The sequence below is a fragment of the Leptidea sinapis genome, chromosome 36 (genome assembly GCF_905404315.1).
Source record: "Leptidea sinapis chromosome 36, ilLepSina1.1, whole genome shotgun sequence".
Lineage (NCBI taxonomy): Eukaryota > Metazoa > Arthropoda > Insecta > Lepidoptera > Pieridae > Leptidea > Leptidea sinapis.
In genome coordinates, this window is record NC_066300.1 from 3,760,280 (window position 1) to 3,822,470 (window position 62,191).

General features: G+C 34.1%; 6 protein-coding genes and 1 long non-coding RNA gene across 8 annotated transcripts; 3 read left to right on the forward strand and 4 right to left on the reverse strand.

Moving 5' to 3' along the window:
* Positions 1-240: 240 nt before the first annotated feature.
* On the reverse strand, positions 241-3,448 carry LOC126975651 (uncharacterized). The gene is made up of 4 exons (XR_007731770.1): positions 3,343-3,448; positions 3,051-3,274; positions 533-704; positions 241-462 (listed from the first exon to the last, which is right to left on the reverse strand). It is a non-coding gene; the product is annotated as an uncharacterized LOC126975651 (long non-coding RNA).
* A 306-nt stretch (positions 3,449-3,754) lies between these two features.
* On the forward strand, positions 3,755-6,874 carry LOC126975641 (trafficking protein particle complex subunit 2). Its single transcript, XM_050823650.1, has 3 exons — positions 3,755-3,994; positions 4,097-4,246; positions 5,774-6,874. The coding sequence occupies exons 1-3, from the start codon at positions 3,905-3,907 to the stop codon at positions 5,951-5,953; spliced, it is 420 nt and encodes a 139-aa protein (XP_050679607.1). The 5' UTR covers positions 3,755-3,904; the 3' UTR covers positions 5,954-6,874.
* Positions 6,875-9,350: 2,476 nt separating this feature from the next.
* Positions 9,351-11,646, reverse strand: LOC126975640 (uncharacterized). The gene is made up of 4 exons (XM_050823649.1): positions 11,435-11,646; positions 11,132-11,365; positions 10,673-10,819; positions 9,351-10,088 (listed from the first exon to the last, which is right to left on the reverse strand). Exons 1-4 carry the CDS (start codon positions 11,517-11,519, stop codon positions 10,030-10,032), a joined length of 525 nt encoding a protein of 174 aa, XP_050679606.1. The 5' UTR covers positions 11,520-11,646; the 3' UTR covers positions 9,351-10,029.
* A 706-nt stretch (positions 11,647-12,352) lies between these two features.
* LOC126975628 (DNA-directed RNA polymerase III subunit RPC4) lies at positions 12,353-31,892 on the forward strand. The gene is made up of 9 exons (XM_050823632.1): positions 12,353-12,710; positions 13,783-13,910; positions 14,948-15,054; positions 17,682-17,814; positions 19,776-19,859; positions 22,361-22,461; positions 24,473-24,556; positions 28,928-29,038; positions 30,072-31,892. Exons 1-9 carry the CDS (start codon positions 12,547-12,549, stop codon positions 30,243-30,245), a joined length of 1,086 nt encoding a protein of 361 aa, XP_050679589.1. The 5' UTR covers positions 12,353-12,546; the 3' UTR covers positions 30,246-31,892.
* A 2,167-nt stretch (positions 31,893-34,059) lies between these two features.
* LOC126975638 (probable 28S ribosomal protein S26, mitochondrial) lies at positions 34,060-38,636 on the reverse strand. Its single transcript, XM_050823646.1, has 2 exons — positions 38,058-38,636; positions 34,060-34,331 (listed from the first exon to the last, which is right to left on the reverse strand). The coding sequence occupies exons 1-2, from the start codon at positions 38,523-38,525 to the stop codon at positions 34,158-34,160; spliced, it is 642 nt and encodes a 213-aa protein (XP_050679603.1). The 5' UTR covers positions 38,526-38,636; the 3' UTR covers positions 34,060-34,157.
* Positions 38,637-38,761: 125 nt separating this feature from the next.
* Positions 38,762-44,915, forward strand: LOC126975599 (calcineurin-binding protein cabin-1-like). 2 transcript variants are annotated; one of them, XM_050823561.1, is made up of 2 exons: positions 38,762-38,788; positions 38,872-44,915. In XM_050823561.1, exon 2 carries the CDS (start codon positions 38,882-38,884, stop codon positions 44,873-44,875), a length of 5,994 nt encoding a protein of 1,997 aa, XP_050679518.1. In that variant the 5' UTR covers positions 38,762-38,788; positions 38,872-38,881; the 3' UTR covers positions 44,876-44,915. The 2 variants fall into 2 exon arrangements, with proteins under 2 accessions (XP_050679518.1, XP_050679519.1); XM_050823562.1 differs by having other exon boundaries at positions 38,764-38,783.
* LOC126975634 (protein unc-50 homolog) lies at positions 44,909-56,585 on the reverse strand. Its single transcript, XM_050823641.1, has 6 exons — positions 56,203-56,585; positions 55,700-55,765; positions 54,504-54,624; positions 53,359-53,495; positions 51,552-51,653; positions 44,909-49,717 (listed from the first exon to the last, which is right to left on the reverse strand). Exons 1-6 carry the CDS (start codon positions 56,429-56,431, stop codon positions 49,581-49,583), a joined length of 792 nt encoding a protein of 263 aa, XP_050679598.1. The 5' UTR covers positions 56,432-56,585; the 3' UTR covers positions 44,909-49,580.
* Between the last annotated feature and the right edge of the window lie 5,606 nt (positions 56,586-62,191).

A 62,191-nucleotide genomic window follows, 5' to 3' on the forward strand; every position in this document is an offset into this window, starting at 1 on the left:
AGTTACATTGTTGTCAGCGATATAGTTAACATTTTGCATATTTTTGATTTATTATTGGTATAAAATTACTTATACCTCAGGTATGGAGAAGGCCGTACAAGTTTGTTCGTTGTATTAACATTATGATTAACACTTCCTAGAAATTTGGCTTATGTGCTTATATGTATATCCATAACAAAATAAATCGGGAGGCAACAGTTAAAATATTTATTTCTTTAAATTACTCTTTTGATTTTTTTTTTTTCACTGACTTAAAAGTACAGCTAACGAAAATCTCTTTAAATATACATGTAACAAACGTAGGCATACTATTAAAAGACGAATACAAAATATGTTATTCTTTAACAATTTCGGGGCTAAGTATTTTTTGCGTCTCCAACACTAGTAATGGAAAATTTGGGTCAAGAAGGCACGTTTTGACGAAATTTTCGTATCCAGACGGCAACGGAATGTTGATATTTTCTAAATTAAACACGATATTAATTAGTATTTTTTCACACAACAATAAATACTACAATTAATATCGACTTACCTATCTTAGATTGTTCTATGATTGTTTTGAATATTTCATCAATATTACGGTATTTCATAGTGCATACATTAGCTGATGACTTCTGGCCATACCTGGCAACCGGGAAATGTAAGCCAAGTTTGTTTAATACTTCTTCAACGTTTGTTTTTATCCGGAACTTTATTTTTCTCATCTATAATGGATGTAACTAATTACCAAATTATGTACTGAAGGTTTAAAAAATTATAAACAATATTTAAAGCATAATATAACGGCTTTTAAAGCATCCCTAGGATTTTGCGCTTTTTCCGAGTATACACATAGTAATCAAAATATATTAAGAGGCGAATTAAAATTGGTACTGAATGATTTAATATTTCAATTTGATCAAGGTTGCACGTGATTACGTTTGTAAATTATTTATTTGTGTTTGCTTCCTAGCTTGGATTTTTTTATTGAGTAGTAAATATTAGAGTAGTATTAATATTATAATCAAGGTTTTCATATTGAGAAATTCAATCAACTCTTTCCATTCATCCATTCAGAAATAAGCTATAAAAATAAATAATAAATAAATCGGAATACTGGGTCTCGAAATCTCAAGCAATTGCCAATTCCGTGGCCATCTGGAGGGTAAAGCCAAAGTGGCTTCAAAGAAACTGGGCGTCATAAATAGAGCACGGCAATACTTCAAGCCGGCCCACATTCTAGCGCTCTACAAAGCGCAGGTCCGGCCTCACATGGAGTATTGCTGTCATCTCTGGTCTGGCGCACCCCAGTATCAGCTCGATCCATTTGACCGCGTGCAACGCAGAGCAGCTCGAATTGTCGGGAACCCAGTACTCTGTGAACGGCTGGATCAATTGGCGTTGCGTAGAGACGTCGCTTCATTGTGTGTTTTCTACCGCATCTATCACGGGGAGTGTTCCGAAGAGCTGTTCAACCTGATTCCTGCCGCCGAATTCCACCTTCGCACGACACGCCACAAGTTAGGATTTCATCCCCACCATCTGGATGTGTGGCGGTCCTCCACAGTGCGGTTTTCAAGGAGCTTTCTTCCTCGTACCACGAAGCTGTGGAATGAGCTTCCGTGTGCGGTGTTTCCGGGACGATACGACATGGGTACCTTCAAGAAAAGCGCGTACACCTTCCTTAAAGGCCGGCAACGCCCTTGTGATTCCTCTGGTGTTGCAGGAGAGTGTGGGCGGCGGTGATCACTTAACACCAGGTGACCCGTACGCTCGTTTGTCCTCCTATTCCATAAAAAAAAAAAAAAAAAGGCTTGTTTCAGAAACAACATCGATGAAAATTAAATATCTACCAGTTAAATAAAGCAGTGCACTCTATAACACAGCGCGGGCGTTAGGATTATCTAATACACGGATAATTATACTGTCAATGCCAATCAACATATCTATAAAAGTATGTTTGAATTCAAAACTTCTTAAGGCCCGCTGAGCATTATTTTTGTGGGTATTGAATCGAAACTATGCTCTCGTGCCCAGCTATGCCACGCTCGTTTGAACAGTGTCAGCTCAAGACGACTAAAGGCAATAAATTAGATCTAAATATTACTTTATTAATGTAGAATAAAATATACCTATTGTATCTTATATTTTTAATTTCAAGAACACCAGTACTTACCAAAAACCTTTTTTATATTAGGTACCCAATTACAATGATACAAGCTACGTCTGTGTTTTGAAAAATAAACTGGCAGAAGATAAACACTTTAAAGCATTAATTTAACTACATATATGTACCTAATTGCCATACTGTGTCCGTATAAGTGACGTTAATCATTGATTCATGAACCAGTTTGCTGATAATTTTATTAAAATCACAAAAACAGATTTATATTTGCATAAAAAAGATTGTATTACAATTGGTTGACTACAGTGTCTAATTAATGATAACAGTTAAGTACATAGGAAATGTATGTGCGAGCGAATTTCAACCTATTTGTTTACCATGAGCTGTGCCATGAATTATGACTGTTGGAAAAAGAACATTAAGGTGGGTCAGGATTCTATTATGTCGATAATACATACTACATAGTATTAACTCCCTCGCATATACACAAACATATCAATATATAAACATGTTTTCTAGTTTTTTTAATAAAAAGAGTTGTCGAGACTAGCAAGACGTTCACCAGATCTAGTGATAGGCACTGGCCATTATGCCATTAAGTAAGGATTCCAGAAAACGAGCAGAACATCACTTGCGCTAGTCACCTTATATATAAGATGTTAAGCTAGTTATTTCACACTACATACGGCAGTCTTCAAACCGAAACACAAATTATAAAAAAATTATTACAAAATACTGCTCGGGGGCAGAAAAAGGCACCACTGTTATACCCATCTAGCCGGCATACTAACTGTGCTAAGAAGCTTCCCAATGGCATAATTCTGAATATGTAATCTTAACTTTTGCAATTACCTAGTAAGTGGTCATTAACAATAATTTCACACCTTAATAATTATTTTAGTTACTCGAATACATAATATTGAATCAAATAAAAAAGTACAGGTACCTCTTGGCTTTTACCGGAAACAAGCAATACCAATACATCTTGCTTATAGACACCCTTAATTTTTTCATTCAAGTTTATACTCTCTAAAACTTTACTCTCGGACGTTATTAGAAGTTGGTCTAATATAATTCGGAGAGACATTATATTTAAGATATTAGATTCGTAAGGGATCCAGCTTCCGGCGCTCCAAAGTCGTAATTTATCAATAATAGCATCGATAGGCTCTAAAATTTGAAGAGAAGTTGAAAACATAGGTATTATAAATGGAAATAATTTATTTAGTTTTACTAACTTTCAATTATTTTGTTCATTTTTAATTAAATTGATAACGGAAAAATATGATATTAACTGAAGTACAAAATACAAATTATTATCTAGATGCTATTAATACTTTAATATTTCCCGCGTAATTTTTTTTTTGCATGCATTAACAAACAGACAAATGTTTCTAGTATTTTTTACAGCTGTTATTTAATCTTTAAATAAAATTCATAACGCCACGTCGCTTAGTACCTACTATATAAATCACACAAATTTCTGGAAATAAATAGAGATTAAATGTTTCATGCAATCTTTCGCTCGCGTGACCGTATCCCAGACCCAGACAGTCGTAACTCGTTTTTAAGTTCTGCGTTTGACGTTGACTGTTGACACTTGACGATTAGAGTAAAAACTAAAGAAAAATATTCATAATTCTTGGTGAGTTTGTAAAGGTGTTGTAGGTATGTGAATTATCAAAATATTGAAATTTTTTGAATTTTAAGACTTGGCTCTCAGTTTTCACTTTATATGCTATTCAGATAGTGTTTTAAATAATTAATGTAGAGTTTTATTATTATAAATAAACACATACAATGGCAGGCACATATTATTTTGTAATTGTGGGTCATTCCGATAATCCTATCTTTGAAATGGATTTTGTTCCAGTAACCAAAGAAATAAAGGTAAATTGAAATGGATTATCTTTATATACATTTCCAAATAATAGATATCTATATCCATAACACATAAATAATAACAAATGGGCTATTTAATTGCTGTTTCAGAAAGAAGATAACAGACATTTGAACCAATTTATAGCACATGCAGCATTGGATTTAGTTGATGAACATATGTGGAAAGTTACAAACACATACCTTAAATCTGTAGACAAATTTAACCAGTGGTTTGTCTCTGCATTTGTTACTGCAAGCCAGGTATCGAAGCTTTCATTTAACTATTATGTATTTTGTTAAATATATATTTTAAATAACCAAGTTGGCAATATGGATATAGTTACTTAAATGTCCCAACCCTCAAGTTTATTATAGGAAATTCTATCTAAATTCTAAACACTAAACAGCTGTTAGTTGTACACTTTCTGTTTTTTTTTATTACCAATATGTTCCAACTCACACTTAGTAGGTTCAAATACTCCATTAGGTTTGAATGTATTCATCCTCTCGAAAACTTTTTCTAAAATTATCTAATCATTGTAACATTGGGAATATAACATAAGACTAATATTTCTTGAAATGAATGCTCCATTTCCATAGAATGTGGGTAGACTTACCAAGACCGCATCTGTGTGTCTACAGGTCCCATAGTGGTAATGCAGACAAAGAGTAACTCATTTGCCATGTCTAACAGCAATTGATGGTGTGCTTGCATAGTTCCACATCTCTGAAATTGTAGTATTGGGTGACTAACACACAATGCTAAATGGCTTAGATATGCTCTATCTACGGACTATGCAGGGCAATCTATGCAAAGTTTATTAGTGGAGTATACGGTTCTGTATGTATGTATATTATGCTTTTACAACATAATCCCAGAAAATGTACAAACCAAATGTGCTATGAAATTTAAAAAAAAGCTGTTAATAAAGTTTATGATTACCTTTATGTTTATGATTTAATGAAGATTACTATTACATAAATGAATAATTCCACTGATTGGGAAAATAGCTACCACCCTCAGGCTATTTAATAATAATTTTACTGAATGAAATGTTATTTAAAAGAAGCTTACTGAGTTTCTACTCAGGTAGAATGTACACAAGAAACTCAGACCTGAGTCTGAGGTGTAAATTTTCGAATTTTCGGTAACTTTTTAACTTTGAATAAGTGATATTAAATACTATTTTGGATAAAAATATTTGAATTTGTTAGGCGAGCTCTGTTTTCGTTGGACGTTAGGAAGTTGAGTCGACTGGATGTTATTTTTGCCATTGTGTTCAGACTACATAGTCTGTGTTAATGTGCATGTTCCAGCACTCCTACAAGGTGTAGTCCCCAACTCATTCAGATGTCATTCATGTTGTTGTTAAGTATTAACATGTACACTGCTTTACCCAGAAAGATATAACATAGTTGTGTAGAGTAAGAAATAGCCAAACAGGGCTTGCACATAAAAATACAATGTTGTAATGTTACAACTAACCTGAACAGGCATTAAAAATAATATTATGATATACTTGTGTTGCAAGATAATGTGGGTGGCGGTGATCACTTAACATCAGGTGACCTGTATGCTCATTTGTCCTCCTCTTCCATAAAAAAAATACTTGAGCTCATAGCCTAATTAGGCTATTGTTTGTTAACACTGACCTCTAAAAGTTTCGGTTTTGAATCGGTGTATTCAACCGCACCATCAAACATTGGTATGATTTATATGCTTGCATTTACAGTCTTCAAATATAGATATAACTTGAGTTTGTGTGTCAATTATTAATATACTTACAGATGCGCTTTGTAATGGTACATGATGCAAGAAATGAGGACGGCATCAAGAATTTCTTCACAGATGTATATGAAGCTTATATAAAGTTAATGTTGAACCCGTTCTACAAGGAAGACACAGTTATTACACTTCCCGCCTTTGAGAAGAAGGTGCAATTACTGGGGAAAAAGTACTTAACATAGTCCACACTTGATTATGTGTTTGGTGCACTCTTAAAAGACTGACAATTGGACAGAGTTTAGTGTAACTAATTTATTTAAGATTTATCCTCCTATTTAGTAATATATATTATGTTTGTAAAAGTGATAAAATATCCAATCTAATGAAAATCATACACAAGATACAAGTGAGTGTATTTGTAAGAAATGTATTTTATTGTTAAATTGTATATTCAGTGTCAACAGATTAAGAAACTGGCCCAAATACTGAAACATCTTTCTAGTTCTTAAGAGCTACTCAACTATTTGAGAGATTCTTAAAATACAATTTGGTAATTACAAAGGTGAAATTTAAGATTCCCCTGCCTAAATGTATCTCAAATTAAGCGGAACTTAGCAGCTACTTTTAATAAAAATGGCATACTGAAATGACACTCAGTAAATGATAGCTATAATTTACTACTTAAGTTAGTTGAGCAGCCTTCAAATTTAAGAGTGGTCACAACCTATCTCAAATTCAGTTGTGTTATTTTTAAGTGGAAAAATGTTTTATTCTCTTTCCTCACTTTCCCATGACAAAAATACTATTTGTCATCATACATTAATAATGATGTACAGTATTTTGGTGTGGAGTCATGCTGCTGACATTGATATAGTGTTTGCTCTGCAAAAGAGAGCTGTTCGTGCTATATATCAGCTTGCTTAAAGACAGTATTTCATAGTGAAATATAAAGAAATAAATATTCATTGTCTGTTCATTGTTAGTACATTTATGAAAATTTAATATACGTTTACAAAAATTGTTACCTTTTGACTTTCATTATAACACTAGAAATAAGGGATTGCCTCTAACTAATTCTAGTAGACTTGATAAGATACACAATAGCTTTAAGGGTAAATGTAGACACTTTTATAATAAAGTCTCAGGCATTATCTATAAATAAATTTAAATGTTTTATTAAAAAATGGCTCTGTCGTAAATCCTACTACTCCACAGCTGAATACGAGGCTGTAAGTGATTCGACAGCCTGGGACTAGATTATGATTATTTTATAGCAATAGCAATGACAACAATATTGTATATTTTATTAAATAGAGCGCAATTTTTTTGCGCTCTGCTGGGAGTTTCTTGCGCCGCTTCTTATCTCTCAAAGCGCCATTTGTTTCCGAAGTGGTAGTAGTGTCTCTAATTTTGAGAAAATAAATGCCTTTTCGTAGGAATAGAGTAAAGTTTAACGGTTTTCAAGAGTGCAACCACAACCACTTTCGAATGCGATTTCGCCTTATGAAAGAAACTGTATTGTATTTGGAAACGCTATTTGGCCATAATGTGAATAACAAATTAATACTGTTATTAATATAAGCTTATATTAAGGCATCATTCCGTACAAGCTTTTTGTCATGTTCTGTCCCAAGATGCAAGCTCCATCTGTTCCGAATTTCATCAAAATAGGGTTAATAATTTAGCCGTGAATAAAGAGACAGACATTAGACAGTTACTTTTTGCATTTAATATATTAGCATGGATGGAACTGAAGTAGTATGATGTATGTATAAGAAATAATAATTTCTACATTGTCTTTGGCAATGTCCTTTTTAACTAGCTGCTTTGATAGTTTCATACAAATGTAGTAGTTGTTGCCAAGTTCTGACACCACTTGGATTTATTGAATTATCGCCGTTACTCGCGGGTAACTTTAGCCCATATATGTATTGAGCGTTTGTTTTTTTTTCTACTATGATTCTGTATCGAATATAATTTAATTTACGTCAATACATTCAAATTTCGCAAGTCCGTAACTGTATAGTTAAAGCCATGTTTTTATCTCTATTTTTCTTGTTTTTCATATAATTGTTTTGGTAGCACAAATGAAGTGAGGGCAGATATAAACCGATAAACCACAAAATAATTTAAATTTAAATACTAGAGCGACCTACAGATTTCTCTAGTCAACGAACCGATCTATTGATTCAATTCTCTTGACATTGATATTCTTAAAATGGTTGATCGAATTAAGAGGTAAAAATATTCTGGAGATATTGACGAAGAGGACGGCCACAAATCACGTCTGTTTATTCTTAAACTAGATGGCGCTACTTGTACCATTTAGATAATTGAGACTTTAATATTTACAGATGTATTAACTTTTTACCGTTAATCTCCGTTCCGGAGAAGATTATTGACGGACCGAAGTAGTCTTAAGCCATATTTGTTGATTAACCTTCATATGTAAACAATACTAAATATTGTCTGATTTAGAACTGACTTTTACTTACCTTAATGTAACTGCAAGCATTTTTCTGGCGGTAAACATTGTGTGTTATCATATATTTTATGTGATATAAAATAAAATCGAAAGTAGTAAACACTCATTCGCAAGTAATTATAAAACCTGATTGACGTAACACTGCGTGGTGATTGTATAAAGCTCCTCTTAAACGTCTGTCCACCACGAGAGGGTGCACCCAGAATTCTTTACTGATTCAGCGCCTTCGTACGTACAATAGCATAGCCAGAAGTTGACGCCGATTGAAAGGATTCATGATCAACGACGTAAATGCTTTGCTGTGACTTCGCGTAAAATGTCGTATGCCAAAAAGTGCCCCTGGATCAGAGATCGGACTAGTGCGTAATCAATATCCGAATTTGGTCCGAGATTTCTAGACCTGTATTTTCACGGATACTGAATGGACGTAGTCCAAAAGCGCTCTAACGTTTCAGTATCCGGGCAATGAGTGAGTTTGTATTAAACACGTTTGAAGAGCGTGAGTGATGCCAAAGTGATTAAAAGTCTTTAAGTACTCAGCATAATAATTTCATTATTTTTTTTAATCTAGGTATCAATATTAAATAGGTTATTATAATTTTTTTTCCAATAAGTACCTGCCATAAATCATATTTATTTTTAAATGTCATTGTTACCGTTGTGTAGGTACCTAGTAGTTCATGTTAAATTATAATAGGTTAGTCAATTTATGTAAGAAAAAGGCATTAAAGTACATAACAGACGTGTAAGAAATACATCAATAACTACAAACAATATTACGGACTATATTTTTGGAGCCTCCTCCTTTTTTTGAGTTAATATAATATATATTGACACACTTTTCACACAAATTATCTTGCCCCAAGTTAAGTATATACGGGTTACAGGAAAAGTCGACCTAGATCCGTTAAGGGCGTGTAGTACACATCATTTCTGAATGATTTCACTATGGAACCCCCCGTCCTAAACTTAACCGTTTTCGAGATATTCGAGTTTTAATTTTTTTTTATGAAAATGCCCAAATTTTGACCTTGGGGTTTTGAAACCGCACAAGGAATCGCATTTCTATAAATTATAAGTTATATGTACTGCCCAAGAATAATTAGGTTATTCAACCTTTTTTTTAATGCTGGAAGATTATTAAAACTACAGTATGTGTATGTACTAGGTTTTTAATTATTTTTCTTAACAGTAAAAAGTATTAAATAAAAATAAGATACATACAAGAATAATCAATAACAAGAAGGCTTCTTGTACAAAATTTCAAGATTAGCAAATGAACTACTCACCTTATACTAAAATATAAGCTAATGAAATTATACTTTATTAAATATCTCACTAATTACAAGAATATAATAACCATCAATGTTTTACAGTACATATAAATAATTACTGTAAAACTCTAAATTAGTTTACAATTGAATATCTAAAATGTACGATAATGTTTTTGAAAATAACTGGTAAGCATTATATATATTTTAAGATAAGATATTGGGAGAAATAAAATCTTCTATTTGATATTCATCTCCTGTTCATTGGTGGTCTGAATGTTCAGTTGAATTGAATCAATCATGTACAATTTAGTCGGGCTACTAGCTAGCTTTGGTGTAACAAGCTTTCTAATACTAATTTGCTAGGAACTGTTCACAAGGTTCTATCCCGTCCTGATTTTGTGCAGATTAATCATCAGTAAGCTAGAAATTTATAGCTTTCATACTAATCAAAGGACCACTTACATCACAAAATTTCTGTTTAGCTGCAATGTTACACTAATTACATTTCTTAAAAATGCATGGGTCAGAGATAGCAGATACCAAGTATAATTATTAATGCTTAAAAAATATCTGGTAGCCCCAACTCTTCTTCTGGGATAGAGTCAAATGAGATATCATCTGTAAAAAATAAGAGAATTTACCACTCAAGTATAATATTTCATTATGCTTGTCTTGTTTCAACTGTGGAATTAATTAATTTATACCATATTCAAAAGGTCTTAGCTATAGGTTACATATTTTATGAAAAGGTCAAAAACATATTTAAAAAAAGTGTAAAAAACTTATGAATGTTTTTAATTTATTCTTAACAAGAGGAAGACATCTGAAAAATTTTATTGACCACCCTGGTTAGACCATCGGACCAGCTGAAAAGGAGCTATATTGCTACATAATAGAAAAACAATTGGAAAAAGTTCTCATTTCTTGATTATCATATTAAGCTGAGAGTTTCTCTAACATCTAGAAACATTGATGGGACTTGTATTTACACCATGAGCCTTGGTCATTGTAGCAGCATAGAAATTTTTTCAATAACACGGTTTTTCTTGTTCTACTGTACCCATTACAAAAACCACATTAAATAAACAAAAACAATTTATTTATTAATACAGCTTTACTCATGTTTTGTAGAGTAAAGCCGTAATAATAAATAAGTTAATAATGACTCACGATAGTTATTAATTTTAACAAAAATAAATTACCATCAAAGAACTCATCCTGGTAAGAACAGATGAACTCGGCACTGGGTCTTTTGATTGCTGGTGGAGGAGTATTTGGTGGTGAAGCACTGCATGGAACTTGTACTTCCGGCATCAGCAGAAAATCAAACATATCCTTGTTGTAATTATCTATAAAATTAAATTTACATTAATATTTATAAGCCAGTCCAAATTCTAAGACAAACTATTTCAATACATACTTAATGTATGAAAAATGTATGTGATTATAGTATCATATCAAAAGTATTAATAATAATTTTATAAGAATAATTACTAAATTATATAAGTACTGCACAAAACAGCTTGAAACAAGGAAACATAATCAGTATAGTTTTATATTTAATGTTCATACAGAACTTCCAAAATGCTAAGTTTTATTAGCAGGAATACAGATGAACAAAGTAAGAGTTAAATATGGTACCTATCCAAACTGATGCTTACCATATTTATATGATGGTTTAGTGAACTCAATGTCTTCCAAATTGTATCCATCTTTTTCGTCGTTATATATTACAGATCCCACATTAACTGTTCCAGGAGTAAAGACTTTCCGTACTGGAGTGCTTTGAAATGCTTTACCAGTATTGCATAAAAATGACTTTTTTGACTCAAGATTCTTTTTAACAGGTTCATTTGGTTTGTAAGGACCTGATGAAACTGTTTTGCCAATATTCTCTGAAACAAAGCTGAAATAATTTCTCTACAAACACGCAACAAAATAGTGATATTTAATCAAGATCTTACCGGTGTTGAATAGTGGTTGTCGGGGTGTATTTCTTGTGGTTTGTCTAGTGAGATCTCCAAATATATCGAAAATTGATTCAGACATAGTATCAGCGATAATTTCTATTATTTGAAACAAAATGGACACTCCTCTTAAATCTTCAAATTTTTCAAGTTTACTGCAAATAGATTGTCGTTCGTCGAACGAATTGACAAGCTGAGAAATTCAACATTTCAAATGGATTGAAATTTGAAAGGACGCATTTTTAACGGTTATTTTTTTTTTCTATTAAAATTTTATGGCCTGGTAACGAGAACGATTACATTATAAAATATATAAACGGATAACATAGAATACCTTTAATGATCACTAATATACTAATAAAACAGTGCTGTCTAGGGACACCCGAAAGAAACGAAGCTTTTTCTGATAAAGCGGAGGATCTCCAAATTTTGATAATGTTTCTTTTGTTTCGCTTATGGTATATTTCGGTAGGAATGTTAAATTTTGGCGCTGCTAAATAATAAGTAAATAACTTTGATGTAATAAATACTCTGGATATACAAAAATAAATAGAAAATGTCATTCCATACCGAAAATTATTTACGTTTTGTTTTTCAAGAGCACGCCGCAACTGCCACTCTGTATACATAAATATATCTTGTTACAGGTGAACAGGTTTCCACAGGGGATTGATTAGTCAAATTCAAATATTTTTATTCAAATTAGGATGTGACATCATTCGTTGAAAGATGTCAAAGACTCAAGGATAAGCCTACGGTGGTTTTACGATCAAATAGGACGTATTATGTACAAACACACGTTTACAACAAGCTTTATAGGTGTTTAGCTGATGGTCTTGTTACCAATACCTACTCTATATAAAAAAAAACAATCAATATACATGTCAATTGTCAACCTTCAAATGGTATTTTTGTTTTTATTTTATTATTTGTTTGTACAGACTGACTATCTTTTAAATAAATGTAATAGAATATTATTTTGCTAAATCGAATAATACACTGATGACATGTGAATGGCTTAATTGTAGGAGAAGCTATAAGCAATGTTGAGAAAATTAATTATATTAATATTTTAGAAATATTTCAAACTTTTTAGGAAATAAGTTAAAATGTCCAATCCAAATGATAACTCTAACACCAATTGCCTTGAATCCAATCCTTTACAACGTTTAGCATCTCTAAAGCCACCGAGAGACCTTAAGTTAGGTGGTGTAAAACCAAATAAGAAAGTATTTACACCAAATTTGAATGTTTCACGCAACAAAAATAAGGGGTTAGTACCTGAGTGTATTTTGTTCAATCATGCTAAAGCTTTTTTTATTTGCAGTCTGTGTGTATATATTTTTTTAATCAAATGATTCTTCAGATATATCACTTGTTTTGACAATTAAACAGATCTAGATTAATAAAGATAAAAGTAAATCAAATAATATATTGAAAAATAAAGGGAGGTTAGGTTGAGTTAGAACATAAATAATTAAAAATGATTTTGATATGTTGTTTTTTATGATTAAAATTTTGGCTTGAAGTAAAGTACTGACACACCCTACTGAGTACACCACACTTTTTGGAGGTCAGTTTTGTCTCTTCCAAGTTACCACAAAGCTAAATGTCGATCAAGCAGCATATGCTAGCTGTGACTGTTAGAGGAGAGATCTCAAATCGAGGGAATACAACAAAAGGGTATCTTTTTAGTGGTGAACACACCAACATGGCACTACCACTTATTATCATAACTAAATGGTTGTGGATGCCTTCAATATATATTTTTTCAAACTTACTATTTATTGCTTGTAACTAATTCTAGTAGGCTTCATAAGATACATAATAGCTTTAAGGGTAAATGTATACACTTCTACAATAAAGTCCCAGCCACTGTTCAGGCATTGTCTATAAATAAATTTAAATGTTTTATAAAAAAATGGCTCTGTCGTAAATCCTATTACTCCACTGCTGAATATCTAAATGATCGGACAGCCTGGGACTAGATTGTGATTATTTTATAGCAACTGTACAATATTGTATATTTTTATTGAAAAGAGCGCAAAAAAAAAGAATGCTGGGAGAGTTTCTTGCGCCGCTTCTTCTCTCTCAGAGCGCCATTTGTTTCCGAAGCGGTAGTAGTATCTAGTAGTATAAGAAATGACATAAAAAAGAATTCTAAAGGAATCAATTTTGAGAAAATAAATGCCTTTTATGCCTTGCCTTTTTACTATATAAATATCCATTATTGGTTTAGTTTGTAGCATATACCTGCAAACATAATTGTATACAATTTTAAATATTTTAAAGATTGAAACAAATGTATTTTTATAACTCCAGTTTCTAAGCAAATTATTTCACAGCCCAACAGGGACAACCAACAGAGAACAAGGACTAGATGAAAAAAATAGAAATAAGCGCAGAAATGAAAAAAATAAAAATTTTAAAAATGTACCAAATGTTATCAAATCTTCAGGTGTTTTCTCAGAAGGTATTGTATCACTAGTTTTTTTTTTTAGAAAATACAAAAAATTAAAAAAATAGAGTTATTTTAAATCTATTGTTTGAGTCTTCATTTAGATTTGACTGATGCAACATTAGAAGTATCATGGAAAAATTTAAAAAATAATAGTGACACTATAATTTTGCTCACAACTTAAAATATTGATCAATAAAGGCAGATCTTAGTTATATTTTGTTAAAAAACATAAATTAATAAGATTAAATGAATTCATAAGAAGATATTAATGCTTAAAATTGGTTTTAATTATTTGCTGTTTTTTTATAATAAAAAATGATGTTAAGAGGGCCTGTACTGGTCCTGTGTATTGTTAACATGAACATGTTCGAAAAGCATGTTGTTTCATCGACACATGTCACCTTAATCCTAGAAGTGAGTTAGTTTTAAAAACATAACAAATTGTTAAGATTTACAAGAGCGACATCTCAAGTCAATTTCCTAATATCCAAATATTGGGGTTGAGCAGGTTATCAACTGTAAAGTTGATCCTGTAGATGAAGCCACAGCCTGAGAGTTGAAAGCAAATTAAAATTAAAAAAAATTACTATTGAGTTACTTTTTTTGTGAGAAATATGCGTAATATAATGCCAAAATCACATACCCCAATTATAGATGGCATCACATCTATCCATGTGGGCTGGTTTTTATTTTCACCACCTTTAATTTAAAAGAAAACAAAACATTAAGACAACAATACTCAAATGATAATGATGAAGTTATATTTAAGGATAATTTTTAACCGACTTCAAAAAATGAGGAGGTTCTAAATTTCGTAATGTAAACAAAAACATTTCATAATCAAAAAAAATTAGGCTTACAAATATCATTGCTTGCAACATTTACGGAGTGCCGTGTTAACACCCTTAAGTAAATGAGTTGGTTAATGGAATGCGAAACTAAAATCAATTTATATTTAAATAAAAATACTATATAACAAAATATAAATAGAAATATTTCTATCACATAGTGAATTAATAAAACTGTAAACATTGCATTTATATCTTCAGGTTTGGGCAGTGCAGAACGGCATTCAAGTCGAGGATCTTACAACAGAGAAGCGAATGCGGCACCCACACTGCAGAGACCAACAATACGTGTAAAAGATGTGATCAAAGTAAGATTTTTTGTTGCAGTTTTAAGGATAAATTTTGGTAATAAATTCAATATTTTATTCATATTGGATCAAAAACAGAAAGATTCTTGTATTATGTATAATAAAAGAATCTTATTTCCAAGGATCATTATTCTTTTACGGCCGTTCCCAATATACTATCTACAGATAGAGATAAATTACTACCTTCTACTGTCAGTAATTCGCTGTCAATAATATGCAGCTGTCCCAATATACCCGATAAGTCATTCTTATCGCCTTATATTGGGACGCGTGAATTTAAATTTCCATACAAACTTCTTTCGCTGGTAAGCTATACGTCGTCCCATTGACGATTATCAGTGAGTTACCGCCGATAAGGTTATTGGGACAGAAAAGTCAACAATAGAGAAGTCAAGAGATATGACTGAATATTGGGAACGGCCGTAAGATAGGTAGGTAATCTGGTTTTCAAATGTAGGTCATATTTGTACATTAAACTGAAGTATCGGAATACTGGGTCTCGAAATCTCGAACGATTGCCAATTCCGTGGCCATCTGGAGGGCAAAGCCAAATTGGCTTCAAAAAAACTGGGCGTCATTAATAGAGCACGGCAATACTTCAAGCCGGCCCACATTCTAGCGCTGTACAAAGCGCAGGTCCGGCCTAATGGAGTATTGCTGTCATCTCTGGTCTGGCGCACCCTAGTATCAGCTCGATCCATTTGACCGCGTGCAACGCAGAGCAGCGCGAATTGTCGGGAACCCAGTACTCTGTGAACGGCTGGATCACTTGGCGTTGCGTAGAGACGTCGCTTCATTGTGTGTCTTCTACCGCATTTATCACGGGGAGTGTTCCGAAGAGCTGTTTTACCTAATTCCTGCCGCCGAATTCCACCTTCGCACGACACGCCACAAGTTAGGATATCATCCTCACCATCTGGATGTGTGGCGGTCCTCCACAGTGCGGTTTACAAGGAGCTTTCTTCCACGTACTACAAAGCTGTGGAATGAACTTCCTTGTGCGGTGTTTCCGGGACGATACGACATGGGTACCTTCAAAAAAAGCGCGTACACCTTCCTTAAAGGCCGGCAACGCTCCTGTGATTCCTCTGGTGTTGCAAGAGAGTATGGGCGGCGGTGATCACTTAACAACAGGTGACCCGTACGCTCGTTTGTCCTCCTATTCCATAAAAAAAAAATCATTGAGACCGTCTAATAGTTTAGGAGTTATTGGGGAACATACATTCTCTTTTATATATATCTATCTCATAAGTATTGTATCTATCTTAAGAAATGATTCCTCAAAAACTTATCCCAGCAGTGAGGGTTATCACTTTAAAAACATAACAAATTGTTTTTGTCTTAATTGAATTGAATGAACAAATTGGGTCTCGAAATCTGAAGCGATTGATACTGCCTCTGTTGTTAGTAGGACAATAATTCAAGTCTTCAAGCCATAATTCTAGTACTCTACAAGCTACGGTCTGGCCGCATATGGAGTACTGCTCCATGTCTAGTTTGCTGTATCCCAGTTCGAACTATTTGAAACCCATAGTTGCTGAGGTTTCAGGGATTCAGTACTCTGTGGACGGTTTGATCACTTGATGTTGTGTAGAGACTACTTAAATGTTATGAAGAGTTAATTCTGCTAAGATTTGTTAGTCTACATGCAAAATGCATCTAAAGCCCGCCTGCACGGCTTAGAGTTAGCTGTTATAAGCTGCTCTCCACAGAATGATCCGGTCAAGCAGCTTAGTAAAACTGCTTGGACCAATTCAACACGTGTTTGGCATCCTCAAGAGATGTTGTCTCGCCGAACTCTGAAAAGAGAGAACGCCGGGCTCATAACATTTAGATCATTATGGATTTGCGCAAAATAACGTCTGAATTCATTAATTTTGTTTGCGTAGAGATGTTACTTCTTTTTGTGTGTTCTACTGCATTTATCATGGGGAGTGTTCTGACTTCTGAAGAGCCGATTGTCGATATCCCACCTTCGCATCCCCCGCTACATATTTAAATATCAATATTATCATCTGGATGTGTGACGGGCGATCCTCCACAGTGCGGTTTTCAAGAAAATTTGAAGTGATTTAATTCATTCTGCTGTGTTTCCAGGGCTATAATATCCCAAATACGCGCTTGTGATCACTTGAAATCAAGTTACAAATAAATAACAAGGAAGCTTCCTACTACTGATCCTCTTTGATAACATAAGTCTATAAATATAAAAATGAATTGCTGTTCGTTAGTCTCGCTAAAACTCGAGAACGGCAGGACAGATTTGGCAAATTTTGGTCTTGAATTATTTGTGGAAGTCCAGGGAAGGTTTAAAAGGTTTGACTAAACATGAAAATCCTCGGATTTAAATAAAAACAACAATTTTGATTTTCCTTTGACGTGTCCCCCGTTGTTCAGAAATCAAATAAAAATAATAGTTTAAAATGAATAACTTATTAAAATTTTTATATTTTTCTAACTTTCTAAGGAGGTAAAAAATAAACTTCCTTAAAACACGGGTAACACTTAAAAAAAGGAGTCCTTTTGTTTGTCTTAAGTTTATTTTATACAAAAGTTTAGGTCTTTTATTTATCGATTAAGGTAGTATGAAGTCTGCCGGGTCAACTAGTATTATATAATGATTGCAGATAGACAATGAGCTAGAAGACAGCAAGATTAAAGCAGCTCTGAGTGAGGATGGGCAAGAGGTGGAGGCCGCTGAGGACTTCAAGAATGTGTTGGACGTGGATGCGCCTGTCAGGCTGCCCATGGATGATGGAGGTCAGTACTGATGTAGAGCTAGTCGGTATCCGCAGCCATTCTATCCGGCAATTTTTTTATGATAATAAGGAACGAGACCAGCAGGCCTTCAGCTGCTTACGATTGATACACCCTGCCCATAACAATGCAGTGCCGCTCAGTTCTGTTAAATCATCATCAAAAGTTCTGAGCGGTTTTACAATTGCGCTCGTCACCTTGAGACATAAGATGGTAAGTCGCATTTGCCCAGTAATTTCACTAGCTACGCCGCCCTTGAGACCGAAACACAATAATGCTTACACATTACTGCTTCATGGCAGAAAAGGGCGCCGTTTTTGGTATTGTACACTCGTTTGTTCTCCTTTTCCATTAAAACTGCGTGGCTGACTGTGTACAACTTTTCAATCAAAATCGGTTACAACAGATTCGCTTACCTTTTCTATCTTGCTGTATCTCCGTCACAGAGTTTTCTCTCTCGCTCGCTTTGTTTGTCAACACGTTAATACATTGAAATTTAATGATTCTAAAAAATAGTTGAGCTATCATAGTACAGAGGGCCTACCATCAACTTTTAATAAGCGATGCAGTTCCGTTTAGGTATCTAAACTGAATCGCTAAAATTCGTACTATGAAGTGCCTTTTACTGAATGGCGTTCGGATCGCTTATGAAGAATGAACGAAATAAATTTGTCTGTGGTCCGCGGTGTGAGAAAGAGATGATGCTCTACAGTGGTTGCATAAGTTTGTCTCTCTTACTCGAACCATATGCGTTGCGTTTCGAAACCTAAAATGATATGATTTTAGTGGTTATTTTTGTGTAGAAAATACTAAAAATACATTTTAAAATTGCGCTTTGTAGCGTCAAATTATAAACCATTAAGCCCTTTTTTAAATATAGTTCTTTGAATTACAAATTAAATGTTGCTTAGGTGATTTCGTAAAAATAACGACAGAGTGCACCTCCATTGATGTTTGAAATGACAGGAGCACAGAGTACATTTTTTTAATTCGTTCCTGCGAACAGGCTATACTGCCTCGTCTTTAGTATTTTCATTTTCGGTATTTATTTTCAGTATTTTGTTTTACAAAAAAGTCCAATAAAGTATTCTCTTCTCATCTTTCATTAATAGAATTTTCATTTTCTGTATGTTTTCACTATTTTTTAAAAGTTATTAACAACACAATTCATTTCCTCTAAGGAAGTAGAACTTTTTTCGAATCGCTCACTTTGACACATAAGCTATCCAGTTTAGGTTGAAGTATTTCCTCATGATACGAATGAATGACGAACTAAATTAGTTTGCGATTCATTTGACATCATTGCAATTTTATCAGATGATTTGACGTCAACTTAAATTAGATAGATCTAATCACGTCGTGGTACGAAATAGCAAAGCAGTTCATTTTAGGTTGTCAATTGAATCGCAATAAGAGTTCATGGTAGGCCCGCAGGGCAGTTTAAAATTTTACTCTTTAGATAGAAATTTTTTTACCGGAGGGAGACTCCTTTGCTCAGGATGCCGGCTAGATTATGGGTACCACAACGGTGCTATTTCTGCCTTGTAGCAGTAATGTGTAAATATTATTGTGGTTCGGACTGAAGGGCGCCGTAGCTAGTGAAATTACTGGCCAAATGAGACTTAATATCTTATGTCTCAAGCTGACGGGCGCAATAGTATTGCCCCACAAAATTTTTGGGTTTTTCAAGGGCAGGGCGTATCAATTACCATCAGCTGGACTCCTGCTCGTCTCGTTCCCTATTATCTTAATATATATAAATTACGTGACACGTTGTTTGTCCGCGATGGACTCCTACACTAATGAACGGATTTAAATGGGGATTACTCCATGGAATGCAGTTTAGTCCAACTTGAGAGGGACCCATAATTTTTTTATTATCTACAGAACAACATCTGTTGGGTCAGCTAGTATTATATAAAAATAAGATTAGTTGATGTATTTCTTATAGGGCATTGTTGCAGGGATGTTGGTGATGCAGAAAGCTGTACACGTGAAGCAGGAGGTGGTGGTGAAACAAGAACCGTCAGATGATGACCATCTTATAAGTACCTAATTCCATTTGTTATTGTTTTTTTTTGATGAACTTATTACCAGCACAAAGCCACCATTATTGGTTGCATGCTAAAAACGCGTACACCTTCTTTAAAGTGATTCCTCTAATGTCGTAAGAGAATGTGGGCGGCGGTGATCACTTAACACCAGGTGACCTCGACCGGTAAGCTCGTTTCTCCTCCTTTTCCATAAATAAAATACTAATAATATGAATTTTAAATTATTTACAATTTTAAAAGTTTTATTAAAAATGGCTGTGCAGTAAATCTTATTACTCAAATGCAGATTCACTGATTGCAGTTATTTTATTGATGCAGCAGATTTTTTTTTTGCAATTTATCTAAATTCTAAATGATGAGGTAGTCTGATGCTTAAAATAATATTATTTAAAGTGCCAAAAAATAAAACTGCGGCGTTTCTTCTCTCAGAGTGCGATTTGTTGTCGAACTACCAACAGTAGTGATTTAACTGACATCAATAATTATTGGGGATTAGGACTAAATGGGGTGGGCGGTAATGCAAGATGGCCGTAAGATGGTGTACTCACCTGTGTGATGGTGCTTTGTGGTGATGCGAAAGACAGTAGTATAAAACCACGAGCGACTAATGAATGCGTAGTGCGGTGCGTTTGTGGTCAGCGATGTCCACTCAATTATGTCAAATGGTTAATGTCACGTTGTAAGCGGCCAGAGAGCAGTTAAGCGCCCGATTCGATGACCAAAGTGATACCAATAATCCCAGTTCCAGAAAAAAGTTAAAAATCTCATCCTTTTGTCTATTTGAATTATTAAGTATCTGCTCACAAATTGTGTGCATAAGTCCTACATCTATACTAATATTATACAGCTGCAGTGTTTGTTTGTTTGAACGCGCTAATCTCTGGTACTACTGGTCCGATTTGAATGATTCTTTCAGTGTTGGGTAGTCCATTTATCGAGGAAGGCTATAGGCTTTTTTTTTTTTCAAAATTAGGGATTTGTAATAAAATTGCTATTTTGTAACACAAGGTGTAAAATCGAAAACCTATTTTTGCGTGCGCTGCAAAAACTATTGACAATAGAACAAAATGATGTACAGGCTATATAATATAGGCAATATTTTATTATTTATAAAACTATCGCGTGAATTATACTTTATATGGCAAAACAACGTTTGCCGGGTCAGCTAGTTGTTAGATATATCTTATTAATAATACATAATGGGATCGAAGTTTTAGTTTGTTTCTGCAAATATTTCTAAAATTGCTATTATTTTAATATTTATGTATGTATCTATAATATAATATAATTTCAAATTATCATCTTTAAAAATAATACTATGGAACCTTTAATAAAACTAAATTTATTTTTTAACAATAGTTGTTATTTTATGGGTCACCTGGGGGTTGCTGAAAATCAGCGCTGTGTTTGTATTATTCCAATGCAGCATGACACTGAGTCAGTTCCTTTTGATAACAATAACTGCTACACAGTACTTTTAAATTAAGATAATCACTATAATATTATGCATACATTTGTTTTTTTTTTATCATATTTTGTATATTTTTATGCTATAAGTTTTTAATTATTTTTTTACCTCTTAAGTCTTTTTTAGTTGTATTATTCTGTGTGGTTTGTGTTTGTTATTAATAAAGTTATCATTCATTAATTCATTCATTCAATGCTCGAATTGTACATCAGCCCCTAGATGGCGTTATCTCATATCTTCAAACGAGCCATTCTTGTATATATAATGTAATCTGAATCTACGGCTCCGACGATTTTAATGAAATTTAGTATACAGGTAGTTTCGGGGGCGAGTTCCAGTAGTTGCCGGTTCGAATCCAGATGTCCTATTAGTTTGTTTTGTTCTCTTACCCTGACATCATCTTCATCAGCTTTTTTCAACCGTTCTCTAAATTCAGGATCACTCTCCAGGGCTTGCACCACCTCCTTCAAATAGCGATGGTATTCCATATATGACAGAAAACATTTATCTCCATGTAGTTATTTATCTTGCAGAATTAAATAAAGTTACTAATAGTAGTTTATAGCGACAAGTAAATTTAAAGATGTTATATAATGTAATCTGAATCTACAGCTCCGACGATTTTAATGAAATTTAGTATGCAGGTAGTTTCAGGGGCGAGAAATGGGTCTAGCTAGGTTTTAATTTTAAATGGTGTAGTTTTATCCGTGTTTTAATGAAAAACTGCTGCAATAACATTAGAATATAAAGGTAAATTTCGCCACTATATACAAGACTATGATAGCTCAGATGGGACTTTGGGTGATCTGGAATGCAGAAGACCCTGGTTCGAATCCAGATCTCCTATTAGTGAGTTTTTTGTTCACGTTTTGTACTTTCTTAAAAATCCGAGCAAGGCTGGTCGTCCAGATACTATGCCATTAAATGCGAACAAATAACATGCAAACAAAAATAATTCTCATAACATCAATTTTGAAAAACAAAGTATTGTAATAGTTATGTAATAAGATTTAAATTACATTATCAGAAACAGAGCAGAAACCAATGCTAGATGTGAAGGAGGTGTTCGATGACACAAGTGTCGCCAACCTGATCAAGAGTGACAAACCAAGCCTCATACTGCTGCAGGTGACAACTTTATAAATATTTTTTATTATTTATTTATTTATTAGGAAGACCAACAGCTATTAGGTACCTTCACAGAACAGTTTAAGGAGATTAGAATGGCCGTGTGGGCGGGGCAATCGCGCCGCGCATATGATCGAAGGAGCATAATTCACAGAAATTTCACCTTCCACCTTCGCACGACACGCTACAAATTAAGATATCATCCCCACCAACTAGATGTGTGGCGGTCCTCCACAGTGCGGTTTTCAAGGAGCTTTCTTCCACGTACTACAAAGCTGTGGAATGAGCTTCCTTGTGCGGTGTTTCCGGGACGATACGACGTGGGTACCTTCAAAAAAAGCGCGTACACCTTCTTCTTCATCATCTTAAAGGCCGGCAACGCTCATGTGATTCCTCTGGTGTTGCAAGAGAATGTGGGCGGCGGTGATCACTTAACACCAGGTGACCCGTACACTCGTTTGTCCTCCTATTCCATAAAAAAAATAACTTCACCGGCTGACAGTCGCGCTCTTATTGTAATAATGTACGAAACTCCGCGAAAATGATGAATTTTGCTGCCTTGCACTATAGTAACGTGTCAAAAAGAAGCCTGGTCTTTAGTGTAGCCTGAGAAGGGAGGCGTGAGATTTTTGTGTATGCCAATTATCTATGTGTAGACCAATTATCTCTATAATTTAGTTAGTTGTTACGTATGTGTGCGAATGTTTGAGTTTATTTGACTAGGGCGTATAGTATAACATTAAGTGGCGACAGTTGTTCCCATATAAGTTACGCTTGATGGCCATTCTAATGTCTTTTACCTGTTCTGTGGGTACCTTATATGTTAATTTACATAACTGTGAGCCAAATAGGTCACCTATAGTGACAGAATAATTAAATTCAACGATACTAATAAACACTAAAGTATACTACTAAAATACAATGCACAATTTAAAATAATTACATAATTAAAACAGTTAATACACAAGTAAAGATTCACCCCCTTATTCATAATGGTCCGCTAACTTTAAACAGCCGCTAAGGAGTGTTTTTTCTCATTCTGACTTAGGTCAATAGAAGAAGACAGAGTGAGAATTAGGAATGCTTTAAGTTAGCAGACTATTATGAATAAGGGGGTAAGTGTCATTACAGTACTTCTTTTATCTACTTTCTTAATACTTATTAAAGAAACTCCGGCTTTACATGCTCCTAGCTGACATAAAGTTCGATTATATTATCCCTAGATAAATTATTAATAGGAATGTATTTTGATGATACTTATTAATCAAGTATTTATTGTAATTGCCACGTTTTGGTGTCACTATTCATTTGAGGAATAAAATCACATGCTGGCGGGGTCACTTGATGGTAAGTCACCACCATTGCCCACGTTTTGCTGTTTGTGGTATTTCCACTATATTTTAAAAGCACCTAAACAACTGAAACAAATTAAAATAGCGTTTTAATTAGACAATGGATGGTCTATATTCATAATTGGAGCTGCAAGTTACAGATTAATTAGAAATATTTCTTATAATTTGTGACAAAACTTGGTTTTTGTTAGGCTTTCACTTTTATCTTTGTTGTTGCATTTTATACCCAAGTAGGTTATATTATAATTATAGAAATTAAATCTGTAACCAAAATTTATGAACGATGCGGGGCTCGATCTCTCGGGTTCCGACCGAGCAGTCTAACCCACTGTTCTAAGCAACCGTTCGAGTGACGAAGGTTCGTAAATCTTGTTGTGTTCGTAAATGTCTTGTTCAACTTTCAGCTTGTGGCTCCATCTACAGGATCTACTCTACAGTTGATAACCTGCTCAACCCCAAAAATTGCATATTAGGAAATTGACTTGACATATCGCTCTTTCAAATCAAAACAATTTGTTATTTTTAAAGTCATATAAGTGGATAAATTATTATAGAAATTAAATATGTGACCAGAATTTATGAATATTATAAATATCTATAGTCAGCAATGTTTCAAAATTGTAAGGGGCGTATAAACACAGTAGTAATGTTTTGTACAGTTGGCGGACACGCTTCCGGGTCGCGGAGTGGGCGGGGCCGCAGGAGAGACCGGCGCCTCCGACCCTGGTGACGACGAAAAGCCGGTAAATTGGTTTTTTTCATATGCAATGATGATGCTTGCAATTGATACGACCTGGCCATTAGAATGCAATGCCGCTCAGGATTGTTGAAAACAACAAAACCGCTGAGCCGCACCACAATTGCGCTCGTCTCCTTGAGACATAAGATGTGAAGACTCATTTGCCCAGTATTTTCACTAGCTACGGCGCCCTTCAGACCGAAACAGTAATGCTTACAAATTACTGCTTCACGGCAGAAATAGGCACCGTTGTGGTACACATAATCTAGCAGGCATCCTGTGCAAAGGAGCCTCCCACTGGTATCCTTTGCAGCTCCTAAATGTAGAACTTTTGCTGGTGAGTGTCTAGTTACAGTTACAGTTAGTAGTGTAGTGACCTTCAAACATTCACACTATCTGTGTGCGGCAACACTAGTCTAGAATTTAAACAGAACTTAAATTGAATTTTTAAAAGTTATTTGTATCTATTATATTTTTTCGGTGTGTATATGTTATGGAAGGTGTTTTAAACCATTTATTAGAATTGTTTTATTATTATTATTTATCAGTACCCATAATCTAGCAGGCATCCTGTGGAAAGAACTGATCTCAACTGGTCATATAATAATTATAAACTGATTCTGTGTTACGGTTGTGGTGTCAGGACTTTGTCACGCCTACTTTCTTCCGTGTCGAAGGCGCCACCTCTACGAACGAGTGATATTTTCGTCCGAACTATTCGTACACTGCCATAAACTTTCCTCTACACTACACTACAGAATATCAATGTACCGCCGCGCTCTCAAATAAAATATTTTCAACAAAACAAGTGTAGATTATAAGAGTAATACTAAGAGTCGTGTCTCACTGACTCTGTCGTCTACATTTCGTGGACTCGCCTCGTCTCGATACAAATACTTGGCACTGCGATGATAGTACCTTTCGATGGTGTCCGCTTAGATAATTTATACTTAGTAGATAGAGCCTCTTGCTTCTAGACAACCAGTTAAAATAGGCCAGGTTTATAACTTTAGTGTGCGTGACAAGCTACGTCTTACGGCCGTTCCCGATATACTATGTACAGATAGAGATAAATTACTATCTTCTACTGTCAATAATCTGAAGCTGTCGCAATATACCCGATAAGTCATTCTTATCGCCTAATGGGACGCGTGAATTGCAATTTCCATACAAACTTTATATCGCTGGTACGGTATACGTGGTCCCATTGACAGACAGCGTGCACGGATAAGGTGACTTACCGTCGATAAGTTTATTGGGACAGAAAAGTCAACAATAGTTACGATTTCTTTCTCAAGTAAGAGGTAGACTGAATATTGGGAATGGCCGTTACACTCGCGGTTTGTATGTCACTTTGTGTTTGTGTGCGTACGGTAACTAAACTTAACTTTACTTAACATCAATGATCTAATCAGCTCGTGGAGGCAGCGCCGAAGTGTTGACGAACTACATACTTGATCGAGTAGGTACAATATGTCTACAGCGCTGGTAGGCAACAACTAATTAATACCACCTACTTAATGCCATCTTTGTGCTGCAGAAGGGCTATTAGCGCGATTTATAACCTAGGTCCTAAATAATAATTAAGAGAAAAATTTAAAGAAATAAACATTTTGACTGTTGCTTCTCATAAGCACATTGAGTAATTTTCTAGAAACTGTGACATTCATAATGTTAACACGAGGAACAAACATAAACTTGTTATGCCTACTACTCGGTTGGGTCGAGTTAGTAGGTCTTTTGTTGGGCGATGTATATGCTTCTACAATATGATTCCAGAAAATGTACAAAACAAATGTGTTACGAAATTTAAAAGAATTGTTAAAAAACGTTTATGTGGGAAAGGTTACTATAGCATAAACTATTTTCTTAATGACAACACGGACTGGGAATAAAGCGAACACCCTCAGGCTCTTTAATTATTAATGTTTATTGAACGATATCACATTGTAATCCATATTTTTATATTAAAAAAAGCCATTCTTCTCAGGTCTGAGGCAGTCTCTTTTGAATGGGTGGTAGTTTTTGACGTTCATTAAGTGATGTGGAATCCTATTTTAAATAAAAATATGTGAATTTGGTAGACTGGAAACGCATACGGATGTACTGTGGTTATTTTTAATTTTTGTCATATAAATATCTGTAACATGTGTTTATTTTCTACGCTCATGCATCGTGAACTTGCTATAAGATGGCGGAACGTATTAACCTCATACATGTACAGTCGTGTTTAGCTTAATTAATATTTTGAAAAAATATTTTTTTGTGCATTTATTGTATGTTATAGGTAAATTTAATAACTACTCAACCGATTTTACTGTTAGAATTTAATTCATTCATATATAGAAAGATACATTATCAACTAGTAACATTGGTTTCATTTCATTTTGAATTATTACATTTATTAATTGAGGGTAGTTCCTGAAAAACGTTCCAAGCCACAAACATCACATATCACACAAGGAATTCGTGTTTAAAGTTTAATAAATATTAGTGTATTCCATACATGTGGGTTGGGCTACTAAGTCATGATGTCATTTAAAGAGTGACAGTAGTGCTGCCATTTTTGTCAGTCCGTTAATATGAATCATGCGACCAGTTTTGTGTTCTTAACTCAATTTCGACATGTTTGTGGTTTGGAGGGTTTTTCTGGAATTAAGTTCAATTACAATTTAAATCTCCAAATTTACAGTTTACTGTGACCACATGGTGTCAGAGTAGTAGTGTCAGGAATACCAATGTAATAGTTATTTATGCAATTGTTGTGTAATAAGGGGTATTAAAACACGAATGTGATAATAGTATCACAAGAGTGTTTTAATACCTAATTATCCACAGTTGCGTACAAGACTTTATCTACACCCAGAATATGAATCCTCTAAAAGATTCTGAAACAGTTAGCTTACTGCTAACATTAATACACCTGTCCTAGTAGTAACCTAATATCATTGATTACTGATTATATACAAATAAACTAAGTATTAATGAAACAATTATTTATTTTAGTAGTAATTTACATCTTGTATGGTGCATAATTAAAATTCACTCGAATATAATGTTCTTTTGCAGCGATTAAAATGAATCGCTCATTTTTTGTAAACAAAACAGTAAAAATGGCGGGGATTCGTATGGGGCGACTTCTGGTAGTGTGGAGCGCGCGTAAACGAAAATGTTCTCTTTTTGAAATTCATACAGATACCACGCATCGAGCAATAAGAATGTGGCTGTCTGTTGAAACTCTTTGCGCATAAAGGGATGGAAAAAAAAACATAGGAGTGTTGTTATGAAATTCAGTACAACATTACAACACTCGTTTGGATGATGTAATGGTTATTAGAACATTGGGTGTTTTAATGTTCGCAATAAGCATACTGTTTCAGAATCTTTAATAGAGGATTTAAAGCATGGGTGTAGATAAACGAGTTTTCATGGCGAACGAAATGAGAGTTGGTGTGCGGTAATACAATCTTATGTTCGACATAAGAACATAAACAGCGTAGTAGCAATCACCTTGTTAATAAATAATATAGTTTTCTAGGCTCCAACATACGGTTAGTTAAGTTATAGAGGTTTCCATTTATCACGGAAAAACTACTGGATAGATTTCAATTAAGTCTTCTAAGTTTTACTCCTTAGACACTAATTGGTCCTCATCTAAAGATATTGCGATATCTTCATTTAATGGCGACCACGTGTCGACTGTCCGCCGGAATAGGTTGGATGAGGACAGCGCTGGACCGATCGTTATGGCGATCTTTGGGGGAGGTCTTTATCCAGCAGTGGGTGTCTTCCGGCTGATGATGACCTTCATTTAATATAAAGTTATAAGAAACAACGATTTTTATAAGTACTACGTGCACAGTCACGTATGTATGAGCTAGTAATTAATGTAAATATAATTATCGTGATTATTTTTATATTTGACTAGATGACACGACACACGTTGTTCTGTATATAAAATTAAGTTTATTTTTTACCTCCTGAGAGAGTTAGAAAGATTAAAATTCTAATTACTTAGTTATTTATTTTAAACTATTTCTTCAATTTGATTTCTGAACGACGGGGGACACATCAAAGGAAAAACAAATTGTTGTTTTTATTTAATTCCGAGCATTTTCATATTTATTCACCCTCTAACCCTTCTCTGGACTGCCACAAATAATTCAAGACCAAAATTAGCCAAATCGGTCCAGCCGTTCTCGAGTTTTAGCGAGACTAACGAACAGCAATTCATTTTTATATATATAGATTAGGTATATGCCTAATGCCATAAATCTTTTTAAATGAGTTTTTCTTAAGAATTCTTGTGTGATTCACCCGTATAAAGATGATGTTAATAAAGCTGCTATAAAGATCTTTAATACACGGTCACCAGGTGGTGGAGTCGCGGTGCCGGCTGTCAGACCTGGAGGAAGGTCGGCTGGGCAGGTTGCGCGTCCATCGCTCCGGCAGGGTCACCATGCTGCTGGGGAACACTGTGTTTGAGGTATTTAACATTATGGTAAATGCATGTTCTTTAAATATTGTTGGAGTCTAAACAATTTGTTATATGAAAGTGGAAAAAAAATATCATTTACTTCTGGGATTAATTGTACAAATTAAATTTGTAACCAAAATTTATGAGTGCGGCTTCTCAAGTCAATATGCAATTATTGGGTTGGAGCAGGTAACTGTAAAGCAAATCCTGTAGATTTAGCCACAAACTGAGAGTTGAACAGGACATACCAATATTTACGATCCATGCGTCGCTCGAACGGTTGGCTCAGTTGGTAAGAGAGCTCGTACAGAACCCGAGAGTTCGCGGGTTCGAGTCCCGCATCGTTCATAAAAGTTGGTTACAAATTTAATTTGTATATTTTTGTCGTGAGAACTTCTTTAGGTACTTACTGCATTGAGCTATCACTCTGCTATGTACAGCTCATTCGGGTTAGTCGGCTCGAGTCAACGAAGGGAGACCTGAGATACAATTTGTGAGCATACAGTTGTAGCTATATCCTAAATGTACTGAACCGATTTTGAAAATGACCTTACCAACAACCATTACACATTATTTGTGAGTGTCCAGGTCCGAAAAATGAAAAGACTCTTTCTTGGTAAATCAAAGAAAAACAGTCTAACCAAAGTGTGTTTTATGAAGGCTGCCTTAACATGAGAGGAACACCAAATAAAATGGTTACAGTGGTAAATGCGTACAAAGTAGCGGGTAATCTATATATATAAAAATGAATTGCTGTTCGTTAGTCTCGCTAAAACTCGAGAACGGCTGGACCATTTGGCAAATTTAGGTCTCGAATTATATGTGGAAGTCCAGGGAAGGTGAATAAAAAGGAAAATGCTTCCGTTTGACAGTTCTGCTGTGAAACAATTTCATTGCGTCAGCAGGGTGCATATTTTACGAAGTAATTTTTGATGTTGTGATATATTATTGACAAATTCATATAAAAACATTATTTTATTTATTATATACAGAACAACATCTGTCGGGTCAGCTAGTGGTTAATAAAAAGTTTGAATTTCAGGTGAGCTCGGGCACGAAGGCGTCGTTCCACCAGGAGGCTGTGTCGCTATCCTTGGACGAGGCCAGCCGTTCGGCTAACCTGGTGTCGCTGGGGCCGCTGCAGCACAAGCTGAATGTCACCCCACACTGGGAGACCCTCTTTAACGACTTGGCTATACGGGCAAAGAATTCATAAAACTGTTCAAACTGAGGCGAAAAACGCCCGGGACGCGTTTTAGAGCAATTCGCTCGCTCGCTTATCCTCTCAAACTGACGCGACTTCCCGCGTGTTATTTTTGGTTCCAGTGGAAAAACATCATGCATTGTGATATCAAACAATCTCGCCGGGCGTCTCGCTCTTGTTTCGCTTCAACTCAATAAAATTATACATGGTAGAATCATATCCCCAGAATGTCTTATAAATGTAAATCTTACAGTCCCTAGAAATAGACCAAGATTCCATATTAAAAATATTTTCAGCCTAACAATCAGCAGAACTAGTATAGGTAAAAACGCCCACTTAAACATAATTATGAGCTCTTATAACGATATCACTGCAAAAAATGGTAATATAGATATTTTTCATATGACTAATATCAATAAATTTAAAACCGACTGCATTTAAATGTCTTAGTTATGTAAGTTAATTATAAGAAGTAAATTATTGTATTTTTGTATAGTTATAAATTTTATAAATCTCTTTTTTTTTTGAAGTAGAAATGTATTTAATTCATTTAAAATCATAATTTTTGTTTGACTCTTCATTTCTTTTATTTTGTTATGTTTAATTGTTCAACTTTGTTATTCTTTTCGCACAAATGTTGTTTACACCTGTAAAGACATGTCATATTGTACTATCCCTTGTGTACTTGCTAAAATTTTAATTGTATAATGATGTGTTGTTGGTGTAACTATCTAAATAAATAAATAAAAAATAAATAATCTTGAGCGACTACTCGCGTCAATTTGAACACATCCATACAAGTTAGCCGACACAATCGGCGCGAGCGAATTCCGTCCCGAATCCCGCGCGTTATAAGCCTCAGTTTGAACAGAGCTTTAAGCCGGAACTATAAAGCAGTAAGGCCTTGTCCAGAAAGGGCGAATTCGCCGCGAATCTCTCGCGCGTCCGTTGCGTTCAAGAAGGAGCGTAGTAACGCGTGAGCATTTGGGAACGGAGCCAGTCGAAAACATGGAGTTGAACGAAGCGGTCTCTTTGTGGTTAGCTTACCGTCGCTGGAAGAGACAGAAATGGAGGGAAAATAGAATGTATTTAGTACATCCAATTCTTAATGATAGAATGACACATAGTATGTTTGAAACTTTGTATCCGAAATTAAGACAATATGAGAAAAAAATGTTTAACTACTTTCGTATGTCCGTGAAATCCGATGCTTGTGGACGCGATGTATTGATGTCTAGTACCTCGACAACGCGCGTATGTATTCGCGCGATACGATTCGTGACGAATTCGCCCCTTCTGGACAAGGTCTAAACACTGACTTTGTTCGAAGAATGATAATATGAAGTTACTGCTGATTTGGTAGAAGAATTCTACTCCCATTTCTTAATTTACTCCATTCAAACCCTCAATCCCCTATTCATTTACAGAGGATCATTTAGTGGCCAGGCCGTTTATTATAAGTGAAATAAAGCCAAGTGAAATATTTAAGGTATAATGTTGAACAGTTATAGCATCATGTGTTTGTCTGTCTGTATACTGTAAATTTACAATGAATCTACCATGGTTTTTTTGTTGAAAAATTGTACATTTGTGAATTTATGTAAATAAAGGAATTTCGGGCCAAAAAGAATGAAGAAAGAATAAATTAACATAAAATAATCACATTTTTATTTATTTATTTGAGTTTTCATGGCAGCCATTGTCATGCTCACAACATTATTTGTGGCACCTTCATCGAGCCAGGGTATTCCCTTTGCTAAGATATGGATAGGTATATCATATATAAATTAAATTTCACGTGTCCTCGTGATTGTTATCAAACTCCTCCGAAACGGCTTAACCAATTAGTATAACATTTTGTTTGCATATCGGGTAGGTCTGAGAATCGGCGTTGGCCGTCAGCCGTACTAAACATTTGGTAAGAAAAATAGATGTTGATCTATTTTTCTTACCCCTAAATATTTAGTACGTCAAATTTTATGTACCTACGATATATTTGGTAGGTGTCAGAATCGTTTGTCATCTATTTTTATCAAAAATTTTAGTTATTTTTTTTTAATAGGTACATTATATGGCAATACAAACTTGGAAAAATATTGCTGAAATTGCATTGTTGCTATTTTATTAATAAAAAAAGGAGATATTAAACAAAACTTAAATATTCAAAGAATTAAAACTCACATTATGAATTTCGGTTTCAGTTGATGGCCTGAGTTGTGATTACTATAAATAAAATAAAGTACATTACGACACGAGTGCGCAAAGTAAGTAGCGGGATGACCTACGTGCGCACGAGTATGCGCATCGTCTACTATTTTTCCTATTAAGTTGCGCAAAGTTCGACTACTAACTTTGACGTTCGTTATCCGTATTAACAAAATGGCAGAATACAAAACACAGAACGCACGTTTTAACAGGTCCATTCCAGACGACAGATGCAAACAAACCCTCGTAAGAGCGCTCGGGCTCCAGTGTTAATGCAAAGAGAGTGCCAGAGATGGCGCGCGCGTATGCACATTGGAATCGCTCGTATACTCTTATACATTCCCGCACGCTCTTGTCAACGTGTGGGAAAGTGGAACTTTGCAAACGCAAAATCGAACTTTGCGCACGATAATAGGAAAACAAACTTATAAACACTGTCAAGTAAGAATTGGATAAAATTCGATATATATTACAGTGACTGCAATTCAATAAAATGGTGACCTACGACCTGACGGCTTACAAAATACTAACTGATACTGTAGTACCATTAATATGATATGTACATAGTATTTCTTTATAACAGATATTTTAGTGACTATCTTCAGGCCATCCACTTTCATGAAACTTTATTTGAAATTGATGTATGTATATTGAAACAGATCTTGCCAGTAGTGAACAGGCTGGTGACACTGAACAATAGTGCACCTATTGTTCATTAGCTTAGATGTCTAGTTTAATTAATTTTATATATAACTAGCTGACTCGACAGACGTTGTTCTGTAGCTGTTATAATGAAATTGTTTCACAACGGAACTATCAAACCGTGCGTCATTAAATTCTCTCACAGAAAATATGTCCATACAAAACAAATATTGGAAATAAAACTAATTTTGGGTCCCAAATCGAAATAAGAATTATCCTATCTCTCAAGTTAGACTAAACTGCACTCCATGAATTAATCCCCATTTAAATCCATTCTTTAGTTTAGGAGTCTATCGCGGACAATCAACATGTCACGTAATTAATATATATTAAGATAATAGGCCAGCTCAATGTGCAGTATTGAAGTCTTCAATGGTTGTTAGAAAGGAAATCAGTTCTCAGCACAGATAACAAGTTGCTAGTTTATAATATAAGAACTAAACTAGTATGGACATACAGATACTGGGCTTCAGTAATCATTAGCATTTACTTAGGTAAGCAAAGTTTGCTGTCCACGCAAATCAGATATTAAAGTGCCAACATGGCAAAAAATATTCCAATAATTGGGTTCAATTTACATAAAAAAAAAATATATACCTACCTAAAAGTATTTGACAATGAGCTTATAAATATAAAAAAATATCCCACACATAAATTCTTGATACAATACATAAATATAATTAGTAATTATTACTTTTTGAAGTTAAAAAGGGGCAAATGGTCAAGAGGTACACATGATGGGTAGTGGCGAGGCGACCATCCATGGATATCCTCAACAACAGCCGTCAGGAGATGTGTAGCTGGCTTATAAGGAGGGAGTGTGGTCTATTCTTGAAGGTTCCTAAAGATGATATCTTTAGTTTGACTGTGGAGTGGACTTTAACATTTTACCTCAATGGGGTTCAAATCATAGACAATAAAATTTATAACCTATTTAATATTACAAAAATGTATTTATATATGTATTGTTCCATTTATTTACACTTTACTATACTTTGATCTATCCTCTAAACCTTTCTACTTAGATGATACTTGTACTCTTTCCTTATTTTCATATTGAATAGGCGTATCTCTCCCTGTGTGCATATTTCCCTTTAAATCAATAGCATAGTTGTAGTCCACAGGGTTAGCAAGTGCATAGTCAATAGCTTCTTCCAATTTCTCTCGAGATATAAATGTTTCACTTAACTCCTAAAAACATCAAAACTTTTATAGCTTAGCAAAACAAAATCCACAAGATAGTATTTCTATTCACAAACAATACAATGACATACTGTTAAATATGCAATATAGTTAAAGTGCAAGTGTCTTAGACATTTTATGTTAGTCCTAAACAATTTATTATGTTTGAAGTGATTACCCTCACTTCTAGCATTAATACATACATACATAAAATCATGCCTCTTTCCCATAGGGGTAGGCAGAGACCACTTCTTTCCACTTGCTACGATCTTTACATACTTGTTTCGCTTTGTCCACTTTCATTATTCCTATCATACATGCTCTTTGGTTTAGGGTACACTTGACCTGACCTTTTTTCAAGACATCCCTAATTTGATCTTGAAATGTCCGCCTAGGTCTACCCCTTCCAACTCTTTCATTCACACTGGCCTTATACACTTTCTTCACCAATCGTTCTTCATTGATTCCCTTGATATGTCCAAACCATCCCAGCATACCTTTCTCAATTTTTATCACAACTTTTGGACCACAACATTTCCTTATCTCAATATTTCTTATTCCTGCCACTCAGTTTAACTCCTATCATACTTCTCAACGCTCAACTTCTAGCATTAATACACAAAAAAAAATTGAAAACAAAATTTTACGAACAATGCGGGATTCAAACCCCATGACCTTTGGTGTTCTGTGCGAATACTCTTCCAACTGAGCTAACTGTTCGAGTGACATATTGCCATAAAATCTTGTATACTTTGTTCAACTCTCAGGTTGCCTCAACCTTCATATACAGGGTGTCCCGTAATCAGTGGACCAACGGGATACCCGTGATAGGGGTGGTCATCATCTCTCGAAAACACCAAATTTTACTGTTCTAGGGCCAGTAGTTCAAAAGATATGATTTTTTAAGCATTATTTTGAAAATTCTACCCTTATCAACACAAAAGTTGAAAAAAAATATTTTTTATTTTTATTTTGCCCTGTTTCTTAACTTAAGGTGGCTGAGGAAACATGTGTCTTCACAATTAAATCCATTTTTGTGAATAAATATTGCCAAATTAAAAATTAAAAACCAAAACATGCGCAAATATCAAATAACTAAATTTGCAACGTGATGTTTGAAGCAAGCTAGTGCAAAAAAAATGTATGACAGCCTTGCGGACCATTATTTAAAAAACATCTGCAGTTCATACTGATTCCAAAAAGGTATAATTAATCATTATTGTGAAACAATAAAAGACAATAATTATTTTAAATCAACATTAGATAGCAATTTCTTGGCGGAATTTACAATAAAACAAAAGTAAATAGTTAGAATTTTTTTATTTATTTCTTATAATAAATGTTCGAAATGTCTTCCTCTTACTCTAAGGCATAGCCGGCATCTTCTTATAAAATTTCTTTTTAAACTTTTTAACGCCCTTTCATTATTTTTGACTTTTTCACTCACCACATTCAGTTTTTGTCTTAGCTGTCTTTCGTTATCGTTAACGGTTTCATATACGGATTCTTTAAAATATCCCCATAAAAAATAATCCAATGGATTAAGATCAGGTGATCGAGCTGGCCATGGGATTGTACCTCCTCGTCCAATCCACCTACTTGGGTAAGACTCGTTTAAATATTCCCTCACTTGTCTGCAATAATGAGCGGGTGCGCCATCATGCTGTAACCACATCCTCTCACATACCTCCTGTGGTACATTTGCTAATAAATTACTTAAGTCATTTCTTAAAAATTGCAAGTACCGAGCACCATTAAGCCTCGGTGGGAGCTCAAATGGACCAATAAGTTTACCATCTAAGATTCCAGCCCACAAATTGACTCCAAACTGGTGCTGGAATCTATCTTCTCGTACAATACGTGGATTCACAACAGCCCATTCATGTAAATTATGAATGTTAAACACTCCAACTCTTTTAAAACACGATTCATCGCTCCATAATATTGAATTGAAAAATAGTGGATCTTGTCGGCATCGGCGAAGCATCTCTGCACAAAAATCTATCCTCCGTTGATAATCAGCAGGTAATAGTGCCTGCACTCGTTGAATATGATAAGGGTATAAACTGTTTCTTTTTAAAATGCGATGTACTGTTGTTTTTGCTATACCAGTACGTCTTGAAATACGACGAACACTCGTAGAAGGTTCTTCTGTCACTTCGGCCAGTATTTGAAGTTCATCGACTCTTCTAGGTCTTCCCACGTTGTTTGCAGCTCCGGGAATTCTGCCTTCTAAATACGCGTTATTTACACGGAGAAAAATTCGATGATCCGGATAGCGGTCGCGATTAGGATAGCGCTCACGATACGTACGGGCTGCTTGCCGAGCGTTTGCATTACACAGACCGTAAATAAAATACATCTCAGCATATTCACGAGGAGTATAGGTATTAGGCATTTTATAAAATCCGGGCAAACAGTATCCAAATCACAAAGACAAACAAGGTCCAATTCAAGCGTCAGTCACCAAAAAAAAGAGTCGTAATGGTAGCGAAGTAAAAAACACGTGTGCAGCTACGAGCTATGAGCAAGTCTCTGATGAAACTAAGAATAATTTGAAAAATTAGGGTGTGGGGATCATAGGCGTCGGCCAATAGGACCCCGTAAACGAAAAAGGTACCTGAGCGAGAAAGAGATAGCATATTGTGTTATCTCTCTCTCGATAACAAAATAATTCTCAGAATAGATAGCGCTTAAATGTTTCTCGCAATTGGAGTCTAAAATTGGTTATTAAGTTATTTTTTTTGTAAAATGTAATATTGTTATACCTTTTTGGAATCAGTATGAACTGCAGATGTTTTTTAAATAATGGTCCGCAAGGCTGTCATACATTTTTTTTGCACTAGCTTGCTTCAAACATCACGTTGCAAATTTAGTTATTTGATATTTGCGCATGTTTTGGTTTTTAATTTTCAATTTGGCAATATTTATTCACAAAAATGGATTTAATTGTGAAGACACATGTTTCCTCAGCCACCTTAAGTTAAGAAACAGGGCAAAATAAAAATAAAAAATATTTTTTTTCAACTTTTGTGTTGATAAGGGTAGAATTTTCAAAATAATGCTTAAAAAATCATATCTTTTGAACTACTGGCCCTAGAACAGAAAAATTTGGTGTTTTCGATAGATGATGACCACCCCTATCACGGGTATCCCGTTGGTCCACTGATTACGGGACACCCTGTATAGGATTTACTTTACAGTTGATAACCTGCTCAACCCCAGTATTTGCATATTAGGAAATTGACTAGAGATGTTGCTCTTGCAAGTCTAAACAGTTTCATAAAATTTTGTTTTCAAATTTTATTTGAGTTTTAATCCTTTCTAGCAGTGTTAATAAAAAGTGACATTATTAGTAACTTTGTAATAAAATTTAAAAAATATTATAACAAGTGATATTATTTGCTTAAAACTATATACTTGACACTGAAGATGAAACAGATAGTAGGTTGGTCAGATACCAGCAGATATTCAAGATCTAATTATTATTTACAAGGTTAAGACAAACTTTGTACTATTATTTGTAACCAAATAGTTTGGTTTATAACAAATTAGATGACTAATCAATTCTTTTTCTTTTAATAATTACATGCATTTCCGTATCTTCAGTAATTTATACAATGTGACATGTAAAAGTATCAGGTATTATATGCTTACATATTCCATTTTTACACTTAAACATGATATTCATTGATTCATGACGAGCCTAGCTGACATGTTAAATATTATGATTACCTTTTCACGTTTAATTTGTTCAGAAGCTTTTTCAACACGCTCGCGCTTCTCCCTGTCTATTGCCTCCATTCGAGCGAGAGCAAAGTCTTCCATCTCAGACAATTCCTTCTTCCTTCTCTCCTCACGTTCTGTCGCAATCTGCTTATTCCATTTCTCATTAAGTTCTTCACATCGCTGCCACTCCTCTGCCTCCAAACGTTGGGACATCTCTGAAGTAGCACTTTCTAAGGTTGATTTTTCCTTAACCATATCATCAGTGTAAAACTTCCTTACTGCACGCATCTGGGTCTTATAATTATTAGTTATCCTCAGAATCTCCAACCGCTCCTCCTCTGATAACTGAGGACGTTTTGGAATTCGGTATATTTTGCTTTTAGCAACAGGGAACCATCGTGGTTTACGGTGAGCTTGGGCACATTGAATTAATATTGGACATGCACGATTTAATACGAATTTATGTGAAATCATGTTGATTGCAATATTTTAGTTTTTAACACATTTAATTCAATTCAAACCTAATAAACTAAGTTTATGATTGAAATCATACTAAGTGTTCAAAAATTCGATAAAACAACAACCAAAGAGTAAATTAGTACGACAACAGACAATAAAGCTAGTGGTCTAGTCAACAGAACATTACGGTAGTATTTATATCCTCTTGGCTCTACTAGAGAGTACCATTGCAAGCACGTAGTGTTTAAATTCTCTTTGGTACAAACATAGTAGGTAAGGTAAATACTAAAAATATTATTGTTGTAATTAATAATTATTTTTTGTAAGTGTTCAATTTTTAATTATTATTGTCACCGAAAAGTTTCAGCAAAATGATAAAATTATCTGCGTTAAACGACGAGTCGGACGACGACAGTGATTCTGAAGAGGAAGTTTCACGAGAAGCTTTGGAGCAGATTGCCTTACAGCAATATGCGAAAGCATTAGAATTACAGCGTAAAGGAAACTTACCTGACGCAACACAGCTTCTTAAAGATTTGTTAGATACAGAATTATTGTACGAAGTCAAAAAGCCTGAAAGAGGTGAAAAGGTGACTGGTCCCTTATTCAATTTAAAATATTTATGTTACAAAAACCTAGCTTCGATGTTAAGTGCAGGTGGCGAGTTAGAAGCAGCAATAGATGCCTACCTAACTGCATCAAATCTTGATGACACTGATATAACACTTTGGCACCGTCTTGGTCTTTTGTGTATGAGAGCCAAGAAATATGAACTTGCCCTGCAAGCCTTTCAAAAAGGTGTTGATAGGAATCCTCGCCATTGGCCATGCCTTGATAAATTAGTCCTACTAACTTTAGCTTTAGATTTTAAAGAACAATGCATAGCTGTTATTCATGAAACACTCCAGCTTGATCCTGGATATTTAAGAGGTCTAGCATATAGAAAATATATTTATAAATTGTATCCCCACATGAAAGACTATATGGAATACTTAAATCCAATATATAAATGTAATGAAGATCTTGAAGATCCATTGAATAACAAAATGGCAGACAACTTGGTAAAGGAAGCTGAAGAAATACAAGAAATATATACACAGCAACAGAGAGATGAGAAATTTAAACATATTGTGCCAAATTTAATATTAAACAAGCCAATAACAAGATTATCGTGGGAAGCTCTTGGTGCTGCATTGGTACACATGCATAAGTATATGACCGAACACTGTTATAGCCATGCATGCTTTATACAATTAATAATGGAAATAGATGACTGTGTCAGTTCAACAAATAAAATGGAAGTGTGTGAAGAGGAACAAATAAATAAAAATGCTCCAGAAGGTATAGAGGAGGAAGTTGCAATGGATGTAGATAAATTGGTAGAAGAAGAAGAAAAAAAAAGTTCAGAAAATGAAAATAATGATTTATCAGACAGAGAGAAAACAGTTACTGATACAGAAAAAGTTGAAAGTGATGTAGAAAATAAAAACGAATTGATAAGTGAAATTTCTGCTGATCCTAAGACTCAAAAGAAGTCTGGTGTGCGAAGAAGGGGCAGTGACCTAAGCTTTCTGCAGCAATGGGAATGGTGCAAAAATCGGAGATCTGGAAGAAAAAAAGTAGCAAACAAACAAGATGATAATATTTATGATACACTTAGAAGAATGGTCCCAATTCCATTAATACCAGAAATGATAAAAAGAAAAGAAAACCAAACTAGGGAGACTTCACCAAAATTAGAAAAATTCTTTGATGAGAAAGAAAATACTAAGGTTAATGAAAATGAAGTTTATTTTAATTCTGATTTAGAACAGAATGATGTCAAGTCATTTATAAAAAAATATATTGAAAATAAAAAGGATATCATTGATATGTTAAAAGACTATTTAATGATACTGTCCCTAAAGTGGAAGCAGAAGTGGCCCACAGGTTTGATTAAAACATTTATTGCAGCTAATGACTGTTATTCCAATCACATTGATAATCCGGCATGCACTAATGACAACTTTGAGAATCTCATACACTATACATTAGTTAACTTACTTGTTGTAGAATTTACAGTTAATGAGGAACTAGACAGTAAAAATACCCAGAACATAACACAGCATTTGTGTGCTATAGATACAATAGAAGTAATTCTTAGACTAAAACCACAAATACTGGAGGGTATGGATTTGTTGGAAACAGTACTACGTCAGTTATGGCAAAAAATGCACATCTTTCTTTTAAACAAATCTTATGATAGCGCTTTGGATTATCTGTATAAATTGTATTATGAATTTGAGGCTATGGGTGATCAGGCCAACATATTCTGTTTAGAATTAGTTAATTTTACATTTAAACCTCTTGTGAACTTAAATGAAGTATTAGAATATATAAAATTTTTAGAGAGAAACAAAATGCTATCAACTGTGCAAGATCTGTTTAATAAGGAATGCTATGAGGATGTTTTAACAGTAGTAATTGACTCATTTGAACATTGTAAAAACTCGGCAAAGCAGCAAGAAGAGGAAATGTGTTTGGATTTTGCTGTACAGTTGTCCCTCATATTAGATTCATATTGGGCATTGGGGAAAGCCGATGAATGTTTTAAGTGGTCTTTTATCTGCTTACATGAGGCCCTCAAGCATTATTTTAGATTCACCTCTGGTTCAGCAGAATATGAGAAATGGTCACTCATAGTTGTTAAAATATTAAAATCTATGGAACATATACTATCAACACAAGGTTTCTCATGCATAGATGTACTTAACGAAAAAGATCTTAGTCAGGGTCTCGAAGATCTTATCAGAATTATTGGCCATCAAGTTGAGACAAATTCTACAGACATGCCAGTTGACACGATTGCACCATGGATTGTTATGCATTATATTTTACAAAGAGAAGAAGATCAAGGTCGTGGGAGATACATAACAGATAAAGACAAAGTACCTGAAGACGAAATCCCTAATCCAATAATGGTGCTTTTCATTGCTCACGAACATTTAGGAAAAAGAGGATGGTGTGCACATTCTGATTCTAAACTATTATATTTTATTTTAGACACAATAGTTCCAAGAATTCGCTCTCCTGCTCTGTCTAAAAGTCTGGAACAAATTAGTCAATACATGGAACAATGTGTGTTTTGTCTTTATGGTCATCCAGAGAAGAAAAGTAAAGTTAAATATTTATTAGATCATAATGTGCCCCCTCGAACATTAGATTGGGAAAGAGCTCAACAGTTATATGAAATCTTTAGACCACCAATATTACCAGCTTTAGAAGGTAAACTCTCAGGCATTTCAAGTGACACTGAGGCACTATTTCTTCGCATAATTACATTACTGCCTAATGAATGTGACCCCCAGAAGTACATTTCAGATTTAGAAAAATATATTAAAGGTGTTGAAAATAAACTTCCACTATTCCCCCCTCTATTACCATATAAAATGAAGGATATATATTTTTTGCTTGGTGACTACTATTTTAAGAAAGAAGATGGGAAAATGGCGGTTAAGTACAATATGCTAGATGTTATTATAAACAATGACCGCTTGGAATCTTGGGCGCAGATATCGCTAGCAAAGGCAATTAATTTGGAAAGAGTCTTGAATTCTTGTAAGAATATACATAGTGAAAGAGAATTCTTAAACCCCGCGAAATCTACTATTAGATGTTTCAAGAGATCATTAGAGTTAGATCCCAGTCGTTGTAGCATTTGGATAGAATTCGGTAATTTTGCATATACTGTTCATTCTTTTTGCTCAAGACTTTTAAAGCAAGCCAGTGAGTCATTAAGCATGGAAGACTTTGAAGAGCTTGAACAACAAAAAGAAAACTTATTAGAAATGACACAAAAATGTTTCACATCTGTTCTAGAAGATCTCAATAGCAGTACAGACAGCAGAGATAATGAAGATCCATGGCTATTATATTATATGCTAGGAAAATCCGCAGAAAAACGCAATAAATCCCCCTCTGTTTACTTAAACTATTATGTAAAAGGTGTCAAAAGTTTACAAGAAACAGATGCTACATATCCCCTGAAAATAAATTACAGTTCACCAACCCATTTGTGTATTGAGGTATTGGAGTTGCATTACAGAATACATGCATCAATTCTTAAATATATAGAGCAGCATGAAAACAAACCCATTCCTGCTTCAGTTGGGAAAGTGTTTTTAGCATGTATAGAAGAATGGCAAAAAAGTCCTTTTAGTAAAAAATCGAGAAAGGAAGGTGAGACAGACAATGAATGCAAGAGTGAAGAAACATCTTTTCAAGCTGCTAACATTCTTAAGCGATCTATTAGTGACGCTGGTGAAGAAGATAATGTCGAAGTTAAAAGGCTTAAATTGGAATCAGCTGCAGCTAAAGTTAGGCGTTCGGCCTCCTATGACACTGAGCGCAATAAAGACCCAGCACCACAAACTTCTTCTAATGTTAATGAATTAAAAGAGACCAGTGACGCGACTGTCAAATCTGATACAACTGAAGACAAGACACTCAATAAAGAGGAAAGTGAAACAGAGAAGCAAGTATCAGGGAAACACTGTGAAACTGAAGATAGTAGAAAGGGGGAAAGCTCTAGCTCTGAATCATCATCGGACTCTAGTTCGAGTGAGTCATCGTCCGAAAGCAGCAGTGACAGTAGTGACAATTCAACTAAATCTGTAGCTAAGAATTTAAGTGATAATCAAATCATGGAAATAGTGTCAGATTGTCTCGATGCATTAGAAGACTGCGCGTGTCGCTTTCCGCCCCATTATAAGGCTATCTATAGGCTTGCGCATTATCACTTTTACTATAGCAAGGGAAAAGATATAGAAAGATGTCGGGACTTAATGCTTTCCTCTTTTACATCTAGATCTGGCCAAAAACTAGGTGGTCTCTTCAGTGAAAGAAAACAAAGTAATTTCTTTAATAACATTTGGAAAATTCCTATCAGCGAAGTTGACAGAGCTGGTAGCTTTGCATTTCATATGAATCGGTCAGTTTTACTTACAATGGAGATATTAAAAGAAATAGACGACCACAAAACATTATTAGATTTGAGTCTACATTTGCAGAGAATACCAGATTCTGATAAGAAGTACCTTAGAGATTCAGATAGGGAGGATCTAGCACAGCAAGCCTTCTCATTGAGTGTGCAGTCTCTCAAGGGGCAACTACTCAAATTCAGTCAACAATCTGACTTGAAAAGTAATGTTGTTGAACGAGATGCTCTAAAGAGCCTCATGATAGATATTTATCGTGCTTACCAGAGAGTACAAAAACAACCCAACCATAAGCAATTCACGAATTTACTTGTAGATGCTTATAAATTGATGACAAATAAGCCAATAAACGAGAATATGAATTTGGTCGATTTGAGTATGAAATATTGTCAATCGCGCTTGCAGAAATTGAAGCAGCAAGCGACCCAAGCCAGTTTTGATAAAATCCAGCAGTTGCAAAAGAAGCGAGAAAAAGAAAGCGCTAAAGCTGAGAGTGTAAAGAGTACGGTAGCGTCAGCCCCGCCGCCGGTAACGTCAGCGCAAAGCAACAAAACGGAGGCTAAACAGCAACCATCCTTGTCCACGTTGCCAAAGATGTCTTCTCACGATATCGCTGCTGCTTTTCAGAGCTATGTGCCATTGTTGAACGAATCTGTAATGTCCCAGCAAACTGCTGCAGCACTGTCCTATTTGACAAATATGAGTGCTTACGCCGGATATCCTTCTTTACAAAGTTCCCTTCAAACGTCGCTTCAAAATACATTCCAAGCAGAATTTTATAGACAGTTTCTAGGGCCGAATATTTCCTCATACAATTTGCCGGCAAAAAAATCAAAACGAGGACCCAAACCTGGCTCCACTCGGAACACAACTCTGAAAAAACACAAATCATTTTCTGGTCTTTTACCAAAAAAGGCTGCGCCGACACCCGTAATAACCAGTTTGCAAAAATCTTCTTCAGCTTTAGCGCCCAGCATGGGAACAATTCTGACAACATTGCCGGCTTCAATGTCCATGAACTTACCTTCGTACGCCCAGACCAATATCAAGTCGGTGCCTCAAGCACACATGTCTACCGCGACTACAGTGAGCGCAGCCATTCACACTAAACCTCCGCTTCCGCATCAACAAGTGAGTCCCGGGAAGACTCTACAAGAAAAACTGGCTGAGAGACAGAAACACATGCCATCTGTGTCCAAAAGCACAGTTGATATTAATGCATCAATCAGTCGGCTGCCTTCCTCCCTCACAATAACTAAGTCATCAGTACCCAAGTCTGCTGGGCAAGTGAAGAAGACTGAAGTAAAGAAGTCGCTTGCTTTTGATACTGAGAAGTGTCCCAGACCTATAACATCAGATGAAATAATTGTTCTAGATGATGATGATTAGATGTTAGAATATTTATGAATTAAAAGCTTTTTGTGATAGATACCATTTTTTATTTATTGAAACTTATTTTTATAATATATTTTTTACATAAAATTTTATATTTACAAATATTTAAACTTTAGCCTCAGAGACTAATAATAAATCTTAATGACAAAAGTAAATTAAGTTGGCATTCATGTAGTCAAATATAATTCTATTAAATTGACTATTGCAGCAATTGAAAAGATATAAAACATATTTAATATTATTTATATACAGCGTGGCGCTATAATGGCGACAATAAATAAACCACAGAACAGAAAAAAATTAGTAGAGGTGGCATCATGTCATTTTACTATGGAAACCGATGTCGCCAAACTTACACATTTTTTTTATTAACTTAATTCCGGCTTTATGATAGGCCTAAATTCACAATCACGAAAAGACATAATTAGAAATTTATTCACATCAATTTCAAACACAATAAAATTACGCTAATCTCATATTCTTAAAGTGATTATGACAACCACAGAACTTGAAGAAAGAGGAAACTTTGTAACCATAGACTTGACTTCTGTCTAAATACCGAGTCTTGTACGAATTGAATAAACATCGATAAGTTAGTGAAAAATAGAAATGATTTATTCAGGATTGATAAAGTCTATTGCCGATAAAGTACGTCGTAAGCTAAAATAACAAAAAGGCAAATATTTCAATTTAAATAAAATCAAGACAGCGAACACGAATAGTCTGGGAAAGTTACAATACCAATATTATATTTACCTATCACGCACAATACATAGTTTATTTTTTAAGTATTCATCGTAATTCTGTATAAACCCAGGGGCCAGTAAGACATGAGATTTTATAAACTGTACTGCTTCCATACGTAATGCGCGTGAAAGAAAGCAGTAACGAATGATTCAAAAAAAGAGAAGCTAAAGTACTGATGAAGTATTAATAATCTTGTTAGTCTTATGATATACGATATTTTATATTATGATATACATGTGGTACAATGATGGCAAACATTCCCACAATTAATAGTCTTCGATCTATTTTTTACAATTCTACGACTTATTTCCTCTATTCCATGATGTGGTGAGGTTTTTCTTCTACCCTATCTCGACTCAACCTTATGGAACCTCTAAAATATGCCAAATATTAAAAGTTAATTTAAATAATGTTTGTCTATATTTAAAAATTAACGTTTATTTAGTTTAACTGGAATGTTACACATTTTTGTTACATAATATTTAGCTGTACCCAAGAGACAAAACTATTAATTTGAATTCATCGTAGTCTCTCTTGTACACAATTACCACAACCATATTATAACATTTTGCTTACTTACAACCCTTATCGCAAAAAAATATAATTTATTTGTCTTGTAAAAAGATAAAATTATATCGATATATGCATGTACGCATGCACTTTTTGAGTAGCAAGATATTTTTATTGTTTACATTAATTATTCTAACATAAGTCGTAATATTATGGTTCATTTTTAATCGTATGTTTTGCACAACACGTAAAATTATTAATTGTATTTATATCGGAAAATTAGGACTTCCGATGATAGGAAATCCCTTCGTTGTACATATTTTTAGTGCGGGTATGATTTCAATAGTATGGTCAAAAACGGTACAATAAGGCATAGGTATTTGTATTTTTTTTTAAAATAATTTTGTTTCACTTGACAACAAATGACTGGTCTCACTTGAGCCTCGAGTAGGTACATTTGTACACAATAGTGGCGACAGGGTAACGCCCACATGCCACTTCTACAAGATTTTTTCTGTTCCGTGAAATAAACACACGGGTAGAACTATCTAACTTTAATCATAAAAAATATTCTAAAATTTAAAATAATTAATTGAAATTTTGATTGGAAACAAATTTTAATCACCCTTACGTGGTCACATGAGACGGCATGAACGAGCGTAGCGTAGTGAGCGCGGCGACTAGATATCTTACAGGTTGCTCAGAAATGATCTTATGGAAAATTTATATATTTAGGTAAAGTATTAATTATTTATATTTGAATATTTTTTTATGATTACGGTTCAGTAGTTATATTCATGCGCTTATTAAATTTTGCCATTGTAGCGCCACGCTGATATGTTCATTCTCCAAGAGTAAAAAAATTACCAATATCTTTAATTTATAATATATAATAAGCACAAGTTGCTTCCAACGATTTTGTTCTGGCTGGATTTAATAGTAAAACAATAATATAACTCCTTGCTGCTTAAGAAAGAAGTGATTCAGGCCAACGTCTGCTTTGATGTTTCAATACTTTTTAATAATAATATACAGCTCGTCCTAGTTAGTGATAATTTACCATTCCACAAAAATTATTAAAATCGCTCAAGCGCTTTATAAGTAAATGAGTAAACAATATTACATGCATTGTAGGTAATGGTAATACGTACTGGAGAAGACATCACATTGTTATATCGACGCTTCAATCTCTCTAAGATAAATTTGAGCGTCGCCAGAATAAATAAATTGAATTTAAAACACGTAATAACAATGGGTACAAAAACAAGTGTACCTAATTGGTACTAGATTTAATATGCGGAAACTGTGTTTTAACAATATTTATTTTGGAATTAAGTAATTGTATCGCTAATTTTTCCAAATGAAAATAATAAAAAAACTTGATTGTAACAATAGTTATGGACAACTGTAATCTAGTAACTCAGTTCATGCTAAGCTAATGCAGCAATAACACGTATTTGGGTGCTGAGTTTATAATTTACCTACGCGGGTATCGAGAAAATGTTATAATAACCGTAACACCACTAAGCTCGAAATATTATTTTTAAAACACGCTTAAAATTATATCTATTTGGCGATTTAACTGGTTATGGTATTTTATAAAAAAGGACAACTTATATACTATGCAACAATTCCATTTGGGTGTTACGAAGCATAGCATAAAATTCTTTTGAAGGCACTATTTTTACTACTAAGTCAAAAGTAATTTTCTTTTCAAAATCAAAAGTTGTAAGCGCTTATCTCAATATCATCACACCTACTTGTTTTCCTAATAATACTACTTGTATAAGAGAACTACTCTTTAGTTTCAGTACTGCAGCTGAATTAAATTTTTTAATAGGTAATGGCGTAATCTACAATTTCTCGTTTCCATAAAGGTTTTTCTTTATCATGCCGCCTCTTTTAACATTATCAATAGTTTTATTAAACTTTCTTGTATACAAACTCGGTATGAGGCTTTTTTTTGACACTTTCAAAGCCATTACTATATAACTTGGTAAACGAACGTTAGTGATTCGTGCGAATTTGTCATTTCCCGAAACCAATTCTGGTGTTTGTTCAAATCACTAGATCTTGTTTAGGGAAATAATTAAATTGTTATTTTAATATTATGATATGATCAAATCACGTAGGAATTTGACCAAATCTCTGTTTGCTATCATATCCTTGCGACATATAGGTATATACTTGGAATGAATATGAATAAGGGACTACGCGCACTTATTCAGCTCTTTTCAGCTTTTGTCCATAGAAAAAAACAATTTTGTATGGAGACGTGTACGCGTCGATTCAGCTTTCCGCGTACATTCTGCTTTCGCGGCAAACCAGAATGCGGAATGCGGCGGAACAGCTCTTTACAAGGATGGTTCGCGACTCCTTGTCGACAAGTTGCACCTGTATTGTTCCTACATTTATTTGACGTAATCATTATGCACGCAAAGATTAAAGAGTGCAGACGTGATTTAAAGTTATTATTCTCATTCCTACGACGCCGTACGCGGCTGATAGAAGCAGAGCTGTATAAGTGTGACCAAAATCGTTCAGCGAAACGCGAATGGAGCTGAATAAGTGCGCGTAGTCCCTTACAAGGTGTTTGGCCTAATGTCAAGTTACGTCCCATTATTTGTCCGGAATGGCTTTTCTCGTACATACTTTACATTACCTCAATGCATCCATACAAAAAAAAAATTACTTTCCTCCTTATATTATTATATTAGATATTTTTAACCGACTTCAAAAAAGGAGGAGGTTCTCAATTCGTCGATATGTTTTTTTCCATATTTTATAATATATATATAGTATTATAAATTGATGTGTTACAACAAAGCTAACACATAATATTACCATCATAGCCAATGGCGTTTTACACATATAAGCCGAAATATGTAACATATTGCTATGTCTATATACATTGCCGCATTTACTCCAATTGTAAACAATTTGTTATTTTTTTAAAGTGATAACCCTCACTTCTGGGATTACTTACACAAATTAAATTTGGAAACAAAATGTATGAAGGATGCGTGACCCGAACCCGCGATCTCTTCCACTGAGCCAACCGTTCGAGTGACTTAAATTTCATAAATCTTGATATGTCTTTGTTCAACTCTCGCGTTCTCAGGACAAGGGACTTCAGTTGTTTAAAATATTCTTGGTCAATAAGCAGCAATGTAAAGCATTTATTAAGTTCAGGTTTGATTCGGACAGTGACAGTTGACACACGACTAAGGTAAAAAGTGTGCTTACGTTGTCTTTAAGCACACTTTTGCCGTTCTGCTATCAGACCGCGAATGTCCATGTATGTGTTTAGAACGTCATTGATCATAGCTGTAGGAATGAAATCAAACAACAGTTTACTGAACAACAGTTGAAAGCAGAAAGCCATCATCATGGTTTGTTGAATGTCAACAAGTCATGCTCCAACGACCTGACTTCTACATAACTAGAGAACTCTGTAGTGGTAGAAGTCCATGAGCATGTGGCTCAGGTTCCAGCCGGCCAGGAGTGTGGTCAGGTACAGCACCAGCAGTACCGGCAGCGGCAGGAGGAATATCCTGGCATTCTTTATCATTGGAAGATCTGGAATTCAATTATGCTGGTTACACTCATTTCCCGTAGATTTAAAGTGACAAGAAGCTCCTTGCCTGTTTTACTCTACTAAATCAATGTTTACAGTATGTAAATTAATTTTACAAATATTAAATACAAAATTAAATATGCACCGCCGCACACTAAAAAATACACATACATTCATTTGATTGTAAGACGTAGCTTGTCATGCACACTACAGTAATAAACCTGGGCTATGTTGCCTAACAGCAAGAGGCTCTACCGTACGTATAAATTATGTAAGGTTTTTTATTTAAGTAAAAAAATTGACAATTATGAATATCCTATTTTATTATCTAACTGCCTTATTCATATTAAAACCCTTTTCAAAAGTATAAACCTATATTAATTTCAACATGTTTTAAGCCTATCGAACGTTCGATAAAACTACTTATTCATATTCGTTAAATAAATATCCCATAACTAATACGTCTCCATAGTGCGCAATGTTGCCATTTTGTACAAAAAAACATGATTTTAATTATTAATTTATCGAGAAACTGTCAATCGAAACAGACATCTTTTCAATGTCAGTTGGCACAAGTCGATGTCAAAATAAGATCAAACTTCAAAAATCAAAGTTTTGATATCTGTAGGTTATCAATCCATGACGGTTAGGTAACCAACAACAAATTTAAGCGGGAAGCTATTTATCACATTACTTAACGTCAAATACGAAACATGTCGGGCCATGTTTTTTGCTATCTAGTGCGTAAAATTGGTTTATAGAAGGGTCCTAGCTATTATAAGTCACGTCACCTTTATCGAAGAGATAATGAGCGTTTTAGCTCTAATATGCTATTATAAATACCATTTTTTAACAAGCGTCTATAAACGGTGTTTCAAACCCCTGATAAGTTATTATGAATAAGAGCGTAAGTATTTAGCACTCTTACGCCACAAAGTTGGCTTGTGTTGTGCTAAAAAGATGAAGAAACGAATTGCCAATCAAATTTCAAATGATAAGAAATTATGTATATAGTAAGTACCTAATGCTTTCTAACATTTTAATCAAAATAATATTTCAAAATTTTCTAAAAAATCCTTATATTGTAATAGATAGCATTTTCTATTATTTTTTTTTTCAATTTGACTTTTCATGCTTTGACCTTGTTCAAGTTTATCTAATCCCCCACGTAAATTAGGTAATGACGTGTCGCCTATCAGATTTTTTTATATAAAAAAATCTTAAATGATGAAATCTTAAAAAAAAAATTATGACAATCAGGTTGGATCTACTGTACGGTGTGGTACCTGCTCTATAATGCACGAATATAATAGATTTCCAGATATGGAAGAAAATAATAGCATTTCTCTGCATCGAATTACAGTGCGTGTTGAATCGACGCCTCAACGCTCCTAAAGTAAAGTAATTATGTTTAGAAATAATATCATTCACAGGATATATCCTGGTTTTATGAGTTCATGGACTATGCGATCATTGCCCTTGCAGCAGTGCCAATTTATCGGAAGATAGTCCAAAGTAAAATACGATATGATATAACTTACACAGTATATTAACTTTTCTTAGTAATATTTTTTTTATGACAATAAAGAGTATATAAGCGGAACGTGAAGCTGATGGTAATTAATAGGGCCTGCCCATTACAACGTATTGCCGCGCAGGATTTTTGAGAACCCCACAAATTCTAAGCGGCACTACAATTGCGCTCGTCACCCTAAGACATAAGATGTTAAGTCTCATTTGCCCAGTAATTTTACTAGCTACGGCGCCTTTCCGACCGAAACACACTAATGTTTACACATTACTGTTTCTGTGAAAGCTTAAAACATTTAGGCTTACTGCTATATCCCAGGAAGCTGATGTAGAGGTAGTAAATGAAGGAGGCCAACCAGAAAGTGTTGGACACCAGACATGACAGGAACCCTCCGTGCACCAACACATCTGAAACAATCCATATGACATGAAACTCAGTTCAAAAGCTTAAAATTTTTGAAGTTGAAGGTAAGTAACCTGTTTTGTAAAACGTGCCCTTAATTTATACCAACTTCTCTGAAGGCTCAAAGAAACAGGATCAGTTGCGATTCTGCTCAGAATTTTTGGTTTTTCATGAGCGGCTCTGCATTGTAATGGGTAGAGCGTATCATTAAGCATCAGGTGAACTTCTTGCTCGTCTCGTCACTTTTTCCCATCAAAAATAGTCTTTTAATGAAAAATATGACAAACAAATAAATAAAAAGGATATTCATCATTCGGAAGAAGTCGACCTCAACAGACTTTCCGTTAGTCCTCCATCAATCACCACAACTCAAATAGTCTTTTAGTGGAACAATAGCCTATTTCTCTATGAACTAGCGAGAAATCATTGTCACGAGAAGAGGTTTATTGATTTCATGTCCTCCCAAAAGACTAGTAGACTAGACTTACTAGGTACTTTGGCTGAAAAGTAGAGTTAACTAACTACATTCTCACTTAGAACCTGAAGTAATATCTACATTTCAGGTCTTCTTTTACGTATCGCTCAAGTTACGAAATTAAAATTCGAATATTTAAAGTATAATAAAAAACACGAGAAGATTAGGTCAGAAACTCGGCAGAAACTTTTCTTTTAATCGCATTTATTGCTTTACAATTAAATTTAATTCCTGGGATGGTCACTCCATTCCAAAGATGTGATTAGTAACCATAAACCTCATAAACATTTTTCAACTAAGTCAAGTAATGTTGTAGTAAGCGTACCAAGTTTTCATTTGTTTCTGGTGTTGACATATTGTTAGTTAAATTATTGACAGTGTTTAGCGAGTCAAAAATATGATTTTTAAAGGATTAATTGATAAAAGGAGTAATTGTATCTTTATTTAGATTAGGTTTTTGCGTTTTACGTTTAGTGACCTTAGAAAGCTCACATTTTCAGGGGGACTGAAAATGCGGTAAATGTGTAAAACTAACACATTAATTAAAGAAGATACTATGATTCGACAGCAACTAAAAAAGTGTTGTGTCGATTTTTTTTAAAACAGAAGAGGGCATCGTAAGTAATCACCACCGCCTACACTCTCTTGGAACCCTAGATCAATCTGATGAACGTTCCGGGCGTGAGGTCTTACTATCTTCATTTTAAAGTTCTTTATTTATGTAAAAATAAAAATCTTAAATTTAGTACATTTCAACGGTGACATTGCCTTATAGAAACGATGTGGTCAATGATTATCTTTTAAGAACAGAAATTTATAGAACTTATAATAATAACAGATAGTTGATATTTTAAGTGTACCTTTGGGGGGGTAGGTAACACTTGCTTAGTAAAATATTCAAAAAGTAAGTACTAAGCAATAAATTACTCCTAATAATAGCTAAAGGACGAGACGAGCAGGAAGTTCTGCTGTGCTGATGGTAAATGATACACCCTACCCATTACAATGCAGTGCCACTCAGGATTCTTAATAATTAATATTTTAATTCTTAATAATTATTGAAGGTAGGTTGAAAATAAAATACTAGTCTGAAAGGGGGTAATTAGCTTAAGCATCTTGTGTCTTACTATTTTTTGATTTGAAATTTCTTTATTATCATAATTATTACAGTTGTATGTTTCCAGTGTATATTAAAACCTAGAAATACAAGTAATAACAGTAGTAGTGTGTCTTACTATTGAAGAGTAGTATCTGGAAGCCGTGCAACAGGGACAGCGGCGGGAAGAACGCATTGATGTGGACGTCGAAAGCGTAGCCCCACTCCACGTCCGGGGAGGCTTGCTCCGTCCGGAGGTACTTGTTGCTGACATACCTGCAAGTTTTTCATTTATATTACATTTTCACGTAGGTATAATTATTCAATGGATAGCAAAATACAATCAAATCAATAGCGGGTAAGTTGTATAATGGGAGAAAGAAAAATTCCTAACGAGGATGCAATTTGTAAAAAGACCCCAATACACCCAAGTAACTTAGTAGAGTACATATATATAAAGCATTCTTTATAATATACCCACGAGTAATATTAAAATACTAATATAATAGAATATTACTTTTACACATTTGATGTAGAAAGATAATTCAAGTCTTTTTGCAGCAGCTTTTGAAATAAAGACTAAGATAGACTCACACATAATTCGTAAGTTAATTGTAATTAGCCAAAAACCCAGTCTACCAAAATAATCAATATCATACTCTCAATAAAACAAATGAAAAACATGTTGAATTGGATTTGCATACAACTTTTCTGTCTGCATATTTTATTGTAAGTAATAAAGTAATAACTTTGTAGTACAAGGTGTTTGTTTAATTATCATTTATTCATTTAGGTCTAAATTTGACTTATGAGTGTCCAAGTTATATATTTTATCATTTACCTCCACTTTGGAAAAATTGTTGAAAAATGGCAAGAACTCCTCAGTGTAATCAGAAAAATACTATATATTATACAAAATATTTATTTTCATTTGCAAGGTGATGCATCACCATATACAAACAGTAATTAAAATGAGTGTATTATATTATGTGAACATTGAAACAATATGTATATATTGAAGATAATAAACAATATCTAAAATAATCGAAGATACGAATGAACGAACGATTTCGGGATGACATACTAAAACAGTCACTCATACAAGCACTCATTTAGGAGCACAACACATGGACAAGCCATCACTTCCTTCCCAACAACCCACCCCGAGCAATTATGTCCTAGTTGCATGTACGGAAGGTGTTAGAAGCCAAGTCTTTCCCATTATTACATAGATTATTCGGGTAGGTGATCTAATAATGTAGCTGGTAGTGTGAAAAATCATACCAAAACAAAGTAGACATCATAATCCCAGCTCCAATGAAGTCCACAAACACAACATATAAGACGAACAATGCTGTCTGTCCTGTCGTCAACCCCATTGCAAATGCAAAACATATTGACGACACTGAAAGCAAAGTAAGTATCATTTATTATCATTATCATAGCTACTTCAAATTGCTTGCTAAATCAATGTGTGCTCAATCAATCAAAAGCATCAATTATATAAAAATAAAGTTAAAAAAAGGAGAAAATATATTTTTCCACAAGCACTCAGAGAATTGAAAGGAGACATTTTGACAGTAAGTAAACATACAGTTAGACAATGACAGAGAAACTCTTTTTTATACATAGTTTTAAGTGTGTGTTTGAGATCACCTGTGGGTAACTCAGTTGAGACAGCAGATTTTACCATGATTGTTTTCAAAGTTATATTACATTATCTGCCTAGAATAAATTCTTAATGGGTTAAATAATATCTCTAAAAAATTACTATATATATTTAAAACATGCAGGTGTGCTTTATAGCATCATAACTCCTGTAACTTGATTGACACCACATATCTATAAGTTTCCAAGGGTAGGAGAAGTTATAATTATATTATTAAATTTTACTATTATAACTGACTAGCTGACCCGGCAAACGTTGTGTTGCCATATAAAGTATAATTCACGCGATAGTTTTATAAGTAATAAAATATTGCCTATATTATAGCCTGTACATCATTTTGTTCTATTGTCAATAGTTTTTGCAGCGCACACAAAAATAGGTTTTCGATTTTACACCTTGTGTTACAAAATAGCAATTTTATTACGGATCCCTAATTTTGAAAAAAAAAACATAGCCTATATTCATCCAAACATAGTCCATTTATCCTTCCTGGATAAATGGACTACCCAACACTGAAAGAATCATTCAAGTCTGACCAGTAGTACCAGAGATTAGCGCGTCCAAACAAACAAACAAACACTGCAGCTTTATATATTAGTATAGATAAATATTTCGTTTATTTGCCACAGGTTACTAATTGCTATTCTTGAGAGGCTATAAAATAACACCTTTCTTAATTTAAAAGTCGCATTTATAAAAATATTCAATACATAACTAATTAGTACTAATTTTATATTTAGAGTTGTGTCACTGTGTCGTGCAGGTAAACTTCACATAAAGTGTTAAAACTAATTAATATAACAATACTTACAGAAAAGCCACACACTCAATAACACAAGAAATGCAGGATCATCCCTCGCAAATTGTGATTTTGTGTCTGAAATTGACAATGAAATGTATCACAACACAATATTATATTATTTTTTAGTTTTGTGGTACCATATGATGGCAAAAACAATTTTATCGGTAATCATATATCACCTAGATTATTATTATGCAATTTTTTACACAAGTTACAACATGTGTATACTATTGTATGTGAGTGTGCTTAGATAAGAATATGTTAAACATTATTATTAATATTACATGTCTCACACTTTCTATATTATGCCTTTCAGGTATAGCAGTCAATATCATGTCTTTGAATAGGTATTTACTGTTAAGAAAAATATATGATCATAAGGGAGAATGTTGATCCTTTGACAATAATTGTAATCACTTAATTATTTGAACTGGATGACCAAGATTGATTATTGATAATTATCATATATCTCTTAAGGATAAAAATTATCATTAGATAGATATCATACTCACGTTTTCTATAGTTAAAATTTCTGAATACTTTTTGGGGTGCTACAAATAAATATACCATTTGCCAGGCAGCAAATTCAAAGTCCATTTGATTGAATTTGAACAGTCTCCTCAAATATTTGTAACGTTTGACCGCAGCACTGGCCGTCGTAGGCTGATAGTTAGCTGGAGCTGGTAATGGTGAAGTACTTCGTGGATAATTTGTAGGAGTGGGTGAGGTGGAATATTTCATGATTAGATCGTTTAACTTTAGTTTCAAATTAGGATAAAACCACTCTCAGTTTATTATACATTAGTGAACATTATTCAAGTAAGTAATAGTTCTATATTTCAATTAAAATTTATATTTTTATTGTCCAAAATAACAATCCACCGTAATGTGTACACTAAGTTCAAATTTTCTAAATGCCAAAACACAAATCTCATACACAAGTCAAATTGAAAATATGTCAATGTCTTCTGCTGTCATATGTGACGACCGTAACAGATTCACAAAATAGCTGCAGGAAAATTGCTGGCATAGCTATTTACTCTATCTACGCTATAAACGTGCGTTGCGGGTTTTCATTTACTTCAGCAGCAAAATAATTGCAACAGGCCACGGACTAGTAAAAAAATAAGGACTCCGTGTCATCTACATATTAGTGATGCATCAAAACAAGCCAGTTAACGTGTAAATACCTAAGACTATGAATAAAGTTAAATACATAGCGACACGCACACACTTACACTAATATAAGCCGGTAAGCTGCCATTATGACATCTGCCATTGTCTGTGACGGAACAGTTTACGTTGCATTAAAATATTTTTAAAATGCTGCCGTTTAATGAGAATTCGTGTAAAAACAATGCTAGGGTATAATAAAAGTGTCAAGGAATTACATTAATTTTCACAGATAGAAAAGTAGTTATCACACTATTTTTTGTTCTTTTCATAATACAAATTAATTCAACACATTTTTTTTTTTTTTTATATTAATTCGTTCTTTCGAACAGGCTATAGCCAGGGGCCTTACTGCCTTTAATTCAACACAAGACCTGTACAACGCGTGTTTTTTTTTTGAGTTTATGGCCTGGTATCTAGACCTTTAGGCGAAAACCCCAACGCGTGATTATAACATCCAGTGTGACCAGAAAATAAACAGGGACTCTACCCGTAAAATTGGGTAATCCATTTAATGGTTTTCTAAGTAGATATTTTTTTTATGAAAATAAGGGTCGAGACGAGCAGGACGTTCAGCTCATGGTAATAGAATCGCCCTGTCAATTACAATGCGATGCCACTCAGGATTCTTGAAATTCCCAAAAATTCTGAGTGGCACTACAATTGCGCTCGTCACCTTGAGACATAAGATGTTAAGTCTCATTTGCACAGTAATTTATTTTAGTCTTTACCTAATTTTTTTAAAGAGAACAGAACCTAAGACCCTTTATATAAGTGTTACTGTATGATGTGTATTTACTTAGCAACCAAATCACTATAAAGAACATAGTTGTTTGTTCTCTAAAAATCTACTTATTTGATACACGGCAGTGGCAAAAAAAATGAATTTAAGAATGAATTTTGTGTAGGTATTCTTAATAATAAGAAATGTTAGTACGTAATTTTTATATGAGTTAAAATAAAGATACTACAAATAAGACATGGGCACATGAATCAAACCCGCAATCTTTACTTTCAAGGTGTGACTGTTTTTTATGTAATTTATTTATTTTCTCATACTATGCCTGCGATATTTATTTTTATTTAAGAAATCAATCTGACTATCAGAAATTATAAAATCGGAGTAACAAGTAACGTGGCTTCACAATATCCCGTTAATTATAGTTATTATATAACAATTAGTCTATGACTAATAACGGGTAAAAAATTGTGTTATCTGGTATCCCCCGTAACTGCACACACACTAGCGTAATGGTGTTTTACTTGTTATTATCATGGCGCGGAGTCCTTCTTTTTTTATTCGTCCGTGCAACAGGCCTGCTTTGTGGGAAGCCGATATCTCAAAATTTTATCTTTTTGACAGACGTTGCGTTGCACTGCAGTGCAGCATAGTCAAATAAAGACGTGTGGCACTAAGCTATTGCATATCATTTTTTATCAACTTATACAATTATAATTATGTATTTATTTTATTTATGCAGTATTTTCTCTGATATTAATTCAAGTTACACTTTTTGTGCGTGGTGACCGATAAGAAAACATTTTTTTTTATTCAATAAATGAGAAGTTAATTTTATTCAAAATAGTTTTATTATCTTACAATACATGTAGGTTATTCAGGAATATTTATCATTCAACTATAGGTTTATGGTAACTAGAATAAGAAACATAAGTTTCAGACTTGATATCTTTTAAATATCTGGAAAAGACCGCGTCAATGGTGCTTCCATATTTTGTTGTGGATTCTTGTGGATCATAATTCATTTTCGAATTCAATATTTTCGAAAGAAAAGTTGTCAACAGCTCTGATTTTTTATCACCGAAGTTGAAATCGCCAGCCAAAATAAGTGGAAATTTATTACCTTTTGTACCAAGTATTTTCGACCCTTCTTCAGTGTACTCCAGTAAAGTGCGATGAATAAAATGCTCTACCTCGTCCAATTTTGGATTCGGAGAAATGTAAATAATAATAAAAATTAAAAAAACCTAATAAAAAAAATAAAGAAATCAAAAAGAATCAAGACGTACCCCAGGCTCGAACCTGGGGACCTTCCGCACAAAAAGCATACGTGAAAACCGCTGTTCCACGGCAACTGTAATGACCGTGGCGAAATATCTATATACATCTAGTAAGTTGGGTCTTAGGTTATTTTCGTTACGGAATTTCTGGATTCGGTCTCCACGCTCAAGGCCCACGATAGAAGCTATGCAATAGCTTAATAATAATATAATGACACAGTGAAGTTACAGTTTTTTAGTAGAATAGGTAGTCCTGCTGTCTCGAAATGTCACGAAGAAATGAAAAACCAAAAAAACCACTCAATGATCACAAATCACATAACTTAAAATGTACGTCTTTAAAAAAAATCAAGGCTGAAACCGCGAAAATATCTTCAAATTAAAAGGGAGAATAATATTGATATTATTATATTTATTGTTATCTTGATAAGTTTGTTACAGTGACTTTTGAATTTGGTAAACAATACCTATAATTAAATCTTTGAAACCGCATAAATGTAGCAAAAAAGCGCATCTGCCGAGTCGATAGTGGTTAAAATATTTGTTTTTTATTGCCTTTTTTTATTTAAATATAACTTACTGAACTCTGAGTCGAGAAAAGATTACTCACAAAGTTACTGACAGTTAACACCGTATATTATTTATAGGTCACAAAGGCAATCGTTGTACGTTTCAGAATTATGGGTTTTCAAGAACACTAAGCTGGTGGCAAGGTGTAAGACTTTCCGTCAGAATGTCGTACTCGTTTCGCCACTTCTTATCACATAACAAAGAGGACGAAGAGAAAGAAGTGAGAAGAGAAAAGATGTAAAGAGCTGTCTTCGAGGAATTAGGATCTATCTCGTAGAGTAAACTTATATTTATTCAAATATTTTATTCAAAATAGGAATAACTTGTTAAACGTCAAAAAATACTACCATCCTTTCGAAATAGTATGCCTCAGACCTGAGAAGAACGAGGCGTTCACTAAATTTCCAGTCTGTGGTGTACGTATTAATGTAACCTTTACCACACAAACGTTATTTAATAATTGTTTTGAATTTTGTAACATATTTGTTTTGTACATTTTCTGGGATCACGTTACAGCATATACATCGCACAATTAAAGACTTACTATCTCGACTTAACAGAGTATTAGGCGTAAGAAGTTTGTTTGCTCCTCGTGTTAACATTATGATTGTCGAAGTTTCTAGCAAATTCGTTAATGTGCTTATGAACATAAAGAACATTCGTTTTCAAGGATATAGCCCTTTTTTGCAGCACAAAGATGCTATTAATATCGGCTTCACTGCCCTATAACCATAGTAAAAATTTAAAATAATTAATTAAATTATGACATAATACTGTAAAAATAAATAAAGTAAAGTAGCGCCGTATCTATATCAGTTAAATGTCTAATTTTTTAACCGCACATGCTGCTGATCTAAGTCTTTTTGCCAATCTATCAATATTGCAATTTGCAATATTCTAATTGCATCTTGAAATCAAAAGTAGTTACAAGAAATATAGCAGATTCCACGGAGTTTACCACCTCTCCGTCTAACAAAACATTCGCATCTACTTTTTCATGGCATTTGGCGCGGTAAACTTAATATATTTAGTGTTATGACTATCAACTAACAATAGAATATTGGCGCTTAACCAGTACACGATGTCAGATAGAGCATTCTTTGAAGTAAAGAATAAACATATAAAACTTAGTTTCTTTTCACTTTGAATATGAGTGTGCTGTCTTCCGCAAACAATACTAGCTTATGTTTCTTTCCACAAGGTTAGGTAGATCATATTTCATGTACCTAAGGAAGATGTTAGAGAGAGAAACGGTCCAAGAATAGTCTCTTGTGGTACCCCCATACTGAGTCCCAGGAGATCTCCTGCTATTCACATCCATCTTCTGAATTCTTTTATTTAAATACGATATCGAGTGCAGATATTATTATAGTATGTATTTTACTATAGTAAATAGTGTGATATGTTAACAAGAATTGTTGATTTTTAATTATGTTATTTTTAATAGGGTTTGTGTAAGTACGGTATCAGAAAGAAAGAAAAATGTTTTAATAGAACATCTTCTCGATAAATAGGCGAAAAAGTTGTCTCCAACTTGGCGGTCTGGGCAGAGCAGTCGGGATTAGCACTTATATTATAATAATTTAATAATTATGTTTAAAAATGCCTATTAATTTAATCATAAATTATATTCAATTATTATGTAAGTCAAATGGCAAATTTATTTTTAGATGTATGAAACATTAGTAGTGTCACATCATCACCTGATCATAATATTCAAAAATGTAATAAGTAGACGTATATCATCTGGATTTGATATTAGCGAAGGTACGAACAAAATATTACTATATTATTATTTATTTACGATATTATTTTGTTCGTAAATGCGCTGCGACACCGCTACACGCGTTTTTCGCAAGCCTGCGTGAACCAACACTAGCAGAGCACTGAAGGCCTACCATCAACTTTTACTAAGCGATGCGATTCCGATGCAGATCAGTTTAGGTACCTAAACTGAATCGCTAAAATTAGTACCATGCCTTTTACTGAATGACGTTTGGATCGCTTATTAAGAATGAACGAAATAAATTTGTCTGTGGCCCGCGGTGTGCGAAAGAGATGACGCTCTATAACAGTCGTTGCATAAGTTTGTCTCTCTTACTCGAACCATACCATGCGTTTTGAAACCTAAAATGATATGATTTTAGCGGTTTTTTTGCGTAGAAAATACGAAAAATACATTTTAAAATTGCGCTGTATAGCGTCAAATTATAAGCCAAGCCATTTTATGTACTTATTAAATAATAGTAATATAAATAGATATAGTTCTTTGAATTACAAATTAAATGTTTGCTTAGGTGTTTTCGTAAAAATAACGAGTTATGAACGCACCTTCATTGATGTTTGATTTGACAGGAGCACAGAGTATATTTTTTTAATTCTTTGTTGCGAACAGGCTATAGCCCAGGCCCTTACTGCATCGTCCTTAGTATTTTCATTTTTGGTATTTATTTTCAGTATTTTGTTTTACAAAAAAATCCAATAAAGTATTCTCATCTTATCTTTCATCAATAAAATTTTTCTGTATTTTTTCACTATTTTTTAAAAGTTATTAACAACACGATTCACTTTCCTCTGAGGAAGTAGCAACTTTTTTCGAATCGCTCACTTGGACACATAACCCATCCAGTTAAGATTGAAATATTACCTCATGGTACGAATGAATGAACGAACTAAATCAGTTTGCGATTCAATTGACATCTTTTGTGACATTCAATTTACATCATTGCGATTTAATCA

What these genes read in the sequence shown, in the direction of transcription:
- LOC126975638 (XM_050823646.1), bottom strand. Translation starts at nt 38,525, where the DNA reads ATGATTTCACATAAATTCGTATTAAATCGTGCATGTCCAATATTAATT. An exon ending in AACAAATTAAACGTGAAAAG is followed by an intron (nt 34,332 to 38,057) that starts GTAATCATAATA and finishes TGATGTTTTTAG; the next exon opens with GAGTTAAGTGAAACATTTAT.
- LOC126975599 (XM_050823561.1), top strand. Translation starts at nt 38,882, where the DNA reads ATGATAAAATTATCTGCGTTAAACGACGAGTCGGACGACGACAGTGAT.
- LOC126975628 (XM_050823632.1), top strand. Translation starts at nt 12,547, where the DNA reads ATGTCCAATCCAAATGATAACTCTAACACCAATTGCCTTGAATCCAAT. An exon ending in AGATGATGACCATCTTATAA is followed by an intron (nt 19,860 to 22,360) that starts GTACCTAATTCC and finishes TTACATTATCAG; the next exon opens with AAACAGAGCAGAAACCAATG. An exon ending in TGGGGAACACTGTGTTTGAG is followed by an intron (nt 29,039 to 30,071) that starts GTATTTAACATT and finishes TTTGAATTTCAG; the next exon opens with GTGAGCTCGGGCACGAAGGC.
- LOC126975634 (XM_050823641.1), bottom strand. Translation starts at nt 56,431, where the DNA reads ATGAAATATTCCACCTCACCCACTCCTACAAATTATCCACGAAGTACT. An exon ending in ATTGAGTGTGTGGCTTTTCT is followed by an intron (nt 54,625 to 55,699) that starts GTAAGTATTGTT and finishes CTTTGCTTTCAG; the next exon opens with TGTCGTCAATATGTTTTGCA. An exon ending in ATGATGTCTACTTTGTTTTG is followed by an intron (nt 53,496 to 54,503) that starts GTATGATTTTTC and finishes AAAAACTTGCAG; the next exon opens with GTATGTCAGCAACAAGTACC.
- LOC126975640 (XM_050823649.1), bottom strand. Translation starts at nt 11,519, where the DNA reads ATGTCTGAATCAATTTTCGATATATTTGGAGATCTCACTAGACAAACC. An exon ending in TAAACCATCATATAAATATG is followed by an intron (nt 10,820 to 11,131) that starts GTAAGCATCAGT and finishes TTAATTTTATAG; the next exon opens with ATAATTACAACAAGGATATG. An exon ending in CCAGGATGAGTTCTTTGATG is followed by an intron (nt 10,089 to 10,672) that starts GTAATTTATTTT and finishes TATTTTTTACAG; the next exon opens with ATGATATCTCATTTGACTCT.
- LOC126975641 (XM_050823650.1), top strand. Translation starts at nt 3,905, where the DNA reads ATGGCAGGCACATATTATTTTGTAATTGTGGGTCATTCCGATAATCCT. An exon ending in CAGTAACCAAAGAAATAAAG is followed by an intron (nt 3,995 to 4,096) that starts GTAAATTGAAAT and finishes TTGCTGTTTCAG; the next exon opens with AAAGAAGATAACAGACATTT. An exon ending in CATTTGTTACTGCAAGCCAG is followed by an intron (nt 4,247 to 5,773) that starts GTATCGAAGCTT and finishes ATATACTTACAG; the next exon opens with ATGCGCTTTGTAATGGTACA.